Source organism: Bos taurus, chromosome 1, assembly GCF_002263795.3.
Source record: "Bos taurus isolate L1 Dominette 01449 registration number 42190680 breed Hereford chromosome 1, ARS-UCD2.0, whole genome shotgun sequence".
In the NCBI taxonomy this organism is placed as follows: Eukaryota; Metazoa; Chordata; class Mammalia; order Artiodactyla; family Bovidae; genus Bos; species Bos taurus.
This window is the reverse complement of record NC_037328.1, coordinates 7,950,856-8,022,944: the sequence shown is the minus strand read 5'-3', so window position 1 is coordinate 8,022,944 and position 72,089 is coordinate 7,950,856.

Genomic DNA, 72,089 nt, shown 5'->3' with positions numbered 1-72,089 from the left:
GTAAACTCAAAATGGATTAAAGATCTTAATGTAAGACCGAAACTATAAAACTCCTAGAGGAAAACATAGGCAAAACACTCTCTGACATAAATCACAGCAGGATCCTCTATGACCCACCTCCCAGAGTACTGGAAATAAAAGCAAAATAAACAAATGTGACCCAATTAAAATTAAAAGCTTCTGCACAACAAAGGAAACTATAAGCAAGGTGAAAAGACAGCCTTCAGAATGGGAGAAAATAATAGCAAATTAAGCAACTGACAAAAAATTAATCTCAAAAATATACAAGCAAATCCTGCAGCTCAATTCCAAAAAAATAAATGATCCAATCAAAAAATGGGCCAAAGAACTAAATAGACATTTCTCCAAAGAAGACATACAGATGGCTAACAAACACATGAAAAGATGCTCAGCATCACTCATTATCAGAGAAATGCAAATCAAAACCACAATGAAGTACTATTTCACACCAGTCAGAATGGCTGCGATCCAAAAGTCTACAAGCAATAAATGTTGGAGAGGGTGTGGAGAAAAGGGAACCCTCTTACACTGTTGGTGGGAATGCAAACTAGTACAGCCACTATGGAGAACAGTGTGGAGATTCCTAAAAAACCTGGAAATAGAACTTCCATATGACCCAGCAATCCCACTTCTGGGCATACACACTGAGGAAACCAGAATTGAAAGAGGCATGTGTACCCCAATGTTCATCACAGCACTGTTTATAATAGCCAGGACATGGAAGCAACCTAGATGTCCATCAGCAGATGAATGGATAAGAAAGCGGTGGTACATATACACAATGGAGTATTACTCAGCCATTAAAAAGAATACATTTGAATCAGTTCTAATGAGGTGGATGAAACTGGAGCCTATTATACAGAGTGAAGTAAGCCAGAAGGAAAAACACCAATACAGTATACTAACGCATATATATGGAATTTAGAAAGATGGTAAGGATAACCCTGTATGCGAGACAGCAAAAGAGACACAGATGTATAGAAGAGAAGGACTCTGTGGGAGAGGGCGAGGGTGGGATAATTTGGGAGAATGGCATTGAAACATGTATATTATCATATGTGAAACGAATTGCCTGTCCAGGTTTGATGCATGATTCAGGATGCTTGGGGCTGATGCACTTAGATGACTCAGAGGGATGGGATGGGGAGGGAGGTGGGAGGGGGATTCAGGATGGGGAACACATGTACACCCATGGCAGATTCATGTCAGTGTATGACAAAACCGATACAATATTATAAAGTAATTAGCCTCTAATTAAAATAAATAAGTTTATATTTTTTAAAAAAGGAACAAAGAGTTTTCAAAAACTAGACAAGAGATGTTAAAAGACAATTCTAGAAAGATAATATACCAGGGACATAAAGCACAGAAAAGTATGAGCCATATTATTACTCATCTGAGAAATGCAAATCAAAGTTTAAATGAGTTAACTTGTGTGCATTGCTCAGTCACTCAGTTGTGTCCAACTTTTTACAACCCCATGGACAGTAGCTCATCAGTCTCCTCTGTCCATGGAATTTTCCAAGCAAAAATATGAAAGTGAGTTGCCATTTTCTTCTCCAGGGAATTTTCCCAACCCAGGGATCAAACCTGTGCCACCTACATTGCAGGCAGATGCTTTAGCACTGAGCCCCCAGGGAAGCCCAGATGAGTTAACAATAGAATCCTATTAAGATGGCTAAACTTTGAAAGATTAATTATATCAAGTGTTAGTAAGTATATGAAACAATTGGAATTCTCCTACATTGTTGATGAGAATGTAAAATAGTATAGCCACTTAGGAAAAAGAGTTTGGTAGTTTTTCATAAAGTTAAAAATAAAAGTATATGAAATTTATAATCCAATATGAGCAAATTTGAACCTGTTGGGGTTTGACATAAAAGTTAGTTGTCAGGAATTCAGTGGAAAGATGACTGCCTTTCAACGAGGCTGCTGCTGCTGCTGTTAACTCGCTTCAGTCGTGTCCGACTCTGTGCGACCCCATAGACGGCAGCCCACCAGACTCTGCCGTCCCTAGGATTCTCCAGGCAAGAACACTGGAGTGGGTTGCCATTTCCTTCTCCAATGCATGAAAGTGAAAAGTGAAAGTGAAGTCGCTCAGTCGTGTCCGACTCTTCGCTACTCCATGGACTGCAGCCCACCAGGCTCCTCTGTCCATGGGATTTTCCAGGCGAGAGTACTGGAGTGGGGTGCCGTTGCCTTCTCTGACGAGGCAGTAACAGTGAAATCAGAATAACAAGATAAATTGAGAATATTGTTTGGAATAAGTATTATAAAAACTGATATTTGCAATAAGAAATTACTTCGTGTGTTTGTATATAATTCTCTCAGTATACTTTTGCCAAAGACTAATGGCATTTGTTTTATGTACTGAAATAAAAGTATTTTAATTCGAAAGCTGTAACCAATTGTTTATCATCTTTGCTAGGTTGCTTAATTCTTTGGCCATGAATCTAAGATTCTAGCATCTTTCTTCCCTCTCAGAGTAGTTGTAAAGATAAAATGACATTAAGGCTATTAAGTACTTTAGAAATTATAGAATATGGACATGAGTCTGAGTGAACTCCGGGAGTTGGTGATGGACAGGGAGGCCTGGCATGCTGTGATTCATGGGGTTGCAAAGAGTCGGACACGACTGAGCGACTGAAATGAACTGAACTGAATTACATATAAACTGTTATACTTAAACAACTATTAATATTTTCAATTTTATTTATATCTTTATTATGGATATTAAAAGGTCTAAAATGATTAAACCTGATTTCTGCCATTTACTATTATTAGGTAATAAAAACCATAATGACCAAATAGTTCAATCTGTTGAAATAAAAGAGGAATAGATATTACTCATATGATTATCAAAATCCTTTGACTTGATTAAAGACACCCTGAAAAATAAGTCTGTGTAGGGTAAACTTACAAAATTATTGAAAATTTACTTTAAGTACTTTAGAACTCTGTTTTAAATTCTGGCATTTTATTATATAAATACCTCTCTTGATTGTACAAAGTAAAAATCATTATAATACTGATTTCAAGTTCTGTAATATATACCATATGAAAAAACAGGATGTGTCAAAACCAAAATTCTTCTCAAGAGATTATTAGATGACTCTTTTTCAAAATCATGCTTCAGTATTTATCCATATGCTTCAGAGAAAAATTTGGCACATGCACTAAAATCAGTGGGAGAGGGTTACCTAATTTTAGACATTCTGAACTAGATTTTGTAGTTTGCCAATTGTATTAAATTATAATTAATTAAAATAACAACAGATCTGCTTTCATGTTTTAAGAAAACCAAACATTCACAAATGTTGAAATAACAAAACTGAAAATTTATAACAATGAATTAAAAGTTACGTGTTCAAGTTACATTAAAATAGAAACTCTTCAGCTGCTACTGGAGATTGATAATATGTTTTTAAAATTTTTTTTAATTGAAGTATAGTGGATTTACAATGCCGTGTTAGTTTCAGACTTACAGCACAGTGATTCAGTTTTTTATATATATATATATATATATATATATATATATATATATATATATCTTTTCCAGATAATTTTCCCTCAGAGATTATTAAAAAACATTGAGTATAGTTTCCTGTATTATACAGTAGGTCATTGTTGGTTATCCATTTTATATATAATAGTGTGTATATGTTTATCCCAACCTCCTAATTTATCCCTCATCTCTCTTTTCTTTTTGGTAACCATAAATTTGTCCTCTACGTCTGTGAGTCCCTTTCTGTTTTGTAAATAAGTTCATTTGTATCATTTTTATATTCCACATATAAGCAACATCATATGATATTTGTCTTTGTCTGGCTTACCTCATTTAATATGATAATCTCTACATACCTCCATATTGCTGCAAATGGCATTATTTCATTCTTTATGGCTGAATAATATTCCATTGTCTGTATGTACCACATCTTCTTTATCCATTCATCTGTTGATGAATTTCTAGGTTGCTTGAAGGAGACTAATTTTCATAAGTTTTCCAACTGAAGAGTTTTGAAGAACTCAGGGCACATTTACCATCTGCCTATAAATTCAACACTAACACATTTACATTTAAAGTAATGGATATATGTACCATAAAAGATTGTCTCTAACTCCAAATATTTATTATGTCTTGTTAATGTCTCTTTAAATTGACATCTCTTCTCACTCAGTATATACTCCAAAGACAGAATAGTATTCTTCTCACATTTGTCTCACTATCTCTAAGAAAATTCAATAATTTTCATATTCCCAAGTGCAAAATATTAACCCTATACCCTATTTTGAGCTTGAACGTTTGTCTATGAATTCTTGACATACATTATCTAATTCTATCCTTATATAAACACCACAAAAATTTTATTGGTTCTGTTAATTCACTTATGATGCAAAGTAATCATCAATTTCATATATGTACTCCAAGCTAAATTTTATTAATAGATTTGACAACTGTACCTAAAAAATCAGTACAAGTGACACTGTGAACAATATTGTTAAATAATTCCAATAATCAATTTGACAAATTATTGCAGCAAGTGGAGAAAAAACATGACAAAGATCAAATAATAAAATATTATCTAAAAGGTAAAGAAACAGATTGATTTTTGAAAAATGTAAGTGAATCTGATTTACAAACAAAAACAAGAAAAAGAGGAAATAATCTGAAATACATTGAAGAAATAAAATTCACAGATTAAAACCCACACATTAATATATAAGCATGACTATTATATCAATGGCAGTGCAAATCAAATTAAAGAATTCACTGTGTTCTGTGCAAATACCTATAAACTATCAGTTTAGTTCAGTTCAGTCGCTCAGTCATGTCCGACTCTGTGACCCCATGAACTGCAGTATGCCAGGGCTCCCTGTCCATCACCAATTCCTGGAGCCCACTCAAACCCATGTTCATTGAGTCAGTGATGCCACCCAACCTTCTCATCCTCTGTCGTCCCCTTCTCCTCCTGCCCTCAATCTTTCCCAGCATCAGGGTCTTTACCAGTGAATCAGCTCTTTGCATCAGGTGGCCAAAGTATTGGAGTTTCAGCTTCAATATCAGTCCTTCAAATGAAATCCCAGGACTGATCTCCTTTAGGATGGACTGGTTGGATCTCCTTGCAGTCCAAGGGACTCTCAAGAGTCTTCTCCAACACCACAGTTCAAAAGCATCAATTCCTCTGCGCTCAGGCAAAGGCACCCCACTACAGTACTCTTGCCTGGAAAATCCCATGGATGGAGGAGCCTGGAGGGCTGCAGTTCATGAGGTTGCTGGGGGTCAGACATGACTAAGTGACTTCACTTTCACTTTTCACTTTCATGCATTGGAGGAGATGGTGACCCACTCTGGTGTTCTTGCCTCGACAATCCCAGGGACAGGGCACCCTGGTGGGCTGTCGTCTATGGAGTTGCACAGAGTCGGACACGACTGAAGTGACTCAGCAGCAGCAACAGCAGCTTTCTTTATAGTTCAACTCTCACATCCATTCATGACTACTGGAAAAACTACAACTTTGACTAGAGGGACCTTTGTTGACAAAATAATGTCTCTGTTTTTTAATATGCTGTCTAAGTTGGTCATAACTTTCCTTCCAAAGAGTAAGCCTCTTTTAATTTCATGGCTGCAATCACCACCTGCAGTGATTTTGGAGCCCAAAAAAATAAAGGCTGACACTGTTTCCACTGTTTCCCCATCTATTTGCCATGAAGTGATGGGACCGGATGCCATGATCTTCATTTTCTGAATGTTGAGCTTTAAGCCAACTTTTTCACTCTCCTCTTTCACTTTTTTCAAGAGGCTCTTTAGTTCTTCTTCACTTTCTGCCATAAGGGTGGTATTATCTGCATATCTGAGGTTATTGATATTTCTCCTGGCAATCTTGATTCCAGCTTGTGCTTCCTCCAGCCCAGCATTTCTCATGATGTACTCTGCATATAAGTTAAATAAGCAGAGTGACAGTATACAGCCTTGACATACTCCTTTTCCTATTTGGAGCCAGTCTGTTGTTCCATGTCCAGTTCTAACTGTTGCTTCCTGACCTACATACAGATTTCTCAAGAGGAAGGTCAGGTGGTCTGGTATTCCCATCTCTTTCAGAATTTTCCACTGTTTATTGTGATCCACACAGTCAAAGGCTTTGGCATGGTCAATAAAGCAGAAATAGATGTTTTTCTGGAACTCTCTTGCTTTTACCATGATCCAGAGGATGTTGGCAATTTGATCTCTGGTTCCTCTGCCTTTTCTAAAACCAGCTTGAACATTTAAAGTTTATGGTTCACATATTGCTGAAGCCTGGCTTGGAGAATTTTAAGGATCACTTTAGTGGCGTGTGAGATGAGTGCAATTGTGCGTAGTTTGAGCATTCTTTGGCATTGCCTTTCTTTGGGATTGGAATGAAAACTGACCTTTTCCAGTCCTGTGGCCACTACTGAGTTTTCCAGATTTGCTGGCATATTGAAACTATACCTTTTGTGAAATAATTAAGTAATTTTGGAGCAAAAATAAAAGATAAATATAAAAAGAATACCATGAAAATCTAGAGAGGAAATATAAATTTTGTCTAAAGAAGGAATATTCTTATAAGCATCAGTCTTATCCCTGCTGCTGCTGCTAAGTCACTTCAGTTGTATCCAACTCTGCACCACCCCATAGACGGCAGCCCACCAGGCTCCCCCGTCCCTGGGATTCTCCAGGCAAGAACACTGGCGTGGATTGCCATTTCCTTCTCCAATGCATGAAAGTGAAAAGTGAAAGAGAAGTCACTCAGTCGTGTCCGACTCTTAGCGACCCCATGGACTGCAGCCTACCAGGCTCCACCATCCATGGGATTTTCCAGGCAAGAGTACTGGAGTGAGGTGCCATCGGCTTCTCCGGTCATCTCCCTTCAAACATTGTATTTGAGAAAATATGAAAAACCCTTAAAGGATTTTGCAAATAAATGGTTTTATACTTGACTTTGCTAGAAAAATCCTATGTATTCACTGAACAGTTCCCTCTCTCTGTGTGCCAGTTGTTTCCCAGACTCTATTACAGTTAGATTGGGGCCAGAGACTGAATTCTGGCCAGTAAGGCAGAGGTGGGGTGCAGGTGGAAGAAACTTATATAAGGCAATTCCAGCTCATTCAAGCCTCCTATGTAAATGTTCAGAAGTCTCCTGTTTTCTGCAGCAAATCAGAAATATGTTCATAAGACTGAATTACTGATTAAAAGAGACTCGGAATGCCTGGATCACTGCTAGGAGAAAAAGCAATAGGAGCTGTAACTATGTTGTGATGTTTATAAGAATAAACTTGTTGTATTAGTCTCCTATTGTTACTATAATAAACTGCCATATATTTAGTGGTGAAAAAACACCACACATTATCTAACAGTTCTAGAGATCAGAAATCTAAATGGTTCTCACAAAACTGAAGTCAAGATGTCAGCCCATCTGTATTCTTTCTGAAGACTTTTGGGGACAATCCATTCATACCACTTGATCTCCTAAAGGCTGCCTGCACTCTCAGCTCACAGCCACATCACTCTAGTATCTGCTTCTATACTAGCATCTCTTTGATTATGACCCTCTTGGTTCTCTCTTACAAGGACTCTTGTAATTATATTGAGCTTACTAAAATATTCCAGGGTAATTTCCCCATATCAAAGTCTTAGCTTAATCACAATTGTAAATTCCCTTTTGCCATAGTTGTATATTCAAGAGGTTTGGAGAATTAAGATATGGACATCTTGAGGGACTGGCCCACCAAACTTGGGCATGTAACTGCTAAAATTTGGGTTTACATTTGCTATTGCAATATAGCCTGTCCTGTCAGGACTAATACACAAGGCAAATTTTTCTCTGGCAAAATGTTAATGTGAAAACTTCTATATATATATATAATGACTCAAATATGTCATGCATATTCCCTCTCTTTGACTATTAGAAATAAACTCTTTTATTTGAGAAATAAAGCAAAATTTCCAATTCAAGATTGCAATCATGGTTTAAATGGACTCCATCAAGCACGAACTTCAAATGTAAAAATTTGTGTCCTGTGGCTCCCTCAATTGATATACTCCTACTTTTGTTTCATTCCCTAAAACCAGATAGGTGCTTACTATGATATATCCTTCTGTTCATAGTTTACTCTCTATTTCTTGTTTTGACAGCTATTAAAAAAACAAGGTATGGTGATGCTTTCCTGTACTTATTACTGCTAAATCTACTTCAGCATTTCACATGGTTGGGACATACATCTTGAAGAATTTCTAAATTAAATATTTTTGCAGGAATGTAAACTGGTACAACCACTATGGAAAACAATGTGGAGGTTCCTTAAAAAAACTAAAAACTACCATATGATCCAGCAAACCCACTGCTGGACATGTAGTTGGAAAACACAGAAAAACTGTAATTTGAAAAGATACACACCCCAGTTTTCATAGCAGCACTATTTAAAATAGCCAAGATGTGAAAGAGCCTGTGTCCATCAACAGATGAACAGATAAAGAACATGTGGTATATACGTGTGTGTGTGTGTGTGTGTGTGTGTGCGCTAAGTTGCTTCAGTCATGTTTGACTCTTTGACACACTCTGGACCATAGCCAGCCAGGCTCCTCTGTCTGTGAGGATTCTTGAGGCAAAAATACTAGAGTAGGTTGCATGCCCTCCTCCAGGGAATTTTCCTGACCCAGAGATCAAACCTGCCTCTCTTATGTCACCTGCATTGGCAGGCAGGCTCTTTACCATTGGCTCTACCTGGGAAGTATATATATTAGGCGTATGAGATACATACTTAGTCACTCAGTCGTCACTCAGTCGTGTCCAACTCTTTGTGACCCCATGGACTGCAGCACGCCAGGCTTCCCTGTCCATCACCAACTCCCGGAGCTTGCTCAAACTCATGTCCATTGAGTCTGTGATGCCATCCAACCATCTTACTGTCCATTGTCCCCTTCTCCCACCTTCAGTCTGTCCCAGCATCAGGGTTTTTTTCAGTGAGTCAGTTCTTTGCATCAGGTGGCCAAAGTATTGGAGCTTCAGCATCAGAAACATACTAGCAGATACCTACTAGTATATATAAAATAGCCAACAAAAACTTACTGTATATTACAGGAAACTATGTTCAATATTTTGTAATAAACCACAAATGAAAAGAATCTGAATAATAATCTATGAAGCAAAAGTTATATATACATATATATATATATACACACACACACACGCACACACACATATACATGAATCACTGTGCTATACACTTGAAACTAGCTAGAAAAATTCTATTCTACAAAAATTCAGCTATTCTTCCATAAAAATAGATTTTAAAATATGATGGTCAATCTCTTGCTTCCTTGTGTTCTCAGCAGCCCCCAGGTATCCTTTTACTGCTCTCTTTCTCCATATTTTCTTCTGTTACCATATTAGTCAGAGCAGGTTGGCCACTTTAGCAAACCATTTCAATTTTCACTTGTTTAAAACATTATAATTTTCGCCTGTTTATGTCAAGATCCAAAGCAGATTGGCACCATGGGATGATATATTAGTCAACTAAGTTTGCCATAACAAATACTGTAGGTTGGATGGAATATATTTTCTCAAAGTTCTGGAGCTTGGAAGTCCAATGTCAAGGTTAGGGCTTTGCTGATTTCTGTTGCCAGCTCTCTTCCTGACTTGCAGATGACTGCCTTCTTGTTGTGTCCTCCTGCAGCCGAAAAACAGATATCTCTTTTTTCCTCTTCTTCTAAGTCCATCAATCCTCTCGATTTAGGACCCTTATGACTTCATTTAATCTTAATTATCTCTTAAAAGCACTATTTCCAAATACATGCATATGGGGAATTAAGGCTTTAACATATGGATTGGGGGGGGGTGCATAATTCATTCCATAGCATTTTATCCCTGGCCTCCATAATTCACATCCTTACCACAAGAAAAATACATTTTCCCAACCTAATAGCCCCGAAGTTAGAACCGGACATGGAACAACAGACTGGTTCCAAATAGGAAAAGGAGTACATCAAGGCTGTATATTGTCACCCTGCTTATTTAACTTATAAGCAGAGTACATCATAAGAAATTCAGGTCTGGATGACACACAAGCTGGAATCAAGATTGCCAGGAGAAATATCAGTAACCTCAGATATGCAGATGACACCACTCTTATAGCAGAAAATGAAGAAGAACTGAAGAGCTTCTTGATGAGAGTGAAAGAGGAGAGTGGAAAAGTTGGCTTAAAACTCAACATTCAGAAAACTAATATCTTGGCATCCGATTCCATCACTTCATGGAAAATAGATGGGGAAACATTGGAAACAATGGCTGACTTTATTTTTTGGGGTTCCAAAATCATTGCAGATGGTGACTGCAGCCATGAAATTAAAAGACACTTACTCCTTGGAGGAAAAGTTATGACCAACCTAGACAGCATATTAAAAAGCAGAGACATTACTTTGCCAACAAAGGTCCATCTAGTCAAGGCTATGGTTTTTCCAGTAGTCATGAATGGATGTGAGAGTTGAACTACAAAGAAAGCTGAGCGTAGAAGAATTGATGCTTTTGAACTGTGGTGTTGGAGAAGACTCTTGAGAGTCCCTTGGACTGCAAGGAGATCCAACCAGTCCATCCTAAAGAAGATCATTCCTGAATATTCATTGGAAGGACTGATGTTGAAATTGAAACTCCAATATTGGCCACCTGATGGGAAGAGCTGACTCATTTGAAAAGACCTTGATGCTGGGAAAGATTGAAGGCAGGAGGAGGAGAAGGGGACGACAGAGGATGATATGGTTGGATGGCATCACTAACTCAATGGACATGAGTCTGAGTAAACTCCAGTAGTTGGTGATGGTCAGGGAGGCCTGGCATGCTGTAATCCATGGGGTCACAAAAAGTCAGACAAGTCTGAGCTACTGAACTGAACTGAACAGCCCCCAAAGGCTTAGCTGACTCCAATACCAATTCTAAAGTCTAAAATCCAAAGTCTCATCTAAATATTATCTAAATCAGATATGGGTAAGACTTGAGATACAATTCATCCTGAGGCAAAATTCATCTCCATCTGTGAACATGTGAAGCCAGACAAGCTATGTGCTTCCAAAACACAATGGTGAGGCAGGCATAGTATGTGTGTGTGTGTGTGTGTGTGCACGCGCGTGCTCATTTGTATCCAACTTTTTGTGATCCTATGGACTGTAGCCCACCAGACTCCTCTGTCCATGGGATTCCCCAGGCAAGAATATGTGAGTGGGTTGCCATTTCCTACTCCAGGGGATCTTCCCCACTCAGGGATTGAACCATGTCTCCTATGTTCCTGCATTGGCAGGCATATTCTTTACCACTGTACCACCTGGGTAGCCCCCAGGCATAGTATAGACATTCCCATTTCAAAAGGGAGGAATTGGAAATAAGCAAGAGGTACTAAGTCCCAAGAAAGTCCCAAACATTGCCAGGTAAATTCCATTAGATCTTAAGGTCTAAGAACAACCTCTTTGCTCAATGTTTTGCTTTCTCAATCCACTGGGGCTGTGAGTCTCACCTTCAGAAACTGCTAGGGCAACAATTCCATACCCTGGGACTCTGCCCCCAAATTCTGTTGGGAAGCCCCACCTGCAAAGCTTTTCAGGCTGGGCCCACCCCCAAGAATTCAGTAGAAGACCATCTGGCTTGTTGCTATATAAGCAATGGTGCAACCCTATGCAGCCTGGGAGGCAGTGTTGATGATCTCTGAATTGCCTTTGGGGTCATTCTTTCCCCTTCTTGAGGTATAGCACACATTCATAGCCAGATAGCTTTTTGTTCCAATCCCGTAAGATCTAAGAAGTCTAATAGCCTTTTCTGATTTTGTGTCATTTTTTCTGTCCATTTTAGCCCCAGCTGGCAGTGACTCTCCTGGCATAACTCCATCCCTATTCCTGGCTTGCATAGAGATGGCCAATTTAATCCATGAGTCACAGCTATAATCTCTTTATCAAATGGCTATTCAGCTACACCCTTGGAGTTCTCTCCAGAACAAGATTTTGCATTTTTTGAATATATATAGATTAGAAGTTTTCAAAATGTCCAAGTTCTTGCTCCTTCTGGCTAAAAATTTCTTCTTCAACCCATGTCTCTTCACTCACATTTTACAGTGAGCAATAAAGAACATTCCCAGAGCCCCCTTCAGGATTTTGCTTAGAAATCTCCTCTGCTCTGCATCCAATTACACTGCTTGCAAGTTTTACTTTCCTCAAAACACTAAGACACAATTTAGCCATGTTCTCTGCCAGTTATGATAAGAATGACCTCTCCTGTAAATTTTAACAACCTGGTCCTCATTTTTCTGAGATCTCACAAACATGAACTTTAACACCCCTGTCTCCAGATGCAATCACATTGGGAGTTAGGGCTTCAATATACACATTGTGGAGGAGATACAGTTCAGACCATGGCAAAATCGAAGGATCTACTTTATATAGTTACTCTAGATACTGGCTCCTTTCCACCATCTGCCATTTTCTCAGAACTCAGAGTTCTTTACTGTGTCTTTATCCTTAGTTGTAGACAAAGGAAGCAGGTGGGCACTGCAGGGTGGCTTGGAAAATTTTGTATACTAACTTGAAGTAGCCTATAACATGTCTACCCACATTCTGTTGGCCAGAGCTCAGGCTAATGGCTACAGATAGAGTCAAAGAACTGTGAAATCTAGTTTAGACATGCACCCATGCAAAGAAAAGAAAATATATAGTGATATATGCTAGCAGTCTCTGCCTCCATAACACTTCCTTAAAAACTTATGTTTAGGAATCCATTTTAAAAAAATCTATTAAAACCAAGAAATTGGTTCAGCAACGTTTCAGAATTTAAGATCAACAAACAAAAATAAATTGTATTTCTATATACGTGTGTGTGTGTGTGTGTGTTTATGCAAAATCACTTCAGTCAAGTTGCTTCAGTTCAGGCTTTTTGTGACCCCATGGACTGTAGCCCACCAGGCTCCTCTATCCATGGGATTCTCCAGTCAAGAATACTGTAGTGGGTTGCCATGCCCTCCTCCAGGGGATCTTCCCTACCTGTGTCTCATGTCTCCAGCATTGGCAGGTAGGTTCTTTACCACTCATGCCACCTGGGAAGCCCTTTGGATAATAAATAGGAAATTAAAGTAAATTCCATTTAAAATGCATCAAAACAAAACATTTAGGAACAAATTTAACAAGACATTAAAAATCAGTAGAAAAATCAATTGTATTTCTGTGTTTTTGTACAGTAGAAAACAGTAATCAAAATGAAATTACAAAAATAATTTCAACTACAGTAGCATCAAAGATAAAAAATAATAAAAAATAAATGTAACAAAAGAAGTTAAAATGTGCACTGTGGAGACTAGAAAACACTGTTGAAGGAAACTGAAAAGGATCTACACAATTAGAAAGACAACTTATGTTCATGGACAGAAAATCATGAACATTATTATTTTCTAAATGGCAGTACTTACCAAATTGATCCACACATTCAGCACAATCCCTATCAAAATCCAAGATGACTTATACATAGAAATTTACAACCTTATTCCTAAATTTCATATGGAAATTCAAGAGCAGCCAAAATAGTCTTCAAAAAGAAGAACAAAATTCTATCTTTCACTTCCCAATGTTAAAACTTACTGCAAAACTGTAGTGATCAGAACAAAGTAGTACTGACATAAGGACAGACAAATATATTAATAGGGTCTAACTGAGAGTCAAGACATAACTTCTTACCTTTATGGTCAATTTATTATAAACAAAAATGCCAACACAATTCAGTGGTAGAAATAATAGTTTTTTCAAAAATGGTGTTAGAACACTGGATATCCACATGCAGAAGGATGAAGCTGAACAGCTTCAGGACACCATACACAAAAATTAATTCAAAATGGATCATATTGAAACATAAAAGCCAAAACTATAAAATTCTTAGAGGCAAATATGAGCACAAATCTTCAAGACCTTGGGGTTAGGCAAAGCCTTTTTTGATATGTTACTAAGATGACAAGAACAAAATTAAAAAATGATAATTTGGACTTTATGAAAATTTAAAACTTCTGTGTTGCAAAAGAATAGTATCAAGAAAATGAAAAATGAAACCACAAAATGAGATTAATACTTGTAAACAGTGTATGTTATCCAGAATATGTGAAGAAAATATAAACTCAATTTCCAAGATTTTCTATATAGCCAATATTACCCTTATTTCAAAACCAAAGACATCAGAGGAAAGCTATAGCCAATAACTCTTATAAATATATGCAAAAATCTTAAAAAAAAGAAGTACTATAAAACTGAATCTCAAAACATTTTTAAAAGAGTGTATTCAATGACCAAGTGGAATGGCTATGGAAAAAACAAACAGAAAAGATGGATAATAACAAGTGTTAAGAATGTGAAGCAACTGAAGAAATCATTCACCACTGCTGGAAATGCAAAATAATGCAGTCACTTTGGAAAATACTTTGGCATTTTTTTCAAAATGTTAAACTTAGGGTTACCATATCATCTAGCAGTTCTACTCATAGGGATAAACCCAAGAGAAATAAAAATAACCATGTAACAATTTATGTACTAATGTACACAGTAGCATTATTTGTAACAGCAAAAAGTGGAAGTAGCCTAAAGGCTCATTAACTGATGAATCAATGAACAAAATGTGATATGTCCGTAAGATAGGAAAATTATTCAGCAATAAGAAGAAGTGAAGTATTGATGCGTGCTGCAACATGAATGAACCTTGAAAACCTTAGGTCATATGAAGGAAGACAGTTGGGAAAGACTGCATATTATATGACTCTATTATATAAAATATCTATAAAAGACAATTTAATAGGGATATAAATTAGATTAATCATTGCCTAAATTGTCCCTAGGACTCAGGCATTAAGAGGAGTGATGAATGGAGAATGACTACTAAAAAGGTTAAAATTTTAGTACAGTCGTCCCTTGGTATCCATGAAATAGAAATCCAGGCTACTCAAATATTATATAAAGTGGCACAGTATTTGCATATAACCTACATATATCCTCCCATATACTTTAATTCTTCTATAGATTGCTCATATAATACATTATAAATGCTGTGTAAGTTATTGCCACCCAGTTAATTTAAGATTTGCTTTTTGGAATTTTCCATAATTATTTTTTTGAGGGGGATATTTTCCATCTATAGTTTGTTGAATCTAGGGATGCAAAATTGACAGATGCAGAGGGCCAATTCTTATGAGAACTTTTTAAACATATATACATGGGCTTTCCAGGTGGCACTAGTGGTAAAGAACATGTGTGTCAATGCAAAAGACATAAGAGATGCAGGTTTAATACCTCGGTCAGGAAGATCCCCTGGAAGAGGGCATGGGAACACACCCTAGTATTCTTGCCTGGAGAATCCCAAGGACAGAGAGCCTGGTGGGCTATTGTCCATAGAGTCACAAAGAGTCAGACACGACTGAAGCAACTTAGCACACACACAAAAATATACTCATATAAAAACAGAGCTTCAGAGTACAACTAGTTTGAGACAAGCATGACCTTCTATGTGGCAATAAAGGTAACCTCCATGACTGCTGAAAGCTTGATCAACTGTTTGAGAAAACCTAGTTAATGGAGGAGTAAGGATTTTAACCTCTTCTTGTGTATTGGTAGGTTAGTGAAAATATTTGGTTAAATACTGCATAGCTTTATTTTAGTTGTATCAACTTCTTTTATAAAATTTTAGGGATTTGGGGGGCTATTTAGGGGAAATATTCTAAATAGTTCTAAATATTATAGAAAATTTGGAATTTTAAGTTTAAAGAAGAAATTCACCCAGAATTTAGAGAGAATCACAGTGGACATTTTGTTCTAATTCTTGCTAATTTTAAACACACATATAACATTTAATTACATAATGCATAAAAAGATATATATTACCTTTAAATCTTGCAAAAGTTTCTCACCTTAGTTAAGTAATGGTTTCTTATTGTAAAATAAATAGACAATAAACCTGGAGAAGGATATGAAAATTACATTTAAATTCCTCTCTCCAGAAATAAATGCTAGAAACAGTCCACTGTACATCCAAAGGGTGGCTGCATTCATACAGATATTCATTTAAGTATCTCTGATGGAATTTCCCTCACCAGTGAGACATTCTTCTGCCTCTCTGAAAGTTTTCCTATCTGTCAACACTATGGTAGATGCTGATACTTCCAGAAGATTCTACCCACTTCTCAACCTTGCTCATCTTTTCCCCATTTGTCATTGTTTCAATGTGCAGTATGGTTCCCTCTCAGTTACTTCTGTCTGAGGTCCCTTAGCCTTGGCCTCATTTTCTTCTCTGATACCATAGCATCTCTGAAGGTCTTATATTTTCTCCTTATTTGACTTTTCTGCTTACTTGACTTTCCCATCTCTGGGACTTCTCTCCTCACCTACACCCTTCCTGCCAACACAAGTCTTTGATGAAAAGATATTCCTTTGGCTTCTAAAGTTGGCTGCAAAACTGACATTTTGGCTCTTCTAAGAGTATATCATGAGAAACACTGGGCTGGAAGAAGCACAAGCTGGAATCAAGATTGCCGGGAAAAATACCAATAACCTCAGATATGCAGATGACACCACCCTTATGACAGAAAGTGAGGAGGAACTAAAGAGCCTCTTGATGAAAGTGAAAGAGGAGAGAGGAAAAGTTGGCTTAAAGCTCAACATTCAGAAAATTAAGATCGTGGCATCCGGTCCCATCACTTCATGACAAATAAATGGGGAACCAATGGAAACAATGGCTGACTTTATTTTTGGGGGCTCCAAAATCACTGCAGATGGTGATTGCAGCCATGAAATTAAAAGACGCTTACTCCTTGGAAGGAAAGTTATGACCAACCTAGACAGCATATTAAAAAGCAGAGACATTACTTTGTCAACAAAGGTCCGTCTAGTCAAGGCTATGGTTTTTCCAGTGGTCATGTATGGATGTGAGAGTTGGACTGTGAAGAAAGCTGAGTGCCAAAGAATTGATGCTTTTGAACTGTGGTGTTGGAGAAGACTCTTGTGAGTCCCTTGGACTGCAAGGAGATCCAACCAGTCCATCCTAAAGGAGATCAGTTCTGAGTGTTCATTGGAAGGTCTGATGCTGAAGGTGAAATTCCAGTACTTTGGCCCCCTGATGCAAAGAGCTGACTCATTGGAAATGACCCTGATGCTGGGAAAGATTGGGGGAAGGAGGAGAAGAGGATGACAGAGGATGAGATGGTTGGATGGCATCACCGACTCAATAGACATGGGTTTGGGTAGACTCTGGGAGTTGGTGATGGACAGGGAGGCCTGGCATGCTGCAGTTCATAGGGTCTCAAAGAGTTGGACAGGTCTGAGTGACTGAACTGAACTGAAGGGAGTCATGGTTTGGTGCTAAAATAAATTATTATGAGGGAACTGTGAGCTGTTTCTTTCCTTTAAAAGTGTTTTTATATGTTTAAGCATATTTAACTATGTTTAAAAAAGTAAAGCTAATTCATGACATTTGATTTTAACTTAAGTACAAACACTATTTATAATTCATGGTGGATAATTGCTATTACTAGGAGGTCTTGTGATTCTTATAAAAACACATTTCAAGCTCTCATTACATCTTAAATTGACATCGTCAAATTAACCAACTCAACGTTTTGTGCATTTTTAGTATTTTCTGCATAATGCCAGTACAAATTGTCCAGAAAGTTGTTTGCAGTCATTCATATGTTATCAAATATGATTTAATTTAATCTTTAGGACACCAAACGTTACATGTCATTTACAAAGAACCTCAAATTTTACCCTAAAATATTAATACTAAATTATTATGTTACATTAAACCATACCATTGCTTTAGGGCTAAAAGTAATATATATATATATATATATATATATATATATATATATATATATAATATTTATGTTATATATATAACATAAATTTATGTATGTTATATATACTTATATATTATATATATACTTGTATATTATATATACACTTGTATATTATATATACTTGATAAAAGATAAACTGAGGCACATTAAAACTTTTGAGCTTTCTTGAGCACACAGTGATATGAATAAGGCAATATCAAGCCAAAGATAGCTAAGAGCACTCCATCAAGAAGAGCTAGTGGCAGGGTTTTCTAGAGAAGAAGGTGAATTAAAGAAAAAAAAATTATTTGATTGTCTATAGCTTAAGCAATTGTTTTATTTGGGAAACTATTTGACTTTGTGAACTATTTTTTTCTGGTTCATTTTCTCAGCTTTCAAGTGCATTGACTCTGGGTTAGGTTTCGGTTTCCTCACCTAGGCTACAATGGTGTTAGAGCCACTTCAATCTAGTCACCTCCTTGTTTAATTACACAGGTGTGTTCAGCCACTCAGTTGTGATTGGTGTTTTGCAATATTTTGGATGGTAGCCCACCAGGCTCCTCTGTCCATGGAATTTTCCAGGCAAGAATACTGTAGTAGGTTGCCATTTCCTCCTCCAGAAGGTCTTCCCGACCCAGGGATCAAACTTGTCTCTGAATCTCCTGCATTGGCAGGTGGGTTCTTTACCAGCTAAGCCACCAGGAAAGCCCAGTTACACAGATAGGTAGATGATGTATAGAGAGATAGATAATAGGTAGAGATGAATAGATGTAGATGTAATTACATATAATTATAAATAAATGTAAATAAATACATATAAAAGCAGCATTAATCAGAAACAACTTTATCATTCCACAAGTGCTATGTTCCATAAAACCTTTCCCCAATCACATGGATTTGAAATTCACCTCTAGCATATATTTACCTTTGCATTATAAATTGTTTCTATAGCTCATTCATCCACAGAGCAAGAGTTTCCACACTATCCTTAGTCAGGGAACTTTAGATTCCACATGTAATGTAGTATGGCCAAAAAACTACATAAATAAATTAATTAATTAAAAAATGTTAAATGGCTAGCTACTGTACTCCAATAAAAATTAATTTTAAAAAAAGAACTTTTGTGCTTTGTGGCATATAAATGTAGTATTTATATTGAGCTTTACCGTGTATAAAGAATTCATTGCTGTTGTTGTTCAGTCACTAAATCGTGTCTGACTCTTTGTGACCCCATGCACTGCAACATGCCAGGCTTCCCTGTCCTTCACCATCTCCTGGAGTGGTTCAAACTCATGTCCATTGAGTCAGTGATGCCATCCAACCATCTCATCCCCTGTAGTCCCCTTCTCCTCCTGCTCTCAATCTTTCCCAGCATCAAGGGTCTTTTCCAATGAGTCAGGTCTTCACATCAGGTGGCCAAAGTATTGGATCTTCAGCTTTAACACCAGTCCTTCCAATGAATATTCAGGGTTAATTTTCTTTAGGATTTACTGTTTTGATCTACTTACAGTCCAAGAGACTTTTCCCAGCATCACAATGTGAAAGCATCAATTCTTTGGCACTCAGCCCTCTTTATGTTCCAACTCTCAAATCCATACATGACTACTGTAAAAACCATAGCTTTGATTATTCAAACCTTTATCAGCTAAGTGATGTTTCTGCTTTTTAATACACCATCTAGGTTTGTAATAGCTTTTATTTCAAGGAACAAGCATCTTTTAATTTAATGTGTACAGTTACTGTCCACATTGATTTTGGAGCCCAAGAAAATGAAATCTGACAGTGTTTCCACATTTTCCCCATCTATTTGCTATGAAGTGATAGGACCAGATGCCATAATCTTCATTTTTGAATGTTAAGCCAGCTTTTCACTCTCCTCTTTCACTTTCATCAAGAGGCTATTTAGTTCCTTTTCACTTTCTGCCATAAGGGAGGCATCACCTGCATATCTGAGGTTGTTGATATTTCTCGGGCAATCTTGATTCCAGCTTGTGCTTCATGCAGCCTGGCATTTCACATGATGTACGCTGCATATGAGTTAAATAACTAGGGTGACAATATACAGCCTTAACATACTCCTCTCCCAATTTTGAAGAATTCATACTTGCTACCTAATTTACTTCTCTCAATCATCTTGTGAGGAAGTAATAACATGCAATATTTTTGTTTTCTCCATAAAAGATGTTTTCATAGTAGTTTAATGATGTATCCAAAATTATTTGGTTAAGTTTTGGAGGCTTGGAAAGGAGGGAGGGTGGACTTTGCTTCTTTAGTTTTGCTTCATTTTACAGAAACCCCCACCCCATCTTCTTTTTTTCCCCTTGCCCTCTAGCTTCCACGTGGGTTCTACAAGGAGTCTGGAACAAATAACTGGAGTGCTAGAAGGAGGAGAAACCGTGGTCTGTGATGTCTCTGATTTTAAGTGGTTCCTCCTTGGCTCCCACTCCTGACCGCAGCCCATCCACTGAGATTCCAGCAGCTGTTATGCATCCCTGACCTCTGGACTCTGGTACTCCACCTGTTCCCATTGCCCTTCTAGTTCTATGGTGATAACAGCTTCCTCCTGTTGCTAATTTCTGGGTGGTCTCCCTGTTAGCTTTACTGACCATTTCCTTCTATCCATTAACCTATCAGGGCTTGATATTTCTGCCTCAATTCTAATTGCTATTTGAGAGATATCAACAATGATTCCATTTGTAAAAGCACCAATCCTTTTTTCTGTTTCATGAAATCATATTCTTCATTTAAATTTAGAAATAGCTCTGTTTTATTGTTCATTGTGTATTATTGATATAAACTATAAGAGCTTATTGCTCTCATATTTGAGTTTCCTAAAAGTATTTTCCATTGAATCCCTTTGATTAAGAAAAGACAGTTAATGTAACTAAAAAATAGCCCATGAGCTTTTCTTGAAAAGCCTTTCAAAAGCTATTTGATCTTGAGCTACTATGTCCTTGAACCTGGGTTTGTAGAAGTATTAATTCATGGGACTTAGGATTCTTATGAGGAATGAATGAGTTAATATGTGAAAAGGATGCAATGCCTGATTCATAAGCACTAATAATAAAAAATAACCATTTGAAGGTATTTTTTGAGAATTCAGGTTAAGATAGGTTATTGTGGTTAACATAATTATAGATTTAAAGTTATTTTGGTTGAGAAGTTTTAAATCACACATATATATATAGGCATATCATGTATACATATACTGCTGCTGCTAAGTCACTTCAGTCGTGTTTGACTCTATGTGACCCCATAGATGTCAGCCCACCAGGCTCTCATGCCCCTGGGATTCCCCAGGCAAGAACACTGGAGTGGGTTGCCATTTCCTTCTCCAATGCATGAAAGTGAAAAGTGAAAGTGAAGTCACTCAGTTGTATCCGACTCTTAGCGACCCCATGGACTGCAGCCCACCAGGCTCCTCCATCCATGGGATTTTCCAGGCAAGAGTACTGGAGTGGGGTGCCATTAGTTGTATACAATATATATGAACATATATACCATTGGATAAGTCAACTTAAATACACTCTTCTAAGATCTTTAGGTTTTAAGCTTCAGGAACTTAAGAAACAGTAGTATTCTAGAATTTTAATGTATACCGGTGGTGGATTCATTTTGATATTTGGCAAAACTAATACAATTATGTAAAGTTTAAAAATAAAATAAAATTAAAAAGATATTTCCTGGTGGTCCAATGGATAAAACTTCACTTTCCAATACAGGAGGTATGAGGTCGATCCATGGTTGGGAAGCTAAGATACCACATGCATCCTGGCAAAGAATCCACAAAACACAAAACAGAAGTAATACTGTAACAAATACAATAAAGACTTAAAAAAAGGTCCACATAGAAAAGTCTTTAGAAAATATACTTCTACTTATACCAAAATGAATATTAAAGTGTTTGCAAAGAAGCAAATGCAAAATATATTCTTGAAGAAAATATATATGTATATACACATATATATGTATCTGTATATTTCCCAGTAAAAGATTTAATTACCTTGGATCTACATAAAGAAAGTGAAAGTAAGGTAGCTTGGTCATGTCCAACTCTTTGAGACTCCATGGATTGTAGCCAATCAGGCTCCCCCCTCTATGGGATTTTCTGGGCAAGATTACTGGAGTGGGTTGCCATTTTCTTCCCCACGGGATCTTCCCAACCCAGGGATTGAACCCCGGGTCTCCTGCATTGCAGGCAAATGCTTTACCATCTGAGCAACAAGGGAAACCCTACATAAGAGAATGCTAAAGTTTTTAAATATGCAGGATACTCTTCGGGAAATATAAATTAGGTAATTTTCTTTTCATGTAACTATTTTTGGAGATGAGCTAAACTACTGCATAATAGTCCTGTTTTGGTTAGCTCTAAAATTCTTATTCATTTATATTTATAATCCAGTATTTGTCTTTACTGGAGACAATCAAGGCAAATTGGAAGTGGTCAAACAGGAGATGGCAAGAGTGAACGTTGACATTCTAGGAATCAGTGAACTCAAATGGACTGGAATGGGTGAATTTAACTCAGATGACCAATATATCTACTACTGCGGGCAGGAATCCCTCAGAAGGAATGGAGTGGCCATCATGGTCAACAAAAGAGCACAAAATGCAGTACTCGGATGCAATCTCAAAAATGACAGAATGATCTCTGTTCATTTCCAAGGCAAACCATTCTGTATCACAGTAATCCAAGTCTATGCCCCAACTAGTAACACTGAAGAAGCTGAAGTTGAACGGTGCTACGAAGACCTACAAGACCTTTTAGAACTAACACCCAAAAAAGATGTCCTTTTCATGATAGGGGACTGGAATGCAAAAGTAGGAAGTCAAGAAACACCTGGAGTAACAGGCGAATTTGGCCTTGGAATACGGAATGAAGCAGGGCAAAGGCTAATAGAGTTTTGCCAAGAAAATGCACTGGTCATAACAAACACCCTCTTCCAACAACACAAGAGAAGACTCTACACATGGACATCACCAGATGGTCAACACCAAAATCAGATTGATTATATTCTTTGCAGCCAAAGATGGAGAAGCTCTATACAGTCAGCAAAAACAAGACCAGGAGCTGACTGTGGCTCCGATCATGAGCTCCTTATTGCCAAATTCAGACTTAAATTGAAGAAAGTAGGGAAAACCACTAGACCATTCAGGTATGACCTAAATCAAATCCCTTATGATTATACAAGGAAAGTGAGAAATAGATTTAAGGGACTAGATCTGATAGATGGAGTGCCTGATGAACTACGGAATGAGGTTTGTGACTTCCTACAGGAGACAGGGATCAAGACCATCCCCATGGAAAAGAAATGCAAAAAAGCAAAATGGCTGTCTGGGGAGGCCTTACAAATAGCTGTGAAAAGAAGAGAAGTGAAAAGCAAAGGAGAAAAGGAAAGATACAAGCATCTAAATGCAGAGTTCCAAAGAATAGCAAGAAGAGATAAGAAAGCCTTCTTCAGTGATCAATGCAAAGAAATAGAGGAAAACAACAAAATGGGAAAGACTAGAGATCTCTTCAAGAAAATCAGAGATACCAAGGGAACATTTCATGCAAAGATGGGCTCAATAAAGGACAGAAACGGCATGGACCTAACAGAAGCAGAAGATATTAAGAAAAGGTGGCAGGAATACACAGAAAAACTGTACAAAAAAGATCTTCATGACCCAGATAATCACCATGGTGTGATCACTCACATAGAGCCAGACCTCCTGGAATGTGAAGTTAAGTGGGCCTTAGCATCACTATGAGCAAAGCTAGTGGAGGTGATGGAATTCCAGTTGAACTATTTATAATCCTGAAAGATGATGCTGTGAAAGTGCTCCACTCAATATGCCAGCAAATTTGGAAAACTCAGCAGTGGCCACAGGACTGGAAAATGTCAGTTTTCATTCCAATCCCAAAGAAAGGCAATGCCAAAGAATGCTCAAACTACCACACAATTGCACTCATCTCACTCGCTAGTAAAGTAATGCTCAAAATTCTCCAAGCCAGGCTTCAGCAATACGTGAACCATGAACTTCCAGATGTCCAAGCTGGTTTTAGAAAAGGCAGAGGAACCAGAGGTCAAATTGCCAACAACGCTGGATCATGGAAAAAGCAAGAGAGTTCCAGAAAAACATCTATTTCTGCTTTATTGACTATGCCAAAGCCTTTGACTGTGTGCATCACAATCAACTGTGGAAAATTCTGAAAGAGATGGGAATACCAGACCACCTGATCTGCCTCTTGAGAAACCTATATGCAGGTCAGGAAGCAAAGGTTAGAACTGGACATGGAACAACAGACTGGTTCCAAATAGGAAAAGGAGTACGTCAAGGCTGTATATTGTCACCTTGCTTATTTAACTTCTAACAATACATCATAAGAAACACTGGGCTGGAAGAAGCACAAGCTGGAATCAAGATTGCCGGGAGAAATAGCAATAACCTCAGATATGCAGATGACACCACCCTTATGGCAGAAAGTGAAGAGGAACTAAAGAGCCTTTTGATGAAAGTGAAAGTGGAGAGAGGAAAAGTTGGCTTAAAACTCAACATTCAGAAGATGAAGATCATGGCATCTGGTCCCATCATGTCATGGGAAATAGATGGGGAAACAGTGGAAACAGTGTCAGACTTTATTTTGGGGGGCTGTAAAATCACTGCAGATGGTGATTGCAGCCATGAAATTAAAAGACGCTTACTCCTTAGAAGGAAACTTATGAACAACCTAGATAGCATATTGAAAAGCAGAGATATTACTTTGCCAACAAATGTCCATTTAGTCAAGGCTATGGTTTTTCCAGTAGTCATGTATGGATGTGAGAGTTGGACTGTGAAGAAGGCTGAGCACCTAAGAATTGATGCTTTTGAACTGTGGTGTTGGAGACGACTCTTGTGAGTCCCTTGGACTGCAAGGAGATCCAACCAGTCCATTTTGAAGGAGATCAGCCCTGGGATTTCTTTGGAAGGAATGATGCTAAAGCTGAAACCCCAGTACTTTGGGCACCTCTTGCAAAGAGTTAACTCATTGGAAAAGACTCTGATGCTGGGAGGGATTGGGGGCAGGAGGAGAAGGGGATGACAGAGGATGAGCTGGCTGGATGGCATCACTGACTCGATGGACGTGAGTCTGAGTGAACTCTGGGAGTTGGTGATGGACAGGGAGGCCTGGAATGCTGCGATTCATGGGGTGACAAAGAGTCAGACACGACTGAGTGACCGAACTGAAATGATACTAATTTGTATTTAAGCATCCTTTTAGGATCACCTGCAGAGTAACGAAAGACAGAAAGGGAGGGAGGAAGAAATGAAGGAAGAAACAAAGAAAGAAAGAAAAGAGATGGTACCTGAAGAATAATACCCTTTGTCTAAGGCTCAAGAGAAAGAAAAGTCCCAAGACAAAAAACAGAGCAAAACAGAAGCTGAAGACAAGTCTACAGATCAAATTGGACACAAAGAAATCCCATCCTTTTAAGTCAAACTCAAAAGAAAGTAAATGTGATGAAGGCAAGGCTTTCAGTAACTATGAAGACTCATAGTAATTTGAGGAGCCATTGCAAAAATCAAGCTTCAAAATTTGAATTACAAAAAGTTAGCAGTCAGTTGGGACCCTAAATTAATGAAAGATTGATTTATTCCAACTATATCTGACTTCCATATTGGAGAAGCATACTCTTTGGACTCCATTCCAAGTATATACTATTCTAAAATCAGATTTCAAATTTTAGCCAAAATGGAACTCAGAAGAACATTATGCAAATATCTCTTGTTTCAGTTCTCTCCAAAATCCCTCAGCTCCATAGCAGTAAAGGCTACATATGTGGAATAAGGTTCTGAACATCCATACAGAAGACACAAGCATTCACTGTAACAGTGGTCATCCTTGATATGCCCTTTTATAATGCATCCATTATGTCTATGCAGAGCTGTACTGGGCCTTTGTAAATTAGCCAGCGGCTCCAAGGATAGGAGTCTTTCTATGGAATTCAAGATGTTAGTATTGCCTTTCTATCCAAATTAACTCCACATGTTTTCTTCTGCAACTAATCTCCTTCCTGTGGAATTAGGCACGGTCTGACTCATTCTTTATTTTTGAACATGACAATTTACTCCAGAGTAGCATTCATTTCATTTCATAGCCTGAGCCTTCATTTCATTACATAGCCTGAGACTCCTGGCCATTGTGTGCACCCAGCATTCTTGCTGATCTTTGTAGCAAAGGTGTGGAATTATGGGAGAAAAATCCTCATACCACCTGTGCACAGGCTAAGGACACTTGGCCAGTCATCTCACAAATGTCAGACTTTGGATAACATATGTATGGGGTGGAAGGAATAATTTCTTAGGTGTCTACAGAAAGTTTGGGATGGATAAATTACCCCAAAGCATATATATCTGAGAACAAGAACAACAATAAGAAGTATATAAGTTGATAATGTCCTTAATGTCTTAATGACCCAGATAACCATGATGGTGTAGTCACTCACCTAGAGCCAGACATTCTGGAGTGTGAAGTCAAGCAGGCTTTAGGAAGCATTACCACAAATAAAGCTAGTGGATTGATGAAATTCCAGCTGAGCTATTTCAAATTGTGAAAGATAATGCTATGAAAGTGCAGTACTTAATATGTCAACAAATTTGGAAAACAGCAGTGGCCACAGGACTGGAAAGGTCAGTTTTCATCCCAATATGAAAGAAAAGCAATGCCAAAGAATGTTCAACCTACCACACAAACACTCATTTCACAGGCTAATAAGGTAACACTCAAAATCCTTCAAGCTAGGCTTCAACAGTATGTGAATCAAGATGATCAAGGTGTATAAGCTGGATTTAGAAAAAGCAGAGTAACCAGAGATAAAATTGCCAACATCCATTGGATCATAGAAAAAGGAAGAGAATTCAAAAGAACATCTAACTTCTTCATTGACTATGCTAAAGCCTTTGACTGTGTAGATCACAACAAACTGGAAAATTCTTAAAGAGATAGGAATACCAGACCACTTTATCTGTCTCTTGAGAAACCTGTACACAGGTCAAGAAGCAACAACAGTTAGAATGAATAATAGAACAATGGATAGGTTCAAAACTGGGAAAGCATTATGTCAAGGCTGTATATTGTCACTCTGCCCATTTAACTTATATTTAACTTACAAAAAAATGCTCAAACTACTGCACAATTGCACTCATCTCACACGCTAGCAAAATAATGCTCAAAATTAGAACAGTCTTTTGGACTCTGTGGGAGAGGGAGAGGGTGAGATGATTTGGGAGAATGACATTGAAACATGTATAACATCATATATGAAACGAGTCACGAGTCCAGGTTCGATGCACGATACTGGATGCCTGGGACTGGTGCAATGAGACGACCCAGAGGGATGGTACAGGGACGGAGGAGGGAAGGGGGTTCAGGATGGGGAACACGTGTATACCTGTGGCAGATTCATGTTGATATATGGCAAAACCAATACAATATTGTAAAGTTAAAAAATAAAATGAAAAAAAATTCTCCAAGCCAGGCTTCAGCAATATGTGAACCATGAACTTCCAGATGTTCAAACTGGTTTTAGAAAAGGCAGAGGAACCAGAGATCAAATTGCCAACATTTCCTGGATCATAGAAAAAGCAGAGACTTCCAGAAAAACACCTATTTCTGCTTCACTGACTATGCCAAAGCCTTTGACTGTGTGGATCACAATAAACCGTGGAAAATTCTGAAAGAGATGGGAATAGCAGACCACCTGACCTGCCTCTTGAGAAATCTGTATGCAGGTCAAGAAGCAACAGTTAGAACTGGACATGGAACAACAGACTGGTTCCAAATAGGAAAAGGAGTGTGTCAAGGCTGTATATTGTCACCCTGCTTATTTAACTTCTATGCACAGTACATCATGAGAAATGCTGGGCTGGAGGAAGCACAAGCTAGAATCAAGATTGCTGGGAGAAATAGCAATAACCTCAGATATGCAGATGAGAAAACCCTTATGGCAGAAAGTGAAGAAGAACTAAAGAGCCTCTTGGTGAAAGTGAAAGAGGAGAGTGAAAAAGTTGACTTAAAACTCAGCATTCAGAAAACGAAGATCATGGCATCTGGTCCCATCACTTCATGGCAAACAGATGGGGAAACAGTGGAAACAGTGATAGACTTTAGTTTTAGCGGCTCAAAAATCACTGCAGATGGTGACTGCAGACATGAAATTAAAAGATGCTTGCTCCTTGGAAGGAAAGTCATGATCAACCTAGATAGTATATTAAAAAGCAGAGACATTACTTTGCCAACAAAGGTCCGTGTAGTCAAGGCTATGGTTTTTCCAGTAGTCGTGTATGGATGTGAGAGTTGGACTATAAAGAAAGCTGAGTGCCAAAGAATTGATGCTTTTGAACTGTGGTGTTGGACAAGACTCTTGAGAGTCCCTTGACTGCAAGGAGATCCAACCAGTCCATCCTAAAGGAGATCAATCCTGGGTGTTCATTGGAAGGACTGATGCTGAAGCTGAAACTCCAATACTGTGGCCACCTGATGTGAAGAGCTGACTCCCTGATGCTGGGAAAGATTGAAGGCAGGAGAAGGGGAGGGACGACAGAGGATGGGATAGCTGGATGGCATCACCAACTCAATGGACATGAGTTTGAGTAAACTCCGGGAGTTGGTGATGGACAGGGAGGCCTGACGTGCTGCAGTCTATGGGGTTGCAAAGAGTTGGACATGACTGAGTGACTGAACTGAATTTATAACTTATATGTATCATGCAAAATGCCAAGCTGGGTGAAATACAAGCTGGAAATAAGATTGTTGGGAGAAATATCAGCAACCTCAGATATGTAGATGATACTACTCTACTGGCAGAAAGTAAAGAGGACAAAAGAGCCTCTTGATAAAGGTAAAAGAGGAGAGTGAAAAAGCTGCCTAAAAATATTCATAAAACTAAGATCATGGCATCCAGTCCCATCACCTCATAGCAAATAGATGAGGAAAAAGTGAGAATAGTGACAAGTTTTATTTTCGTGCACTCCAAATCACTGTGGATGGGGACTGCAGCCATAAAATTAAAGCATGTTTGCTCCTTGGAAGAAAATCTATGACCAACCTAGACAGCGTATTAAAAAAATAAATAAAATAAAAAGCAGAGACAGCACTTTGCCAACAAAGGTCCATACAGTCAAAGCTATGATTTTTCCAATAGTCATGTACAAATGGGAGAGTTGGACATAAAGAAGGCTGAGCACTAAAGAATTAATGTTTTTGAACTGTGGTACTGGAGGAGACTCTTGAGAGTCCCTTGTACAGCAAGATCAAACCAGTCAATCCTAAAGGAAATTAACCCTGAATATTAACTGAAAAGACTGATGCTGAATCTGAAGCTCCAATATTTTAGCCACCCGATGCAAACAGCTGACTCATTGGAAAAGACCCTGATGCTGGAGAAGATTGAGGGTGGGGGGAGAGGAGGGTGACAGAGAATGAGATGGTGGGATGGCATCACCAACGTGATGGACATGAATTTGAGCGAGCTCCGGGAGTTGGTGATGGACAGGGAACTTGGTGTGCTGCCGTCCATGGGGTCGCAAAGAGTCAAACATAACTCAGCGACTGAATGATAACAACGTTGTAAATGTCAGACCTTGATTCCTACTTACAATATTGCTAATCATTACAAAAATAAAGTGGCTAAGTTAACCTCATTTTCATCAGGACAAGACGCAGTCACATAACTAATACATGGTAGTGCAGAGATTCAAACCCCACTCTCATGGCTCTAAACCAGTGTATTTGAAAGGCATCCTCTCCATCCTTTGCTTCTCAAAGTGGCCTCTGCAGATGTGGAATAGAGATTCACATGACTACTTACATCTGTGAAGCAATTCTCAGAAAGGTGAAGTGACTATTAAGCCTCAGAGCTTAGAGTCTGAACCATATTCTGGCTCTAAGGATGCCCAGTTCAGTTCAGTTCAGCCGCTCAGTCATGTCCGACTCTTTGTGATCCCATGAATCGCAGCGCGCCAGGCCTCTCTGTCCATCACCAACTCCTGGAGTTCACTCAGACTCACGTCCATCGAGTCAGTGATGCCATCCAGCCATCTCACCCTCTGTCGTCCCCTTCTCCTCCTGCTCCCAATCCCTCCCAGCATCAGAGTCTTTTCCAATGAGTCAACTCTTTGCATGAGGTGGCCAAAGTATTGGAGTTTCAGCTTTAGCATCATTCCTTCCAAAGAAATCCCGGGGCTAATCTCCTTCAGAATGGACTGGTTGGATCTCCTTGCAGTCCAGGGGACTCTCAAGAGTCTTCTCCAACACCACAGTTCAAAAGCATCAATTCTTCTGTGCTCAGCCTTCTTCACAGTCCAACTCTCACATCCATACATGACCACAGGAAAAACCATAGCCTTGACTAGATGGACCTTTGTTGGCAAAGTAATGTCTCTGCTTTTGAATATGCTATCTAGGTTGGTCATGACTTTCCTTCCAAGGAGTAAGGGGCTTTTAATTTCATGGCTGCAATCACCATCTGCAGTGATTTTGGAGCCCAAAAAAAATAAAGTCTGACACTGTTTCCAATGTGTCCCCATCTATTTGCCATGAAGTGATGGGACCAGATGCCATGATCTTCGTTTTCTGAATGTTGAGCTTTAAGCCAACTTTTTCACTCTCCACTTTCACTTTCATCAAGAGGCTTTTGAGTTCCTCTTCACTTTCTGCCATAAGGGTGGTGTCATCTGCATATCTGAGGTTATTGATATTTCTCCTGGCAATCTTGATTCCAGCTTGTGCTTCTTCCAGTCCAGCATTTCTCATGATGTACTCTGCATATAAGTTAAATAAGCAGGGTGACAATATACAGCCTTGACGTACTCCTTTTCCTATTTGGAACCAGTCTGTTGTTCCATGTCCAGTTCTAACCTTTGCTTCCTGACCTGCATACAAATTTCTCAAGAGGCAGGTCAGGTGGTCTGGTATTCCCATCTCTTTCAGAATTTTCCACAGTTGATTGTGATGCACACAGTCCAAGGCTTTGGCATAGTCAATAAAGCAGAAATAGATGTTTTTCTGGAACTCTCTTGCTTTTTCGATGATCCAGAGGATGTTGGCAATTTGATCTCTGGTTACTCTGCCTTTTCTAAAACCAGCTTGAACTCAGAAAGTTCACGGTTCCCCAGTTCTGTGCTAATTTTCCTCCATCATTCAATTCACTTAGAGTATTTAGGTTAAGATACATCTAACAGGGTCTTATTAGGTAGAGAGAAGGGAAAACTGAATAAGGAAAGAAAGTAGACTTGTAAGAGTTGAAGTATGAATACTTGGAGAGCAGAATGCTATTTGTTGTATTAATAACACCTAGCAGGGTATCTTGCACAGTAGTTATTGGATAATATTTAGTAAATGAACAAACAAGGTATAGGTAGATGATAGATAGAAAATAAGAATGCAAGAAACATTTGTGAGTGTTTTTTTGTTTGTTTGATTTATATCTGCATAGTAAAAGTCTCTTTATATTATTATAAAGAATACCTGACTGGGTATCTGGACAGTTTGGTTTAGTTCTCTCCCACCTCTCATTTCAGCCCTTATTTTAGAAAATTGTCCTCACTTCTCTGGGCTTTATTTCTCTCATGTATGTAACAAAAGAGTTAGGCTTTATTCAGTTTTAAAATGTTTTCAAAATAGTGGGTACCAGCTATTGATAACCTGTTTTTCAGAAGACTTTCCAATGTAGGACAATGATCTGGTAATAGACATTTCAGGTTATAAAAGGACATAGATTATATTTATATGTGCAATTGCAAAGGCTTCAGTAACTTGGTGGAAGACAGCACTAGACATTCCAGGTCCTTAATGTTTGCTAAGCAGCTATTTGTTTCTCATGCATTCTCTCTTTCAGCAAAACTTATTAAAGGATTTCCCTGTGAAAGCACTGTGGATTAGCAAGGAGTTCAAAACAACAGTAACTGGTGTTCTAATAGGATTACATATAAGAAGCCAGAGAGAGAAAAAGGAATGCTTAATGGTATTTCTTGGCAAATTGGGAAAGTTAACATTTAAATTTGAAGGGAGAGCAGATGTTCACTGAGCAGCAAGAAGAAAGAGCTGCCCCAGCCAAGGAAGCATCATGACATGATGGTTTTAGGGGGTGCCCAATACTCTTAGCACCGCTAATGCAGAGAGGATCAGAGGAGTGGAGGCAGATGAAGCTAGTACATGCAGGGCCCACAACCTGAAAGGCCTGATAAGCCAGTCTAAGGTCTTTTATTACCTTTTAAACTATAAGCAATCACTTGAAAACTTTTTGAAGAAAAGCAATGTGATAATAGGCTGGGTTTTCCTGGTGGCTCAGTGGTTAAAGAATCCACTTGCAAAGCAGGAGTTCCATCCCTAGGTCAGGAAAATCTCCTGGAGGAGGAAATGACAACCCAATCCAGGTTTATTTCCTGGGAAATCTCATCGACAGAGGATCCTGGTGGGTTATATAGTCTATGGGGTTGCAAAGAGTCAAACATGACTTAGGAACTAAACACATACACACACAAAGTAATTATAGAGGCATACCTTTGCGATATTGTGAGTTTGGTTCCAGATCACTGTAGTAAAATCAAAATAAAACCAGTCACCCAATTTATTTGGTTTACTAGTGCACATGAAAGTTATATTTACACTATACTATAATCTATTAAGAATACAGTGGTATTATATCTTAAAAAAAAAAACTGTGTATAAATCTTAATAAAAATAGAGGTGTTGGAAAAATTGCACCTATAGCTTTGTGTGATGCAGAGTTGTCACAAACTTGCAATTAAAAAAAAAATGCAGTATCTGCAAAATAAAATAAAGTGAAGCACAATAAAATGAGGCCTACCTGTATTTATATTTTGAAAAATCCATATGGCAACCAGTGCATTAGGATGACTGGATGGAAAAGAGCACAGTTATTGGATTGAACAAGGCAAGAGAGACTGAAGATCCCAAACCAGACTGTGACTCAGAAATGCAATATCACACAAGACTGCACCGCATTCTAAAGGATGTAAGTTTCATGTCAGTTGCCATTCACAGAATAATTCGGTATGTTTTATATTAAAAAATTCTGAAGCAATGAATGCCAAATATGAGAAAAGATAAAAATGTAAATAAATAAGGACTGATATGTCAATCCTAAAGGAAATCAACTCTGAATATTCATTGGAAGGACTGATGTTGAAGCTCCAATACTTTGGCCACCTGAGTTGACTTATTGGAAAAGACCCTGATGCTGGGAAAGATTAAGGGCAACAAGAGAAGTGGGTGGCAGAGAATGAGATGGTTAGATAGCATCACTGACTCTAAGAACATGAATTTGCGCAAACTCCAGGAGATAGTGAAGGACAGGGGAGCCTGGCATGCTGCAATCAATGGGGTTATAAAGAGTTGGACTTGACTAAGTGACTGAACAACAATAATACAATTACACCAATGACTTGAGAATATTTTATATAACGGATCTCCTCTTATTTGTGGGATACCTTCCAAGACCCTCAGTGGATGCCTGAAACCATGGATAGAACCAAATCCTATATATACTATGCTTTTCTTATATGTTCATATCTATGATAAAATTTAATTTATAAATTAGGAACAATAAGAGATGAACAACAATTGAGAATAAAGTAGAACAATTATGACAATACACTGTAATAAAATTATGTGAATGTGGTCTCTCTCTCTCTAAATATCTTATAAATTTATGTCCTTTCCATCTTAACTAAGTACTTTTCACTCACTGTGGTCATAACTTGAAGCTTGAATTTTGACAGCAAAACTAGCACATTTTTTCCTTTTTATAGTTTCACAGATAGAAGATTCAATCTTACCATAGATCTTAGCAATATCAGCACATCATCTTTTTTCTTTTCTTATTAAGTTGAGAATGTTTACATTTTCACTTAAAGGAAGCAATTTACAGCTTCTCCTTGGCATATCTTAATTGCCAATATCTCTACGCCAGTGCTTTGGGGCCATTATTCAGTAAAATAAGGCTTTCTTGAACACAAGCACTTTAATACCAAGACAATAGCTCTGATAACCTAGGTGACTATTGAGTGAGTAAATAGCAAGATATATTGGACAAAGGGATATTTCACATCTTGGGTGAGATTGAGCAGAGCATTGCAAGATTTCATCATACTGCTCAGAATGCCATGAAGTTTAAAACTTATGAATTGCTTATTTCTGCAATCTTTAGTATTTTCAGATCATGGCTGATTATGAATAACTAAAATCCAGGCAAGAATGCTGGAGTGGATTGCCATTTTGATCTCTAGGAAGCATTGTTACACTTTTCAAAAAACTACTTACCTATGATGACAAACTGATGATACAGTTTCTCCAGTTATGAGAGAGAGGGGCACCCTGTACAGTAATGTAATTTTTTGAAAGCAAAATTATGAAACAGTAAGAAAACTACTATATGTTAATTTTATATTAAATATCATCCATCTCTTATTTCTATGTAAAGACAGACTTACTACTTCAATACAAGCATTACCTACAATGTTCTACACTATGAATACTTAGACAAAAATTATGATATGACAAAAAGTTCTCATAAATTCTTGCTGCACAAATATTAGATTTCACACAAAGACACATATAACATACACAATAGATACATCTATCAGGTGAGCAGCATGGTGATTTTTTACTATTCATTGAGAAGATGTGGGTCATCATAAAGGTCTTCATTCTCATTGTATTCACATTGAGTAGGCTGAGGAGGAGGGGGTTGGTCCTATTGTCTCAGGAGTGGCAGAGGCGGAAGAGCTGGAGGAGATGGGAAGGGATGCAGGTGAAGCAGGTACACTCAGGATAACTTTACAGAAATACATCATCATTTATGTCTCACATTTTTGCTTTTTTATTTCTCTAAAAGTGTTTGCATGTTGGTATCAATTCTTCTTCCTGTTTCAGTGTCTGTATCGTAGAAGGGTCCACGCTGTAAAAGAAGTCAAAAGCAGTCTTTACTAATTAAAACCCTTCTGCCAGGTTGTCTGATATCAGTTTGTTTTCTGCACTGTCTCTTCTAAGTTTTCTTTCTCTTCGTCTGGCTCTTGTTTGGAAGCGTTCATCTCCACCAAGTCATCTTCTGTTAATTCCTCTGGTGGAGTCTCCATTAGTTCTTGAATTTCTCCAAGATACTCATCTAGAAACCCTTCACTTCTCCATTTTTTTTTTTTTTTTTACTATATCCATGATTTCCCATGACTTATTTGTTTACCTCTGTCTTAAATCGAGTGTGAAGTCATACACAATATCTGGACATAGTTTTCTCCAACATAAATCTGTTGCTTCAGGCTTTATGGTTTTCAAGGCTCTTTCTGTAACAGTGATGGCATCATCAGTGGTGTAATCCTTCCAGGCTTTCATGATATTCTATTGGGGTTCTTTTCTACAGCATTGATAATCCTTTCCATAAAGTAGCATGTGTGATGAACCATAAAGCTCTTTATGAACCCTGATATAGAGGCTGAATTAGAGATGTTGTGTTTATGGGCAAGTAGGCCAGTTGACATCTTTGATGTTGAGCTCATGGAATTCTAGGTGACCAGGGGCCTTGCCCAATATCAAAAGAATTTTAATAGGTAATCTCTTACTGGCACGATACTTCCTGACTTCAGGACAAAGCATCAGTGGAACCAATCCAGAAAAGGTATTCTTGCTGTCCAAGCCTTCTTGTTGCACAGCCAAATGACAGGCAGCTGGTGTTTACTTTTTTCCCTTCAAAGCTAGGGGCTTAGCAACTTTATAGATAAAAGCTGGTCCTGATCATAAATCCAACTGAATTTGCTCAAAACAGTGAAGTTAGCCTATATCTTAAATCCTGGTGCTCACTTTTCTTATTCAGGTTTCCTTTGTGGCATTTCCCCCCCCAGAATATGACACATTACCCTGCCTTAAAAACCTGACCAGGATCTTCCCTGGTGGTCCAGTGGTCAAGATTTCACCTTCCAATGAAGAGGGTAAGGGGTTCGATCCCTGGTCAAGGATCTAAGATCTCACATGCCTTGAGGACAAAAAAAAATATAAAAAAAAACAGGACATAAAGCAGAAGCAATATTGTAACAAATTCAATAAAGACCTTAAAAATGGTTTAAGTTAAAAACAAAACAAAACAAAAAAAGCCTGTTCAGGCAGATATCCTTTCTCCTCAATGATTTTCGTAATGACATCTGGGGACTCATCTGTCACCTCTTTGTCAACAGAAGCTGCTTATTCTATCATATCGACTCTTTTTAAGCCAAATTGCTTTCTAAAATTATCAAACTATTCTTTGCTGGCATTTAATTCTCCAGTTTTAGATCCTTTGTTTGACTTTTGATATAAGTTGTGATATATGGACTTCATGCATGCGTGCTTGCCAAGTCTCTTCAGCCATGTCCAATTCTGTGCAACCCTATGGACTGCAGCCTGCCTAGGTCCTCTGTCCATGGGATTCTCCAGGCAATAACACTGGAGTGGGCTGCTGTGCCTTCCTCTAGGGGATCTTCTGATGCAGGGACTGAACCTGTGTCTCTTACGTCTACTTGCATTGGCAGGTGGGTTCTTTACCAGTAGTGTCACCTGGGAAGCCCATAATGACTTCACTTTTTCTCAGATAATATTAGAGTCTATAGGTATGCCTTTCTCATAGCAATCCTGCACCTAAATAAAGCTGTATTTTTGAAACAAGGTGAAAAGCTATTTTGCATAATGTGCAATTTTTTATACCTGCTGGAGTATGCAGCAGTAATTTCACGGACTTCCTTTTCTTTTTTTATAATGGTTCTTATGCTGGATTCATTTATCTTTAAATGGTGGACAGCCTCCGTGGTGAACATCAGTCTATGGCACATGTCAAACTGTTCAAATTTTTCTAGTTAGGTTGTGATTTTGCTTCTTGGGAGCACTTCCAACATCACTAGTGATACTTCATACAGGTCCCAGGGTATTATTCAAGTTTGTGGTATAACACTAAACGTGATGAAAAATACTCAAGAACTACTAAAGGTCACTTTTTACTGAGCTATGCAGAGATAATCAGCATTACATGGTGTTTCAAGTGGATACTCACAACCCTGCAACAGCAAAAGGAATAGCTACAAAATTATCACAGTGGTAGAGTATGTGCTATGGTTAGTTCTATGTAGTTATGATTTAATAGTATATATTCTTGCTTGGGAAGTCCCATGGACAGAGAAGCCTGGTGGGCTATGGTCCATGGATCACAAAAAGTTAGACACGACTGAATGACTAACACTCGACACTTTGCACACTTATTTACATCTATTTACATTTCTCTTGACTGCAAATGGTTCCATGTACAGTTTACAAATTATGTGTAACATTGGATAAACCTTAACATTTTATAATAGATTTGCATATAGTTTATGGTTGTAATTTACAAAATAGACTAACTAGCACCTACACATATTTTATACATGTATAATATACCTAACTTTTTCTTAATTTTTTCTCTGTCTCTAGGCTGTGCAGTTCATCTGTGAGTTTTTCCAAATTGTTACAAACTTCCAAAAATGTTTCCAATGGATTTACTGAAAAAAATATCTGTGTATAAGTGGATCCACACAATTCAAAACCATGTTGTTCAAGAATCAGTCTGTACTTGTGCTTCACTTGGAAAAAAAATAGATAGCATATCATTACAGAAATTTGTTTTAATATAAATATTTCCCAATTTAATTCCAGTTAAATTTACCAAATTATTGGATAAAATTTATCAAAACTATATGGAAGTATTTTTTTTTCAAATTCAAAATTCTATTGTTTTTCAATTTGTGCTTAAACACTATCCACTGCACTCACTCTCTCTCTCCTTCTCTTTCTCTTAATCTCTCTTTTTCATCATCAGGGCCAGGTTTGTACTTCTTTCTGCTCATGGACCACAGTCTCCAAAACAGGTACACAAATCATAAATCTAGAGCCTGCTTTACCTCTGATTTCCTCCACCTCCTAATACATTTAGTGGTTATACCAGAAGTTGCCATTAGGGCCCCAGAGAATCTGTGTAACTTCCCTTTTATGAGCAACATTTGGATCATTCATATCTCATCAGAAATTTCATCAGAAATCTAGGAAAGAATAATACAAAGTGAAAGAAAATTCAGGAAAATAAAATAAATGATCACATCTATCATGAAAAGCAGCTATTTGTGTCAAAAAAAAAAAAAATCTAGATCTGTAGTTTGCCCACAATGTGAACATTTTTGTCAAGGTATCTTTGCTATACATAATTCAACTGCATATAAAGATTTAGGAGGGAAAATGCAGAGTTCTTAAAATACAGAGCTGCAACCATGCTTTCCCTAAGCAGTGCATGAATGCTCAGTTGTGTCCAACTCTTGTGATCCCATGGACTGTAGCCCTCTAACGGCTCCACCAAGATCCTCTGTCCATAGAATTTTCCAGGCAAGAATACTGGACTGGGCTGCCATTTCCTTCTTCAGGCAATCCAACCTGCATCTCCCACATTGTCAGGAGGATTCTTTACCACTGAATCAAATGAGAATCCCAAAGCACATTTTAAAAAAAATACATTAAAAAAAGAGCTGTGATGTATAATTAATAATTTATGAAATTTCTCATATTCTAAAATATGCAGAGCATTATTTAAAATATGTATATTATATTTTTTAAAAATTTAATTAATAATTTTTTTAATCTAGTTAACTCTCTTTTACTTTCTTCACAACTGAATCTAAACAATTTTTATTCATACCTCTCTTTGGGGTAAACATTTCAGATACTTTTCATGAATTTTTTCCCCTAATATTTATATTTCTCTACAAGTTTTTTGAGCTCCATATTAACTTTTTAAATCTTCCATAAATACCTATCAGTCTGCTTTTATTTCACTAAGAAGATTCACAGACTTTAAAAAGACATTCTGGTTAGTTTTAAAACAAGCCTAAAAAAAGAGATATACCTCTTCCATTATTTTATCATGTAATGGCTCTAAAATTATATATTTCTCATTTATTATCATTTTATGTGGAAATGCTTAGATGATTGATTTTTATTTACTGTCACAGGTACACCAGCAAATTTGGAAAACTCAGCAGTGGCCACAGGACTGGAAAAAGTCAGTTTTCATTCCAATCCCAAAGAAAGGCAATGCCAAAGAATGCTCAAACTACCACACAATTGCACTCATCTCACACGCTAGTAAAGTAATGCTCAAAATTCTCCAAGCCAGGCTTCAGCAATATGTGAACCATGAACTTCCAGATGTCCAAGCTGGTTTTAGAAAAGGCAGAGGAACCAGAAATCAAATTGCCAACATTTGCTGGATCATAGAAAAAGCAAGAGAGTTCCAGAAAAACATCTATTTCTGCTTTATTGACTATGCCAAAGCCTTTGACTGTGTGGATCACAATAAACAGTGGAAAATTCTGAAAGAGATGGGAATACCGGACCACCTGATCTGCCTCTTGAGAAACCTGTATGCAGGTCGGGAAGCAACAGTTAGAACTGGACATGGAACAACAGACTGGTTCCAAATAGGAAAAGGAGTGTGTCAAGGCTGTATATTGTCACCCTGCCTATTTAACTTCTGTGCAGAGTACATCATGAGAAACGCTGGGCTGGAAAAAGCACAAGTTGGAATCAAGATTGCCGGGAGAAATATCAATAACCTCGGATATGCAGATGACACCACCCTTATGACAGAAAGCAAAGAGGAACTCAAAAGCCTCTTGATGAAAGTGAAAGTAGAGAGTGAAAAAGTTGGCTTAAAGCTCAACATTCAGAAAACGAAGATCACGACATCCAGTCCCATCACTTCATGGCAAATAGATAGGGAAACAGTGGAAACAGTGTCAGACTTTATTTTTTGGGGCTCCAAAATCACTGCAGATGGTGACTGCAGCCATGAAATTAAAAGCCCCTTACTCCTTGGAAGGAAAGTTATGACCAACCTAGATAGCATATTCAAAAGCAGAGACATTACTTTGCCAACAAAGGTCCATCTAGTCAAGGCTATGGTTTTTCCAGTGGTCATGTATGGATGTCAGAGTTGGACTGTGAAGAAAGCTAAGCACCAAAGAATTGATGCTCTTGGACTGTGGTGTTGGAGAAGACTCTTGAGAGTCCCTTGGACTACAAGGAGATCCAACCAGTCCATCCTAAAGGAGATCAGTCCTGGGTGTTCATTGGAAGGACTGATGCTAAAGCTGAAACTCCAATACTTTGGCCACTTCATGCCAAGAGTTGACTCATTGGAAAAGACCCTGATGCTGGGAAGAATTGGGGTCAGGAGGAGAAGGGGACGACAGAGGATGAGGTGGCTGGATGGCATCACCGACTCGATGGACATGAATTTGAGTGAACTCCAGGAGCTGGTGATGGACAAGGAGGCCTGGCGTGCTGTGATTCATGGGGTCACAAGGAGTTGGACACGACTGAGCCACCGAACTGAACTGAACTGATCTTTTGAAGTTGGTTATTCTCATTAGGCAGTATACAAGGGGGCTTCCCTTGTAGCTCAGTTGGTAAAGAGTCTGCTTGCAATGCAGGAGACCCTGGTTCAATCCCTGAGTCGGGAAAATCCCCTAGAGAAGGAAATGGCAACCCACTCCAGTATTCTTGCCTGGAGATTCCCATGGACAGGGGAGCCTGGCAGGCTACAGTCCGTGGGGTTGCAAGATTCCAACACAACATCCATTTAATAGTTTTGAAGTCAAGGTAATGGATGAGTTTTCTAAAAACCACCCTCATTCTTTCATTCTGCTAGCCAAAATATACTTCATGATCATAAACATAGAACTCCAGACCTCAACCTGATTCTGGGAAGCAAAATGAACATGCCTTTGGGAGTCAGACAGTCAGAGATACGGTAAATTACCTTGTCCAAGTGCTAGTCAAGTGGTACTGTGGGAAAACTCCTGAAGCATATGAACTACAGGAGTTAATTTTTCTCCCAACGACTTGGCTGTGGGCCCACAAAAGTAAAATAGAACTTTGTCTCAAAATTGCACACCATTTACACTTCTGAAACCTCATTTTATTTCCATTAAGTGGTTATCAAAAATTATTAACAAAAGCCAGATGACTGTATTAACTACTGCTAAAGCCTGTGCTTAATTCATATTTATAATAATATATCATAATTTTCTATATTATACAGACAACTTACACAGGATTAAATCTTTGGGTGAATGTCTTTTTGTGTGTGAACTGCCAATAATCAGCCATCTTCTATATTAGATAGACTTTTCATATAATATGGCTTTCTATTAAAGAACACAGAAAAAAATTGTGGAAGCCTATACTTATTCTGAGTTTATAAAACAGTATATATTGTGTGTAACTCACTATATTATTAGACATTTCTGACCATAGAGCTATAGTAAGTCATTTTTAGATCAAGTAAAATTAATGTAACATTAGTTTTAAGGGTTTGTTTTTTTTTTTTGAGGAAAATATAGTGTTTTGTTTTGTTTTGTTTTGTTTTTTCAGAAAAGTAACCTTTGACTTAAGATCAATAATATAACACACTTAAGATTATACATTTCAACCATTCATTTCTTCAATTGACATCTGCATCTACTTAAAAATAAAAAAGTAGATTTTCATAAGGACTTAGGGATGCTTAGTTCAGTTCAGTTCAGTTGCTCAGTCATGTACGACTCTTTGCAACTCCATGGACTGCAGCACGCCAGGCTTTCCTGTCCATCACCAGGGATGGTCCAAAATTTCAAATCTGTTCATAATTCAGAATTTACAAGAGTAACTGAAGTAATTATAGCAAGTTTCCTTATTCATACAGCTGACATTAAATTAGATGCCTGGCTTAGTTGTCCTACAATTAAGGATTCAACTCTTGTGCAATAAACTGGATTACAATCTTCTTTATCCAACTTCTTCCCATTCAAAGTATATATAATGTGTCACTTGTTCCTAGTTATATCCAAGACATTCTCTGAGCAAATTTTCTGGCTTGAGCAGAATCTTCAACATGATCACACTAAGGTGTTAGTGAGTAGATTAGATTTAACTGAATGAACACAAGAATTGAGCATTTAGCTACTGAGAAGTAGTTTAGAATTGAAATAATTTAAGATGGAGAGCTTACTGATGCTCTGGAATTGCTATAATCTAACTACACACCAGAAATAAAAATATCTTTATCTGGTATGTAGCAAGGAAAATAGACGTTTCCATTTCCTCTTCCTGCTCCCCCAGGAAAATAGTACATTCTAGAACCAGTTTATTTCCTTTTGTTATGTTATCTAGCTCTAGAGAGATTTCAAATAGATTTCTAGCTCTAGAGAGACTTCTGTTCCCTCAAAGGAGCAGAAATACCATCAATTCACAAAGTCATGTACTTGAAAATGAAGTTAATGAGTAGGACTTCATCACATTGTAACTCCAGCAGAATGGGGGCATACTAGAACATATAATTTGTTTAGGATTCCAGAAGAAAAGGAACAGAAACAAAAAATATGAAGACAAAGAACAATCTTGGTTTTGCTATCACTGGATAAATAGTTTCTGTGGATATGATCTCAAATGGGATCCTTGAGCCATGGTAACCTTGAGCCACTTGTGCTGTGTTCCGTGGTACCCAGAGGTGTAAATGTTTGCCCCAGGGCAGTTTTTATAGAAGAGGGTAATAAAGCTTTGGAGGAAGGAAGGGCATGAGTAAAAATAGCTGCAGATTGCATGTATAAGCATTCTGTGAGAAAACATTAAGTACTTGTACAAAAAACAGGACTTGAATATGACTGTCATGCTAACAACTAAATGAATGTTCTTAGTGAAAAATATAAAATTTCTTCTTTGGCTGCCAAAAATCTCAGAGCTCACTCTGTAGACCTAATTCCAACAACTAAGAAATTATGAGGTGTTTATTTTTACACAGAGTTTTCCTAATACATTTTAAAACTTCTAACTCTATTTTTTAGGATCTTGGAATCTTTTTTAAAACTTTTTTAATTTTATTGTTTACAACCTAATAACTTGTTTCAATCTCTTTGGAGATTTGAAACAAAAGTATTCAAACATACCTCAGTCATTAACAAAAAAACATGAGAACACCAATGTGACTGGACATCATAAAATCCATTGGGAATTAAATGGAAAAGCAAGTGGAGAAAGAAGGAATGTGCCCCCTTTCTATTACTGCTCAATTAATTTAGCTGGGACATCTCATTTCATCTCTCCTGTTCTCAAAATGGGATTTATGTCAACCAGCTCACTTGATTCTTAGGCTTTGGAATCCAGATTAAATTACACTATTGGCTTTTTGGATCTTCAGCTTGCAGATGAAAGATTATGGGACTTTTCAGCATCTATCACTGCATCAGCTAATTTCTCATAATAAATCTCTTATTGATTGCGTTTCTCTGAAAAACTTTGACTGATACAAGAGGCTGTGTGTGCATGCTCATTCAGTCACATCTGACCCTTTGTGATCCCGTGGACTGTAGCCCACCACGTTCCTCTGTCCATAGGATTTCCTAGACAAGAGTACTGGAGTGGGTTGCCATTTCCTTCTCCAGGGAATCTTCCTGACTCAGGGATTAAACCTGACTTTCCTGCATTGGCAAGCAGTTTCTTTACCACTGAACCACCTGGGAAACCAGAATACAAGAGTCTAGAGAAGCTTATCCTATGTCACAGCCAAGAATTCCTCCCTTAGAATTATAAAGTAGGATCCCAAGAATCAAAACAGAATGGGAAAACAGAAAGTCATTTTGTTGTATCCTAATACAACTAATAACCCTGGTTGAAAGATAAATTGAAGCCCCTAGAGCAAGCTTTAGGTCTAGACAGAATCTCTTAAACACTTCTTTCACCCTACTGCTGCTGCTAAGTCGCTTTAGTCGTGTCCGACTCTGTGCGACCCCAGAGATGGCAGCCCATCAGAGTCCACCATCCCTGGGATTCTCCAGGCAAGAACACTGGAGTGGGTTGCCATTTCCTTCTCCAATGCATGAACATGAAAAGTGAAAGTGAAGTTGCTGAGTCGTGTCTGACTCTTAGCAACCCCACAGACTGCAGCCCACCAGGCTCCTCCGTCCATGGGATTTTCCAGGCAAGAGTACTGGGGTGCCATTGCCTTCTCCGTCTTTTACCCTAAGAACTCCACAATTTATATATTGAGATCAGCATACAGAGAAATGTAAAGAAAGTGTCTATTTACCAACTAGATACAGCAGAAGAGTAAGAGGAAAGGCCACCAAAATTGAAGAGAAATTGACTTTGCTTACCAATTTTGCAACATGGTACAAAAATGGAAATGACAGAGAGAAATCCTGGAGCCTAAACACTCACTTTGAAGGATTGAACACCCAGAGGCTATACCCACTAATAATTGTGTGCAATCAGAATCTCTGAATTTGAATAATTAGCTTAATCTCTTTCCTCAGGTGGGAGATGGAGTGTACGGAGAGAGGGCTGCTAAGAAATAGGTGAGATTAAGTAAAGCGTGAGCTTCCCTGGTGGTGCAGTGGTAAAGAATCTGCCTGTCAACGCAAGAGATGCAGGAGATGTGTGTTTGATCCCTGGATTAGGAAGATTCCCCTGGGAGAGAAAATGGCAACTCACTCCAGTATTCTTACCTGGGAAATCCTGTAGACAGAGGAGGCTGGTGGGTTACAGTCTATGGGGTCTCAAAGAGTCGGACATGACTGAGTGACTGAGCACACACACATGCAAGTAAAGCATGCATTTGTGGCCAAATGTCTTCCCTTTGGTTGTATGCTGGCATAATCAATTTCCATCCTGCATCATTGCATTAGAATTATAAAACATCAGGAAGATATCTACAAAACACAAAACATCTTATTTGACTTCCATTACATGACACTACATTTTCTTCAAATGAATAACTACTCAAACTAGACTAAACATTGACTATACTTCAGTGCAGACTTCAGGAAAAGTTCTAGATGTTGTCAGTAGTGGGAGAAGCGATGAAACTAATCTTTACTCTCACAACGATTAAAGTCATTCCAGTATAACTGGAAAATACGTCCACAAGAAACTAAAACACAGTAAGTTTTAGTGCTGGAGACAGTGGGGGAAAAGGCCAAGAGAGATCTCATCCAATGCTTTGCTGAAATGGAGGTGCAAGGTCGGAGGCAATATACTTTCAGAATTAGAAGCTATATTGGTGCCATTTTATTTTACAAGCAAAGGTGAGGAGGAGCAGATTTCAGCTGCAGAGAAACAGCAAGGAACTAGATTACCGGGAATTTAGGAGTTGGGGGAGAAGGTCAGAAACCCGAAAAGGGCCCAGTAAAACATGAATAAATGTTGACCAGTGAACTCACTCTTTCAGTGAAAGAAAGAAAGTGAAGTCGCTCAGTCGTGTCCGACTCTTTGTGACCCCATGGACTGTAGCCTACCCACCTCCTCTGCCCATGGGATTCTCCAGGCAAGAATACTGGAGCGGGTTGCCACTTCTTTCTCCAGGAGATTTTCCCAACCCAGGGATTGAACCCCCGTCTCCCGCACTGGAGGCAAACGCTTTACCATCTGAGCCTCCAGGGAAGTTGATACTCCTTCAGTGGGTAGGACCAAACTTTCCCATCCATGAGACCTGGACGCTGCTTCTCACAGGCATGCAAGGTGCCCTGTAAGGTCCCAGCTGACAGGCTGCCAGACCCCTGCAGCCCAGCCTGACTCCTAGGGCTTCCCATGGCTTGCTCTGTTTTCCAGCTGCATAGAACTCAGTCCTGACAAGTGCTTGTTATTCCTCTATAAATCTGTTGCCTCTAACTCTATCAGCTTATCTGTTAAGGACACCAGAAGCTGCCAGTCCTCTTGAGGGCTGCCTGTAGAACAGGTCTTGATTATGCCTGAGTTGTATTTTGGATATTTATCTATTTATCTATTTTGGATATTAACTGCTTATCAGATATATGATCTGAAAACATATTCCATGGGTTGCCCTGTCATTTTGTTGTTCCCTTTTTGTGGAGAAAGTTTGTGGTCTAATGTGGTTCCATTAATTTGCTTTTGCTGCCTTGGATTTGGGGTCAAATCCAAAAATATCATTGCCAAGGCCAGTGTCAAAGAGATTATTATTTTTATGAGGATCTATTTATTAGGTTATTCGTGGCCAACACTGCTAGTGTCTTGTCTAATGTTCACTTTCCTTTTCTTTTTTAATCACAGTGTTCTGCTTTTCTGTGAGGTGGCAACATACCCAGTTTAAAACATTTAGCTTTGCAGAATCTGATGCTAGTGAAGAGGAACTAAAAAGCCTCTTGATGAAAGTGAAAGAGGAGAGTGAAAAAGTTGGCTTAAAGCTGAACATTCAGAAAACTAAGATCATGGCATCTGGTCCCATCACTTTATGGGAAATAGATGGGGAAACAGTGGAAACAGTGTCAGACTTTATTTTTGAGGGCTCCAAAATCACTGCAGATGGTGATTGCAGCCATGAAATTAAAAGACGCTTGCTCCTTGGAAGGAAAGTAATGACCAACCTAGATAGCATATTGAAAAGCAGAGATATTACTTTGCCAACAAAGGTCTGTCTAGCCAAGGCTATGGTTTTTCCTGTGGTCATGTATGGATGTGAGAGTTGGACTGTGAAGAAAGCTGAGCACCAAAGAATTGATGCTTTTGAACTGTGGTGTTGGAGAAGACTCTTGAGAGTCCCTTGGACTGCAAGGAGATCCAACCAGTCCATCCTAAAGGAGATCAGTCCTGGGTGTTCACTGGAAAGACTGATGCTGAAGCTGAAACTCCAGTACTTTGGCCACCTCATGCGAAGAGTTGACTCATTGAAAAAGACCCTGATGCTGGGAGGGATTGGGAGCAGGAGGAGAAGGGAACGACAGAGGATGAGATGGCTGGATGACATCACCGACTCCATGGACATGAGTTTGAGTGAACTCCAGGAGATGGTGATAGACAGGAAGGCCTGGCGTGCTGTGATTCATGGGATCACAAAGAGTTGGACACGACTGAGCGACTGAACTGAACTGATGCTACTAGGGTGGTCACATACCAAGCATGTGGCAATAGGATTTAGAGGGAATTCTCTGAGTGTGGTTTTCCTGTAAAGTTCATGAAGAAGGCAGTTAGTTGGCATGGACTATTTGGCCTTTGCCCATTTGCCCTTTGTTCTTCCCTTGGAACATAGTCATGATGTGCTGACATAGAAAAGCTTGTGGTTAAGGGATACATGCTAAGTAGGGTTGACCAGAAAACAGAACAGAGCAGACATATCTGACAGCTTTGGACAGTTCCCATGTAGGTCCTGGAGGCCTCGTCTCTGGGCTTTTATCATCTGTGAAAAATCAGTTCTTTCCAGCGCAGTTCCTGCTTATTCAGTCTCCCTTGTGTGAGTGTGTGCTTAGTCACTCCCATCAAGTCCGACTCTTTGTGACCCTGTGGACTGTAGCCCACCAGGCTCCTCTGTCCATGGGATTCTCCAGGCAAGAATCCTGGAGTGAGTTGCTGTGCCCTCTTCCAAGGGATCTTCCCAAACCAGATATTGAACCCACATCTCTTACATCTCCTACACTGGCAGATGGGTTCGTTACCACCATCACCACCTGGGAAACCCCAAAATTCCCTTATTACATGACAAATGTTATTTTGACAGAAAAAAATTTTTTATCAGTTTCTTTTGAATAGTTTTCATTGAGACTGTCAACTAAAAAAAGATGTACAACTTGAGAGTTGTGAGTTAAGTTTTCTTTGGGGCAAAATGAGGTCTACAGCCCTTGAGGCAGCATCTCATAGAGCTCTGAGAGACTGCTCCAAAGCAGCAGTGGGGAAAAGTCCATATATAAGGTTTTGGTGAAGGGGGAATTCAATACCATGAAGCACTCATTTTACAAAAGTCTTTTTGTTAGTCCTGAGGATCTGATGTCACCACGAAGGGATTTAGTGTTTCTCTAGATATGAGGAGATGTGAGGATTGAGATCATAAAATCTGTTCCTAAAAACATCCAGCTATCTAAAGACCTGTCCCACCAGATTCCCTGGAGCACAGAGTGCCTCACTCCACCCTGAACTCCCTCAAGGGTAGTTGAAGATCAACAGCTATAGCAGCCTGGGGTTCAATCTCCTTGTTTTTCAGGTGTTGGCAATGCTGTTGATAAGTGCAAATTTCTAGTTGACAAGATTTATCAGTAGCATTTATACAAACTTTGAAACCAAGTCTTATTATTTTAATTCAATGTTTCAACATTGAATTTTTGCAGATATTTTATAATATACCATTAGAATTAATTCAAGCTGAAACAAATCTTATTTTAAAAGTTCAATTAAAAAAAATATATGTTATTCGATATGTAACATTGATTATGTTGTACAAAGAACGTCTGCTTTTCTAACTCAATTTATTAAAATTGGCATCAGTACTTGATGATGTTTCCTTTTCAGGGATGGAGGAGATGGGAGGGGAAGGCACAAAACTTGCTCATTTATCCAGTGATCATTGAGTGATGATGGCAACGTTGTGAAGAGAATGAGTGATGAGTAAAGAATGCAGTGAAGCACTGTGGAGATACGAAGAGTGTCATTTCTTAATCTCAAACTTTCTCTTCCTAAGGGATGGTCTTTGTGGCTCAAAGTCTTAAAAAACATGCTTTGTTTCATGCCAAAAGACAACTTGAGAGATGCTAGCTATCTAGCAATAATAGTGACTTGGATGTCCTCACTGCCTCAAATGCTTTTTGGAGAGAGAAGCTGCCCTATCCTGTTATCCTTACCCATGAAATACTCATAGTATTATAGGCAATTAATAATAAGGGTCAATATATGTGAAACTTTGTTCTAACAATGAGGATTATTAAAAAAAAAAAAAGCTGCTAAATTCTATACTGTGTTAACCTAGAAAAAGTCTAAATGACAAGGAAGAGTGTGATAGTGGTGGCATGCCCCCATTGGAGTGAAGTGTATTTTTAGCGCAGTCCTTAATGAGGAAGATATTCTTTCCATAGTCAGATTATGGCAGAAATTCAGTAGGGCCACAGATCTCCCATATTAATAAGAAATACATGCTCTTTGGACAATTCAAGCAGAGGCTCTGATGCTTTTCTAGACAAATTATAACTAGTTTTCAGGTAGTGAAACTGAGCAGGACCCTGTGGTCTTCTAGGCATGGAAGCCTTGGAGAAAGCAAACTCCAACCTCCATGACTTTCTCTGATTCCAAAGGGCAGATTCAAACAGTTGCTACTCATTTGAAAAGACCTGATACTGGGGAAGATAGAAGGTGGGAAGAGAAGGGGATGACAGAGAATGAGATGGTTGGATGGCATCACCGACTCAATGGACGTGAGTTGGTGATAGACTGGGAGGCCTGGTGTGCTGCAATTCATGGGGTTGCAAAGCGTCAGACACAACTGAGCGACTGAATTGAACTGAACTGAACTGGTTCAAGGAAGTGAGAGGATGCAGCCAAGAAGCAGTAGTGCAGCCTAGAGGCAGGGTCCTTCTTCTGCCTCAGTTCAGTTCAGTAGCTCAGTCATGTCCGACTCTTTGTGACCCCATGCACTGCAGCACACCAGGCCTCCCTGTCCATCACCAACTCCTGGAGCTTACTCAAACTCACATCCATTGAGTCAGTGATGCCATCCAACCATCTCATCCTCTGTCATTCCCTTCTCCTCCTGCCTTCAATCTTTCCCAGCATCAGGGTCTTTTCAAATGAGTCATTTCTTCACATCAGGTGGACAAAGTATTGGAGTTTTGGCTTTAGCATCAGTCCTTCCAATGAATATTCAGGACTGATTTCCTTTAGGACGGACTGGTTGGAACCCTTTGCAGTCCAAGGGACTCTCAAGAATCTTCTCCAACACCACAGTTCAAAAGCATCAATTCTTCAGCACTCAGCTTTCTTTATAGTGCAATTTTCACATCCATACATGACTACTGGAAAAACCATAGCTTTGACTAGGCGGACCTTTATGGGCCAAGTAATGTCTCTTCTTTTTAATATGCTATCTAGGTTGGTCAACCACCTGCAGTGATTTTGGAGCCCAAAACAATAAAATCTGTCACTGTTTCCACTGTTTCCCCATTTATTTGCCATGAAGTGATGGGACCGGATGCCATGATCTTAGTTTTCTGAATGTTAAGTTTTAAGCCAACATGTTCTGCTTCAAGGGATATACATAAGAGTATCTTTGAGATTTTTACAGAAGTAAATCCCAAATGAAAGGTGTAATATTCTTCATTACAGAGTAGACCACCTGAGGCCAAGTTAAAGGAACCAGAGAATCTCATCAAGAGACCATCTGTAACAAGATCATACACCTCAATCTTAACCCATGAACCATTGCAATAAGCTCTTCACCAAATTCTCCCAGGCTGGAACACAGTATTTCTCAGGAAAGGAGCCTGTTGTGTCCTACTCTGCATGGCAAAGCAATAAAGCTATTCTTTTCTACTTCACCCAGAACTCAGTCTCTGAGATTCGATTCAGCACTGGTACACAAAATTTTCAGCATCAATGGGAGGAAGAAATAGCTCAGTGTAGACTGGTGTAACAATAGAGAAAAACAAGGCACTCAAGGATGAACAGAATAATTCAGGTGAACCCAAATAGTGACCAGGCATTTTCTTAGCTATTCCATAATTAGGGAGTTCCCAAGAGGGAAAAGAAAAAAGCAAAGAAACTCAGAACCACATCATGTATTATTTTTGCCTTCTTCTATGCAATCATCAGTCATTTATTATTTTGAATTTAGTAAAGGGAATCTGGTTCTCATTCTGTGGAGCATGTGTGCACAAGGGTGAGTGTGTCTGTGTGTGTCTGTGTCTGTGTGTGTGCAACTCTCACTCAGTTGTGTCCAACTCTTTGTGACCCCATGGACTGTAACCCACCAGGTTCCTCTTTCCATGGAATTTTCCAGACAAGAATACTGGAGCTGGTTGCCATTTGCTACTCCAGGGGATCTTCCCAACTCAGGGATCAAACCATATATATGGTGTCTCCTGCACTGGCAGGAAGATTCTTTACCACTGTGCCACCTGGGAAGCCCAGAGTACATGCAGTCATAACCAAAAAGAAAAAAATAAAAAGCCCTCCCATTGTGTTCCTCAAGGTTTATATTAAGATCCTCTTCAGATATCAGATGGATCCTGACTGACTCTTAAAATCAAGATTCTGATGTGCTCACTGGAAAAAAGAAAAGAAATGAGCAGTAGTAGTTTCAGTGATTTCCATCACCTAATCTTATTTATCGAAGTGTGCCAGTTCTCCCCAAAGCTCTTTTTGCTCATATACTTTACTATTAGGATCCGCATAAGAATCCTGTGAAATAAATACTATCAATGTAATTTTATTTTATAATGAAGACCCTGAGGCACAGAAACCAAAGAGCCTAAGGCATACACAGCTTCCTATTACAGGAATTAAAAGAGGACTAAATGTCTGTATGGCCAGAAGTTTTTAGCAAAGTGAGAGGGGAAGAAAATGTGGCCATTATTTCGGTAAAAAAAATCAGACCTTCTGAATCCTTGAACTATAGCCAGAGTTTCCCTTGCCTTAGCCAAAGTCAAGGATTTTTTTTCCCAAAAGCAACTTTAGAAGCCATAACTTTTTGAATAATCACAGATTTAGCCCAGTCTGTTCCACCTCAGTAGCTCCAGGGAAAGACTAGTAAAGACATCACTGGGGACAAGCCCTGAGACAGAAAGTTTGCCAAATTTATGTATCACATGTGCATTTCCCTTGACTCCCTAAGGCAGTGAATCATAATGTTATGGTTGGAAATATGCCAAGCAAATACTGAAAGAAAAGGTAATCTCCATTTTACTTTTGGTTAATCGCTAAGTTCATGCCTCATGCTTTCCAGTTAATACAATTTTGTCTGTAACCGAGCACTTCTTCTATTTCGTTTTTAAATTTAATTTAATTTAAATTTAATTTTTAAAATTTAAATTAAAAAAGATTTTTAGAGTAGTGTAAGGTTTATAGCAAATTTGAGGGGAAGAAACAGAGATTTCCCATATACTCCCTGCCATTATACATTCAGAATTTTGGGTTAAAGTAGAAAAGAATAGCTTCATTGCTTTGCCAGGCAAAGGGGAACACAGCAAGCTCCTGTTCTGAAAAATGCTCTGCTGATATGATACCACAATGATGTATCATATCATTATATACTTGTCAGTTTCATAGAATATAAGACACAAATAGTGCAACAATGTAAACAATGGACTTTGGGTGATGATGAGGTGTGACTTTATCCTTTTGGGCTCCAAAATCACTACAGATGGTGACTGCAGCCATGAAATTAAAAGATGCTTACTCCTTGGGAGAAAAGTTATGACCAACCTAGATAGCATATTCAAAAGCAGAGACATTACTTGGCCAACAAAGGTCCATCTAGTCAAGGCTGTGGTTTTTCCAGTAGTCATGTAGGGACGTGAGAGTTGGGCTATAAAGACAGCTGAGCACCAAAGAATTGATGCTTTTGAACTGTGGTGTTGGAGAAGACTCTTGAGAGTCCCTTGGACTGCAAGGAGTTCCAACCAGTCCATCCTAAAGGAAATCAGTCCTGAATATTCATTGGAAGGACTGATGCTGAAGCTGAAACTCCAGTCCTTTGGCCACTTGATGCAAAGAACTGACTCATTTGATAAGACCCTGATGCTGGGAAAGATGAAGGCGGGAGGAGAAGGGGACAACAGAGGATGAGATGATTGGATGGCATCACTGATTCAATGGACAAGAGTTTGAGTAAACGCCGGGAGTTGGTGATGGACAGGGATGCTTGGCATGCTGCAGTCCATGGGGTCACGACTGCACGGAACTGAACTGAACATTGTGGATTCAACTGATGAACCTACACTGACACCCCATAATCACCCAAAGTCCATAGTTTACATTGTTGTACTATTTGTGTCTTATGTTCTATGAAATTGACAAGTATATAATGATATGATACATCATTATGGTATCATATCGGCAGAGTATTTTTCAGAACAGGAGCCTGCTGTGTTCACATTTGCCTGACAAAGCAATGAAGCTATTATTTCCTACTTTTATCCAAAATTCTGTCTTTGAGATTTGATTCCACACCAGGACACAGACGCTGAGCTTTCAGCATCACTATCTCCTTTTCATAACCCAACCAAATTCACCCTATATAAAAGTGCAATTCAGATCCACATATTTCCTCTTATTGCTACATCTCTTCTCATTCCCTTTAGTCCAGGCCATTCCTCAGTCTTTCATTCTCTTTCATAGTATTTAACATTTGATGATTACAAGCATGTGCTTATGTAGAATTTATCTCAGTGTGGGTTTATCTCTTGTTCTCTTCTAATTAGATTCAGATAATGCATTTCTAGCAAGCATAACACCAAAGTGATGGAGTGATATTCTGATTTCACTCTATAAGACTGTGCACAATTTCAGTGTGTCTGACTATTTTTATCACTTGATTAAGGTGATAGCCATCAGGCCACTCCATGATATTCTTTTGTCATTAGTAAGTGTTTTTTGGGAAGTGAATGTCTGCCACAACTTTTCCATTGTTTGCACCTTTAATATGTTATGGGTTTCAATTTTCATTCAGTTCAGTTTAGTGGCTCAGTTGTGTCTAAATCTTTGCGATTCTATGAACTGCAGCACACCAGGCCTCCCGGTCCATCACCAACTCCCAGAGTCCACCCAAACCCATGTCCAAGGTGATGCCTTCCAACCATCTCATCCTCTGTCCTACCCTTCTCCTCCTGCCCTCAATCTTTCCCAGCATCAGGGTCTTTTCCGATGAGTTAGTTCTTCGCATGAGGTGGCCAAAGTATTGGAGTTTCAGCCTCAACATCAATCCTTCCAGTGAACACCCAGGACCGATCTCCTTTAGAATGGACTGGTTGGATCTCCTTGCAGTCCAAGGGAGTCTCAAAAGTCTTCTCCAACACCACAGTTCGAAAGCATCAATTCTTCAGCACTCAGCTTTCTTTATAATCCAACTCTCACATCCATACATGACTACTGGAAAACCACAGCCTTGACTAGACGGACCTTCGTTGGCAAAGTAATGTCTCTGCTTTTTAATATGCTATCTAGGTTGGTCATAACTTTCCTTTCAAGGAGTAAACATCTTTTAATTTCATGGCTGCAATCACCATCAGCAGTGATTTTGGTGCCCCAAAAATAAACTCAGCCACTGTTTCCCCATCTATTTGCCATGAAGTGATGGGACCGGATGCCATGATCTTCGTTTTCTGAATGTTGAGCCTTAAGCCAACTTTTTCACTCTTTTTTTTTCACTTTTATCAAGAGGCTCTTTAGTTCCTCTTCACTTTCTGCCATAAGGGTGGTGTCATCTGCATATCTGAGGTTATTGATATCTCTCCCGGCAATCTTAAGTCCAGCTTGTGCTTCTTCCAGCCCAGCATTTCTCATGATGTACTCTGCATATAAGTTAAATAAGCAGGGTGACAATATACAGCCTTGATGTACTCCTTTTCCTATTTGGAACCAGTCTGTTGTTCCATGTCCAGTTCTAACTGTTGCTTCCTGACCTGCATACAGGGGATTATAATTCTTAACTATCATTTTTAACTTTGATCTTCAATTGTTTCCTTTTGAGTCAATGGCTTATTCTGATATGAGCTTTCAAACTTGCTTTATTTTAATTTTGAAGTAAAGAATACCTGGTCCAACAAGGTATTCCATGTTCATCTAGTATTTTACCAGCCCCAGTCTTAGAATCAGTCCTTTCTCTAATGATCTCTGATTTCCTTTAGTGAGGAATCCAAGATACATGAGTAAGGTGTTATCACGGCTCTCAGAGTGTTATTGTTCTTGCTCTAAAGGGACAGAGTTAAAGGATAAATGTATACACACAAACACACATTTACATCTATGCTTATTTCTATATTCAGTTGTGATTCTTAAAAACAGTAAATTCACATCAATAACTAATTTTAATCCAATTAAGAAGAGGTGGCATGAATACACAAAAGAACTATACAAAAAGATCTCAATGACCAGGATAACCATGATGGTGTGATCACTCACCTAGAGCCAGACATCCTAGAATGTGAAGTCAAGTGGACCTTAGGAAGCATCACTGTGAACAAAGCTACTGTAGATGTAGGTGATAGAATTTCTGCCGAGCTCTTTCAAATCCTAAAAGATGATCCTGTGAAAGTGCTGCTCTCAATATGCCAGCAAATTTGGAAACTCAGCAGTGGCCACAGGACTGGAAAAGGTTAGTTTTCATTCCAATCCCAAAGAAAGGCAATGCCAAAGAATATTCAAACTACTGCACAACTGCACTAATCTCACATGCTAGCCAAGCAATGTGCAAAATTCCAAGAATGTCCAGATGTTCAAACTGGATTAAGAAAAGGCAGAGGAACAAAAGATCAAATTGCCAACATCCATTGGATCATCAAAAAAGCAAGAGAATTCCAGAAAAAAACATCTACTTCTGCTTTATTGATTATGCCAAAGCCTTTGACTATGTAGATCACAACAAACTGGAAAATTCTTAAAGAGGTGGGAATACCAGACCACCTGACCTGCCCCCTGAGAAATATGTATGCAGGTCAAGAAGCAACAGTTAGAACTGAACATGGAACAATGGACTGGTTCCAAATAGGAAAAGGAGTACCTCAAGGCTGTATATTGTCACCCTGCTTATTTAACTAATATGCAGAGCACATCATGTGAAATGCCTGACTAGATGAAGCACAAACTCGAATCAAGATTGCCTGGAGAAATATCAATAACCTCAGATAAGCAGATGATACCATCCTTATGGTAGAAAGGAAAGAGGAGGTAAAGAGCCTCTTGATGAAAGAGAAAAAGGAGAGTGAAAAAGCTGGCTTAAAATTCAACATTCAGAACACTAAGAGCATGGCATCTGGTCCCATCACTTCATGGCAAATAGATGGAGAAACAATGGAAATAGTGACAGATTTTATTTTTCTAGGCTCCAAAATCACTGCAGATGGTGACTACAGCCATGAAATTAAAAGACACTTGCTCCTTGGGGAAAAAGCTATGGCCAACATAGACAGCATGTTAAAAATCAGGGACGTTACTTTGCCCACAAAGGTCCATATAATTAAAGCTATGGCTTTTCCAGTAGTCATGTATGGGTGTGAGAGTTGGACCATAAAGAAAGCTGAGAGCTGAAGAATTGATGCTTTTGTACTGTGGTGTTGGAGAAAACTTGAGAGTTGCTTGGACTGCAAGGATATCCAATCAGTCAATTCTAAAGGAAATCAGTCCTGAATATTCACTGGAAGGACTGATGCTGAAGCTGAAGCTCTGAAAGAGCCTGATGCTGGGAACAATTGAGGCAGATTGAGAAGGGGATGATAGAGGGTGAGATGGTTGGATGTCATCACCGACTCGATATGGACATGAGTTTGAGCAAGCTCTGGGAGTTGGTGATGGACAGGGAAGCCTGGCGTGCTGCAGTCCAGGGGTCGCAAAGAGTTGGACATGACTGAGAGACTGAACTGAACTGAACACTAGGTTCATTCTAGTTTTCTTTCTTTCCTTGAATTCATTTCCCTTTACCAATACTGAGAAAACTAGCTCTTATTATGTTTAAATATTTACTTATTTATAAAATATCCTACATTTAACTATTTCTTGTCTTTACCATGATCCTACCTCTACAGAGACTGACTTCTCACCCAGCTCTGGAAACCCGGGCTGCCTGCCAAATGGAAGTCTCTTGCCTCCTTCAAGATGTTGATAGAATAAGAATGTTCAGTTCAATTTCAATTTTTGAAAAGCAATGAACTGTTCTTAATATAAATATGCCCCCAAATAGACCTATACCATATATGCATTTATATATATACTTATACTAAAAAATGACCCATTGTTTATCTGAAGTTCAATTTCACAGGACATTTTGTGTTCTGATGTTAAAGACCAGACTTTCTTCATGCCCAACTCTGAGTCATAAAATAGATAATTTTTCAGTAAATATTCACATTTTTCTATCTCTTTCAAAGGATACAATCTTAACTATTATCAAACAAGTGTATAATCTTTACTGAAGCATTCTTTTTAAAAGTTTTTTTTTTTTTTGACGTACAATTAGTTTACAATATTGTATTAATTTCTGGTATACAGCAAAGTGATTCAGTGGTATAGAATATGTGTGTGGCTGCATGTTTGTGTGTGCTCCTGACTCTTTTACAACTTCGTGGACTGTAGCCCGTCAGGCTCCTTTGTCTGTGGGATTTTCCTGGCAAGATTACTGGAGTGGGTTATCATTTCTTTCTCCAGGAGATTTTCCTGACCCAGGGATTGAACCCACATCTCATTCAATGGCAGGTGAATTCTTTACTTCTGAACCACCAGGACAAGATGTATTGAAACAGCTCTCTCATCTATAACCCTGATGGGAGAGAGATTTAATGCAGTACTTTAGAAAAGCAACTTGGAAGTTTATCTCAGGCGCTTTAAAAGGAGTTGACAAGGAATTTCATGCTTGTTTCTCAACGAGATTCTCGGATCAGTGTGTGAAGATGTTGTGTCTTCCTTGTCCATTTATCCCTGAACTCCAAGCCCAATGCCTGGAATATAATAGAGAATCAATGAGCACTTTTTGAATTCAATTCAACTAATCTTAATTGGGCTCCCTAGAGAAGAACAGGGAAAAATAACAAAAGGTACTTGGTAAGCTCTCTTCCACAAAATGAGCCTTCGAGTACATGAAAACAACTTTCATGATTCCCTAAGAATCTTCTTTTCCTGGCAGGTCACTGGCCTTATGTTTCCAGACTCCATGCCACTGGGACCTCATCTCCAGATGTGGTGTTGTCTGCCAGGTCCATGCATGAAATGAAACTCTGCTATGATTTTCCTTGCCTTCAGCTTTGAGCTACAATTAATGATGCTTAAGATCACTTTAGCTTTACGATATGATATTAAATAGAAAAAGCAACATTTAAATAATGATGCTCATATTATGATTAAGCTATCTGATTTAGGCATGTATGTGCTCAATGCCTAGAAGAGAATACAACAATTAAAATTGTGTAACACTGATGGCATTATGATAATTTTTACTTACTTTTGTTGTTGCTGAAACATTATAATTAGACTAAAAACAATTTCTTCACTTTTGGCAACTGCTTCACATTATTGATTCACATGCAGTTTGCAATCAACTAAAAGCCATCTGCCTTTTGCAAATAAACTGTCTTTAGCCCAGCTCTTTCCACATCCTGAATTTATATAACGAATGTTTTTAACTTAGCATTAGATTTTACATTGGAAGACAAATTGTGATTCATTATCATATTTGAGCCTAGATATGCTTTTGAATCTTAGTTTAAATTTGCTCTCCTTCCCAGTTTTGGGTCACATGAAACGTGATGTCATTTATTAAAAAAAAAATATCACACACACAAAGAAAAAATGTAAGTTAGGTGGAGCCAACTGCATATCATTGGAGCATTCATTTCAGGGTGACAATGTTTAAATTATCACCTCTCTATCCTTACAGAAGTTACATAATTATTGTAAACATTACTAGATATCTTAGTTCATTTGCTGTAACCGAAGAACCACAGACCGGGTAACTTATGAACAATAGAAATTTAGGTCTCACAGTTATAGTGGCTGAAAATCTGAGACCAGGATGCCCTAATGACTGAGTGAGTGACCCTCTTGTAGTTCACAGGCTTCTCATTGTATCTTATTTGAGGAGGCGCCAAGGGAGCACTCTGAATTGTTCATAAAGGCACAAATCCCATTTATGAGGGCTCTGCTCTCAGGAACTATTCACCTCCCAATAACCCCTAATATCAGCATATAAATTTTTAGGGACCACAGACATACAGATGCTGGGAAAGAGTGAAGGCCAGAGAAGGGGATGACAGAGAGAGAGATGGCATCACCGACTCAATGGCCATGAGTTTCAGCAAGCTCCAGGATTTGCTGATGGACAGGGAAGCCTGGCATGCTGCAGTCCATGGGGTTGCAAAGATTCAGACACAGCTGAGTGACTGAACAACAACAATAGACATACAGATTATAGCCCTTGCTTATCCACCAATGCTTCCTGATATTGTTTTTCAGACTAACTTAGCAGAAGTCATGATACTGTTATCATGGGTATTGTTTTACCAGTCAAGTAATACTGGCAGGAATGGCACAACTGAGATAGTCCAGTTCTGTTCATTTCAACAGAAAAGAATTGGATGCACATTCTGAAGCAGTTTTCTAACGTGAATTCATGTAAGATTCCTCTAAACATCTTTTTTTTAATGCAAGAACTCAGAACATTTTGATTTAGTAAATTTAGAGTAAGTAAGACTCAGGAATCTTCACTTATAGCAAATACTCCTATTTCCTTAAATTTGTCAAACTTAGTTGGTCCTCTGACCAGACTTTTTAAAAAATACTGGCAGTTATTTATTGTAGAAGAAGGGAAAATGCACTAATTTTCAACCCATAGAAATATGATGTGAAAAGTGAAGCACAGAAGTATGATGTGGGCACATAAGAAATGTAATGTCAGCAATGCTTGTTGGGTTCATATTCTACACAGTGAAATGAGAAAGAATAAATATTCCAATAGGAAACACGCAATTTTATATTATGTAGTAAGACAACACATGAATAGAATCAATAAGATGTGACAGTAAGTATAAAAATAAAATGATTTCCACATAAATGTTGGTTCAACAAACATTTATTGAGTGCAATCACAGAAGATAATAAGTTACAGGCAAGAACAATCAGAGTATATAGAAAACCCAGCCCAAATAATACTGAATTTAAGTGTAATCAAAATTTCTGACCATCTTCTATGCATGTGATTTTTATTTTTCTGCACATGTGGATATGTCAACAACTGGAACATTCATATGTTTTTCTAAGAATTATGGACAAGTTATGTAATGGTTTGGTGGTCCAGAGCCAGCCTCTCTATATAGGTGGGTCTCTAAAGATTTTATGTGGCTGCCAGGATATTTCTATGTATAGGAAAAAAATAAGGCACACATTTCTAAAGAACATTAGTTTTTCCTGCTGCCATTGTCTACATATTTGCTTTTATTCAATCTTACCTTCAAAACAGAAAATATTTTTCATTTTTATAGTATTACATGCTAATGCATGCTATGCATGCTAAGTCACTGCAGTCGTGTCCAACTCTGTGCGACCCCATGGACAGCAGCCCACCAGACTCCTCTGTCCACAGGATTCTCCAAGCAAGAACACTGGAGTGGGTTGCCATTTCCTTCTCCAAAGTATTACATGACTATCTCAATATTAAATTTTTCCAAAATGCAAATCCAATAGTATAACTTCTTATGTTATAAAGCCTTTTAGATTTCCATTACTCTTTCATTATTATTATTATCAATTTATATATATATATATATATATACTTATTTATGTTTATTTTTGTCTGTGGTGGATCTTTGTTGTTGCACATGGGCTTTCTCTAGTGGTGGCAAGCAGGTGCTGCTCTCTAGTTGCAGTATACAGATTTCTCACTGTGTTGGCTTCTTTTGTTGCAGAGCATGGGCTCTAGGTACTTGGGCTTCAGTAGTTGTAGCCCATAGGCTTAGCTGCTCCATGGCACATGAGATCATCCCAGACCAGGGATCAAGCCCACGTCCCCTGCATTGACAGGTGGATTCTCAGCCACTGAAGCACCAGGGCAGCCCTCCGTTACTCTTAGGATAAAGTTCAAATCCTGGGCTACAAAACCCTTGTGGTCTGAGTCCTCAAGCTACCCCTTTCAGAGATCTTCCCATTAACAGTCTAAAGCCTAGCCACAGGGAATTTGAGAGCACCCACCAAGAGCTCATTATGTACCAGATATCTTGTCCTTGATGCTTTACACAGCAATTCACCTCTAATCCTCCCTAAGATTTTTGAGATAGGTAAAATTTCCTTGTCTTTCCAAAAGTTGGACCTTAGAAAAGTGAAGTCATCTTTTTCATGTCATGTAATGTCATATCAGTTAGAGGATGGGGAACACATGTATATCCGTGGTGGATTCATGCTGATATATGGCAAAACCAATACAATATTGTAGAGTAATTAGCCTCCAATTAAAATAAATAAATTTATATTAAAAAAAAAAGAAAATGATGTTTTATCTGATCTCAGAAAAGTACAAATCCCAAGCCTTAAATCTCCACCGTTGCGCTGTGCTGCCTTCCAATTTCTTCTGATTTTCAAATATGCTTTGGTTCTCTATTCCTCAAGGTTTTACCAATTTTGCCTGGAAAACTACCCTTGTTTCCTGAATTCCCTTTGGAGGCAAGTCCTACCCACCCTTCCACTGAACCAGTCTAGGCTCCATATGTACGTTACCATTCACCCAGCCCAATAAATCATATTGTAATTGTACAGTTAGCATCCCTCAAAAGAATATATGTATCATGAGAGCAGTTACCTTAGCAATCTTATTAACTAGGATTGCTAGTAAATCATTCACAATGGTTTATCCTTCTCTTGAAACCAAAATTCAGATCAAGTTGTGGTTGACAACTCGAGTGGAATTTGAAATGGACATCAGTTGACAAGGAAATTCTCAACACCCGAGGCAGTGTTTGAACAACTTTTAAAGTTAAAGATAAATGCACTAACTAACTACACTGGTATGTAATTAGGGATTAGGTTATCTTAGTCATTAATTAACCAGTAAGTGAAAAACACATCATTTACTTCAATCTTTTTTAATATTATCTGTCACTTTTTACAAATATGAAGTGCTTAATATTGCAAAATGTGTTTTGCTTTCTAAATTTATTTTCCTACACATTTAGGGATACTTGGCTATTGTTGCCTGCATATTTAGAGTATCATAATAGATCTTGGGTTGTGTACCTTCTGTTTTTAAAACATAGCTATTAAATTATTCAAAGGCCGAACTTAGACAAAACCAATATTACTGTGTTCTTTGTGTTTTGTTTTACCAAGCACTTGTACAAAATTCCTATTTTATGTTAACTTTTACTGTGTAGTAAAACACTGCAGCAGTCATTAAAAACGTAATTACTGGTACCAGACAACCTGGTTTGGAATTGTAGTTCTTCAGCTCATTAGTTGTGCAACTTGGGAAATTTATGTACTATTTCTATGCCTACACTATTCACTGATAAAATACAGATAATAGCCAAGCTTTGAATTCCAAGGGCAGAGGAGCCTGGCAGGCTATAGTCCATGAGGTAGTGAAGAGACAGCTATGACTGAGCAACTAACACCTCATATTACTGCTGAGGACTGAATAAATTAATATATATGTTGAACCATCTTTGAAAAAATAATACGTATAAGTTCTATATGTTGTTGCTGCTGCTGCTGCTACTAAGTCCCTTCAGTCGTGTCCGACTCTGTGCGACCCCAAAGATGGCAGCCCACCAGGCTCCCCGGTCCCTGGGATTCTCCAGGCAAGAACACTGGAGTGGGTTGCCATTTCCTTCTTCAATGGATGAAAGTGAAAAGTGAAAGTGAAGTCGCTCAGTCGTGTCCGACTCTTAGCGACCCCATGGACTGCAGCCCACCAGGCTCCTCCATCCGTGGGATTTTCCAGGCAAGAGTACTGGAGTGGGATGCCATTGCCTTCTCCACTATATGTTGTTAGTTCTTATTAATTATTTTAACATTTGAGCATTTCAAGTTTTATTCAGGCATATAAGACAGTAAACAAGTCATTTATTCATTACAAAATATTTTAAATATGATGAAATATGTTTATTTGCCTAGATTACAGCTAAAGATAGTTGCAATAATTTCATGTAAAGAATAGTATTCTTCCAAACTTTGATTGTCCATGAATTGCAAAAGAAAATAGCTTCAACTGGAGTGTGTACTCAGTCATGTTCAACTCTTTGCCACCCCATGGGCTGTAGCCCACAAGCTTCTGTTCATGGAATTTTCTAGGCAAGAATACTAGCTTTGGCCAGTCTCCTCATTAAATTGCATTATCTGAAAGATGTAAAATATATGAAAATAATATACATGATCATCAAATCATACTTTGGTAGCAATACTGATTGTTCATTGAGCATATACTCCACTTCTTTTTAATCTCTGTGGTTGCTTTAAAAGTTGATACTTTAAAATCAATGCTCAGAGAATATCCTAGCAACCCAAAGGTTAGGACACCATGTTTTCACTGCCCAGGGCCCAGGTTCAATCCCTGGTCTTGGAATTAAGATCCTTCAAGCCTTGCTGCACTGTCAAAATAACAACAAAAAAATCAGTGCTCAAATAATCTCTGAGGATGCTGAGCTCCAGTACACATCAGAATAAGCAAAGGTTTACTGCTTTATCCTAGTCGTTATGGTAGGGGTATATTTATTCCCTACCACATTTGAAAAGTGAAGTAGGCCTGCAGACTGAACATGAATGAACATCAACCACTCAACAGACTAGGGCATGGTTTCATACAATCCTCAGGGCCGAATGCGTAGCCAGAGTTGTGTGACTGGTGAAGTTTGTGCAAACAATAAATAATTGACATAAACCCAATTTAAAAATGTTTGCTTGAAAGAGGAAAAACTATTTTATTACATAAGTTTTGCAAGGAGCTGCCAGATGTCACTCAAAGCACTTGCTTCACACTTGGAATCTGAGAGCACTGAGGTGGAAGTTTCCAGAAGTCAGTGGAAAGCATCCAGATTCCTCTCCCTGCTGCCGCACTGCTGCTTCAGAAGGCAGCAAGTAAGAATGACAAAGAGCAGCTCTCCTCTCACTATGCTCTTTCTCTAAAGTGGGCCATATGCAAAGAGGTGGTATAGTACACACACTCACGTATCTACCTTGTCTAGTCTCTCTGTTCCACGTGCCTATGAAACTGAGATTGAATTCACCAGTTCCACATTGGCAGCAAATGCACAAGCCTGGAATCAGAAGACATTGAAAGGATCCCAGCAAGAGTACTGGGAAGCCATTTTTAAGGTCTCTTTTCTTCACCAATCATTGCTATTATTACATTAAGTTATTATTAATGATATTGAAACTACTTGTGCTCTATTATTGCATTACAGAACTATTAAAGATATTGAAACATAGTCAAATGTGGACTTGACAGTGTTGTAGTATCCAAAATGTCAAAACAATTTTCAATGAAAATGTCTTAATTTGATTTTATATGTAACTTTCTTAGATATATTTCTGAGAATTTCTTGACTAATAGGTATGGTTATGTAATTAATGTTGATTATCTGTGGTTTTGTTAAACTGACATATTTCATAATAAATTTTAACTAGAAAAGAAGTCAATTAAGGACTGGAAATTTTAACAGAGAAAATAATCCGCTTTAACTTAAATTATTTAATGACAAAAATTCTAGAGGTGCATATCTTGTATATTAACAAAATATATACATATTCATAACAAACTTACTGATAGATAATTAATATTCATGCTGATCTTAATATTATATTGCTGTATATTATATAAGGATATTTTAAATATTTATATAATACATTTTCACAAGGTAAAAATTCCAGTCAAATATATTCTTCTTTGTGTTTTTAAAAAATATATATTCCTACTTTTTCTAGAAAGATTCCAGATTGGATGGCGTGTGTGTTATAGAATGAAAAGGAGAAAAGAAATGGTTAATGGGAAGAGAACTTCATAGTAATCAGCTAATGCAATATTGGCTTTCTTGTTAATTTCACTAAAGCAAACAAGCTGCAGACATTTGGGGAAAAGGGAAAACAGAGATTGTTTATATGAATTATCTATCTGAATTCTGAAGGCACTGAATGGACAAATGGTTAGAAAAATATCTCTGCTTCTTGAGAATTATTATTCATGCTCATAACTTCATAGCTAAGCTTTTTTCTCTTCCTTTGTTTTTATTCAGCCATGGAAAATTAACTACATGCAAATCTGTGTGTTTATGTGTATGCATACACTTGCTGGCTATAAAATGTTGCTGAGCTATATTTGTTCAACACTAGCATTCCAGGCAGAGAATAGAAAACTCAATCCACAGCTTAATCCAGAGTCATGTTTCTTTATTTATTTATTTGATAAATTAAAAACTGCTCTATCCATATAAAATGTACTTTTACATTTAAGAATGAAAACAGGCAGATGTGCAACACTCACATAAGCATATTTTGCCAACAGTGGTACTAGGAAAAAATAAAAATGAAATAATATGCCAGTGGATAAAAACATTTCTGCAACCTTAGAAGTTTAGGAATATGTCATGTATGCACTTGAACTGTTTGTTCTTGAGCTGGCTTTAAGAATGTAAGCATGGCTAAATGTCTCAGCTTCAGGCCCTAGAGACTCTGCTCCCTCTCTTTTGTAATGAAAACATGAAAAACTTTGGACAATCCTCACATATCTCTCCAAATATGACACATTTTATTTTTGTCTTCAGCGATTGTATCTGAGATAGAAGATAGCTTAAAAGTGGGTGGAAATTTTGAGATAATCTGGCGGAATTTTTAAAGCTTAATAAATTAAAGTGTTTCATGTAAACCGTCGTGTTTATCTTCGCCATATAATATGATTTTATATATAGAAGCCAGAAAGTATCACTAAACTTAATGATGTGTTAATCAAAACAAAAAATTTTAATAAGTCAATTATAAAATAAATACAATAGATCTCTGGCTATTAACATAATAACTATTGCAAGATTCAGAATGGTGTTGCTTATTAGAACAAGTAATGGTGGCTTCCCATATGTCGATCCCAAACTCCCGATTTATCCCTCTGCTCAACCTTTTCCCTTTGGTAACCATAAGTTTGTTTTCTAAGTTCGTTAGTCTGTTTCCTTTCATCTCTGCTTGTAATCTCTTTTTCTCTTGACTGTTCATCCAGTATTCTGGGATCCTCATAAAGGGAGCCCATAAAAAAGAGAAGAGAGTCATAAATCAAATGAAGTGATTGATCTTAATCACCAAGGTGAAACTGAATTGCTGCTAACCAGTTAGAATGAAGAGACACTGATGTACAGAACAGTCTTATGGACTCTGTGGGAGAGGGAGAGGGTGGGAAGATTTGGGAGAATGACATTGAAACATGTAAAATATCATGTAAGAAACAAGTTGCCAGTCCAGGTTCGATACACGATACTGGATGCTTGGGGCTAGTGCACTGGGACAACCCAGAGGGATGGTAGGGGGAGGGAGGAGGGAGGAGGGTTCAGGATGGGGAACACATGGATACCTGTGGCGGATTCATTTTGATATTTGGCAAAACTAATACAATTACGTAAAGTTTAAAAATAAAATAAAATTAAAAATAAAAAAAAAAGAAAGTAAAAAAAAAAAGAATGAGGAAGACTATGTGTAGAACCCAGGGGATTGACTAGGGTGCTTCTTGGTACATTATTTCCCAAGAACCTGGTCAATGGAAATTATAGCAACACAATAAGGACCGGGCCATCGGGGACACAGATTATGCAGTGTCATCTCACCAGGTAAAGTGTTCCCTACAGCTGAGATCCTGGCAGATGGAAAAAAAAACATGAACCACTTGCTAGAAAGGGAGCTAGAATCACATAGAATCAGGCCTCATGACTAGCATTGGAAATGAGGGCTACAGCAACAAAATGTTATGTTAAATACTTATTTATTTTCCACCTTCCCTTCCCCCTCACTTTCCTACCTTATAGGAACATACTGGTGATATCTTCTGCTTTAGTTTCAGGTGGGGAGATCGCTGAGTTGCCATCACCATGTGCTGTGCTCAGTCATTTCATTCGTGTCCGACTCTTTGTGACCTATTGACTGTAGCCCGCCAGTCTCCTCTGACCTTTGGATTCTCCAGACAAGAATACTGAGGTGGGTTGCCATGCCCTCCTCCAGGGTATCTTCCCGACCCAGGAATCGAACCTATATCTCTCGTGTCTCCTGCATTGTAGGCAGTTTCTTTAGCCATCATCATAGCTAATGAAAATGTGAGTGGCCTCTGGGTTGGGTACATAGCATTTCATCTGGACAAATGTAAGAGTGAATGCTCGATGTATCCCATTTACTTGTCCAGACCCATTCTTCATCTTTTTCTACATACTATGCCCTTAGAGGCTAACCTATGTAAAAGATAGATTAGAAGATTTCTCACCTTCTGGTTACCATTCGGGTTTAGTTCATGGGAGTTACTGTCAGGTCAGAGAAAGGGGAAAGAAGAGTCAGATGAACTTATTTTCCCATTTCCTTCCATGGGTGGATTCTATCGAGCTCTATCAAAGGCCAAAGCTCCTACAAGACAAGCTTTTCACTAGTTATTCTTATGAGTTATAATAACCACTCTTTCTTCTTGCCAAATTAGTGTCTCTTAAGGTTTGGGTGGGGTGTACACGACCATTATCTACCTTTTTCTAGTTCCAGGCATTACTTTTCAATTGGTTTCCTTGAACTTTGTCCAAACTGTTGGAAGCAACCCTGTCTATTGAATTTTCTTCAATTACCATTACTTTTTGCCAAAGAAATGGAATGATGTGCAGTTGTCAACATTCAGAAATTGTGTCTAGCACCAAATCATATTTATAAAATAATCTGTTTTCTAATACAGTTTACTGAATAATCTTTTCCCAATGTACAACTGAAATGAGAGTAAACGGATATTACAGATAAATAAATAAGCCCATAAGAAGGCTAAAAGTGGAAAAGATGTCTACCATGAGCAGATAAGAAACATTAATAAAATTTTAGAACAGTATAGAGATCTAGAAGAGTAATCTAGATTAAAGAAATCACATCTTAATATAGGCATGTGTGAAGGTTGCAAGTGATTGGAGCTCTTAGGAGTGGTGAAAAAACAAAATTAAGCAGCTCTAACTCTGGAGTTCTGAATCACAGAAAGCAGGAGAGAACTGTAGGTGGCCCTGACAGAATTTAAGCAAAGACCTGTTTACAGACTGCTGTGTCATTCAGCTGTTAACCCCTCCTCGGTATATGTGGAGTAGATGACTGTAACCTTTTACCTTCCCAGCTGAAGATCTCATCCTCAACTTGAGCAGACCTCTTGGATGGTCCGCAGAGGCAGTGTGGTAGTTGAACGGAGAGTCAGGAAGCAGCGGCTAATTCTTTTAGATGCTCAGTGAGTCTGGGTGTTGGGAAGAGGGAAGAGAAGCAGTTCTAACCAGAACAAATAAATCAACATACTTCATCCCTAAAGTAAAGGCCTTCCACCCTATTGTCATTGTCAGCGTGCCTACTGTAAAGAGTGAATTTAACATAAAGAGAGGCTTGCCTGGCAATCGCACTGGTTCACAGTCAGCCTTCTGTCCACGTGAAAGTGAAAGTTGCTCAGTCATGTCTGACTCTGTGACCCCATGGACTATACAGTCTGTGGAATTCTCCAGATCAGAATACTGGCGTGGGTAGCTGTTCCCTTCTCCAGGGGATCTTCCCAATCCAGGAATCGAGCCAGGGTCTCCTGCATTGCAGGCAGATTCTTTACCAACTGAGCTATCAGGGAAGCCCTCTGTCCACATAAGAAGGGCCTTTAGGGTAACAGATCTATGAATCTGCAAAGCTGCAAAGAGATTCATCAGCTTAGCAGCTAATTTGTCAGTATTGGTGAGTGATACACTGAGATTCAGCAGTTGTAAAATCAAAACAGAGAAAATCAATCATCACAGGAGAAATGGGAAAAATGCAAATAATAAGAATAAAATAAAAATCCATGTTAGTAACCTCAGAGAGATTTGGAAGTTGTTGCCTGCCTAAAATATAAACAAGCTGTCCTTAAAATATAAATAAATATATAAAAATAAATGGCAAAGCACTTTTGGAAATTAAAACTATGATTACTAATATAAATTGGAAGGAATCAATAAGAAAACCTAATACAATGGACAATCCTGGTTTAATAGTCTGGAAGATAAACACAAGGATATCTTTCAGAATACAAAATGTGAAAGTGGCTCAGTTGTGTCTGACTATACAGTCCAGGAATTCTCCAACCCAGAATACTGGGGTAAGTAGCCTTCCCAACCCAGGGATCGAACCCAGATCTCCTGCATTGCAGGCAGATTCTTTACCAGCTAAGCCACGAGGGAAGCCCAAGAATACTGGAGTGGATGGCCTTTCCCTTCTCCAGGGGATCTTCCAGACCCAGGAGTTGAACCTGGGTCTCCTGCATTGCAGGAGGATTCTTTAACAACTGAGCCATCAGAGAAGCAATGGAAAAGAAATGGAAAATATTTTAAAAGTCTAATGCCATTCAGCTATTTCCAGAATGTCAAAGACCCTTGGAGGTCCAGAAAGAAAGAAGAGAGACAGTTGATAGGTACAAATAATCACAGAGATAATGCAAAACATATCTTTAAGAAGACTCAAATTGAAGGACTCCACAATTGCTAGAAAAATTAAGAGATACAAACTGAAAGAGGGAATTGTAAAATTTCGGGATTCAAAGTATAAAAAGAAAAATCATAAAAAATGTTTTCAATGGGAAAAAAATAAACTACAGAAGAAAAAGGATCAGATTTCCTATTATAGCATAATATACCAGAAAAAATTAAATATTCCATAACATATATTTACTTAAAGTGCTCTATATAGGAAACTTTTCAACTAAATACAAAAGGAATTTAAAAAGAAAACATGTTAGGCTACAAGGTAGTGTCACTTGTGAATTTTTTTTTTAATTTGAATTTATAATCCAGAAAACCAAAATAGGAAGCAATAAAGAAGTCATGGATGGATCTGAGAGAATGATCCAAACTGGAGAGCAATATGAAAAGAAATCACAGAATAATTTGAGCAGGAAGGTAATATGCAAAAATTTACTTTACGAAAAATTTCTTTAGAAAGAAAATGATGACTCATTACCCAAATTGTATGAATAACAATCACCTGCTGGTTTTTAAAAATTAAAGATATATGTCGCTTTTACTCAATAACAACAAAGTCAAATGAAAAGTCTAGGAAAAAAATAAGTTGTACAAGAATGGCATGATCCAAATATGAACATTTGTTTTAGGCAACTGATTGAAATAAATCCATTTGAATTTGAATTACAATATACTAAGCACAAATGATGAGCCCAAAGTGACACTAGAATTTTTCCTATGTGTTGAATAATATAGTTCTTTTAAGAATGTTGAAGTCAACATTGCAGTCATATAATAAATGTACATTTAATGAAAATAACTCTTGAAGCATTTAAATTCCTTGCTTAAGATCTCCCAAAAAATAGTGAAGAAAGAAGATTCTACCCAGAGGCAAAATGAACAAATTATGGAATGGTAAGTTTCATGACTCTAAATCTAAATATAATTAGATATTTGTTTGTCAAGATATTAAAAGAATTTCTTATTCCAGTGGAAAGTTGGATTAGAAAATGAATATATTTTCTCATCCATGTATTCAGCAAGTATTTATCAAGCTAATATTATGGGTTAGACAGCATGTTCAGAATTCAAAGAAAAAAATGTCTCTGCTTTCAAGACTCGTGCAGTTTAGAAGAGTATTAATCAAAGATAGAGGCATACTGGTAATCAAACTGCTTTTTCTCTAAAATCCCTTCTCTGCTCATTACTGCTTCAGAGATTTTTGGACTTTTAATCACAGTAAGCCCACATCAGCTTTCCAAACTAAAAATTCTGTAAGCAAATGAGAGAATACTGTTCGGATCTTTGAACATTAATCAACACAGTCAAGGATATTACAGTTTGCAATGCTTAATAATAATACTTCTATAATGCTTCTAGATCTGTCTTATTTCAGAAAACATTTGAGAAAAGGGACTTTTGAAAGAAGAGGCCCCAGAACTGAAGAAATAGGAAAGAATAATAAACTGGAAAGGGAAAGATGTCTTTGCAAATCACAAGCTCAGTTATGATCTTTCAGAGTGAGAAGAAATTGAAAATCATCATTTGTCATGATATCCACAGACTCACTTCTCACCAAGAAGATTTCACTGTGTGATCACAGACAAAAATAGACTTTCCCAGTTTCACAGGACATTAAAGACATTTAAAAATTAATGAATTTTGTATGATTCATCCTGATTCAGTAATACTAGTCAGCGTAAAAAATGACAGATTTCATGGCAAAGTCATTGATTCCCAGAAGTGGCGTGTTTGCAAACAGGAACTCTTTCAGTTAATTAATTCTTTGAATCGTGGGATTTAAGGGACTCAATAAGCATGAACAGGAAAAACATTTAAGGCTGTAAAATATTAACCACTGTGTTAGACCAGGAACGATAATTCTAAACGATGCTTTATGCCTCATTAACCTGTTACATATTCTATCAAAACAGGCTTAGTAGCCAGTTGAAAACCTTGATCACATTCTGAATATTCAGATTATAAAGTCTCAAAGATATAATCTCTTTTGCCCTAAGGAAAAATGCAATCCTTTAAGAAGAATAAGTGTAATATAGAAGAAAGTCTTCCCTGTAGCTCAAACAGTAAAGAATCTGACTGCAATGCAGGAGACCTGGGTTCGATCACTGAGTCAGGAAGATCCTCTGGAGAAGAGAATGACAATCCACTCCAGTGTTCTTGCCTGGAGAATCCCATGGACAGAGGAGCCTGCTGGGCTACAGTCCGTGGGATCACAGAGTTGGACACGACTGAAGGACTAACACTACTAGAAGAAACTCATTCCACTTAAATGGAGGATGTGTGGGTACTAGTCGCTCAGTCATATCTAACTCCTTGTGACTCTACGGACTGTAGCCCGCCAGGCTCCTCTGACCATGGAATTTTCCAGGCAAAAATACTGGAAATGGGTTGCCATTCCCTTCTGCATGGGATCTCCTGCACTGCAAGGAGGTTCTTTACCATCTAAGCTACCTGGGAAGCCCCCAAATGGAGGATATATAATAGTACATAATATAATATGTGTAATATGTATAATATAATAAAATTAAATATGTATAATTTATTTTTTTCATAAACCTTTTCTTATTTCAGTTGGTAAGACTTCTGTTTTTCTCTTTACTGTGAAATTTCTCCTTTCATGATTTAATTGCCTCTTGATGAAAGTGAAAGAGGACAGTGAAAAAGTTGGCTTAAAACTCAACATTCAAAAAATTAAGATCTTGGCATCTGGTCCTTCATCAATGTGGCAAGTGAATCCATGTGGCATCCACTTCATGAAGTGGTATCCTATAACTTCATGGCAAATAGATGGGGAAACAATGGAAACAGTGACAAACCTTATTTTCTTGGGCTCCACAATCACTGCAGATGGTGACTACGGCCATGAAATTGAAAAACTCTGCTCCTTGGAAGAAAAGCTATGACAAATATAGACAGCATATTAAAAAGCAGAGACATTACTTTACCAACAAAGGTCCATCTAGTCAAAGTTATGGTTTTTCCATTAGTCATGTATGGATGTGAGA